This window comes from Pinus tabuliformis, chromosome 9, assembly GCF_031772625.1.
Source record: "Pinus tabuliformis cultivar Carrire ecotype Pingquan chromosome 9, CPIR1, whole genome shotgun sequence".
NCBI classification, from domain to species: Eukaryota; Viridiplantae; Streptophyta; class Pinopsida; order Pinales; family Pinaceae; genus Pinus; species Pinus tabuliformis.
The window spans coordinates 351,846,611-351,918,699 of record NC_142307.1 but is presented as its reverse complement, the minus strand read 5'-3'; the positions used below and the strand labels follow the sequence as shown (position 1 = coordinate 351,918,699).

Below are 72,089 nucleotides of genomic sequence, written 5' to 3'. Positions count from 1 at the left end.
AATCCGCCCAAAAATTGGGGAATTTGTCGCTCCGTTAGCGGAAAATGGGGCGAAATTGTAGGATGATGCCGGATTTTGTGCAATTTGTTGAGCGAATAGTGGAGAAACTAGGAGAGGTCATAAATTCTCCAGTTTTCGACCAAATTTGGTGCAAAAAGAGGCTAGATAACTATTTTTGGACATTCTAGACTCATTGGAGTAGGTCTCAGAATCAAAGGAGCACTTCTAGATAGGATTTTTGCAGGTTGAAGTCTATGGGTGCCATGGTCAACCAGAGTGTTGATTCAGTTTATGGAGGAGTTTGAAGATGGAGATGACCTTGCAAGGGTTTTCCAGCCTCCATGTGCTTTTTGCAACAACTATTACATCAGTGTTGTAGCTTTTATTCCTCTTTTCTCTATGTGTTTTGGAGAAGAGACTTGTTTATGTACTTCAAGTGGATTGTGGTACTGTTGATGCTCTATGAAGTTGGAGTATGGGGTCTTGGTGTAAGATGCCTTTGTTTGCTGAAAGTTTACATGTTTGATTGTAGGTTTACATGTATATGGAGTGATAACTCTTGCAGAAGTTGTTTCTTTGAAGGAGAAACTAACCATTCCATTTCTCAGCACTTTATGTACTCTTCTTTTTCTAAACATTGAGCATAATGAGAAGGGGTCATGCCATTAGAGCTGATCCAAGGAGATGTAGCTCAGGAGGGGTGAACTCCTTTAACAATAGCTGGTGTATTACTGATTGATGCATACTTCAATTTCATGTTTAAAGTTTTTCATGAAAATAACTTAAGAAAACACACATAAAAACTCATGTTTTTAATTGTTATTTTGGAGTAGAAGCCTCAAGCACATTATTGTATTCTAATGAAGATCTTAGCATAGAAAAATAATATTCCACATTTAGATCATCTGCAGCTTTCTAGGCCTTACAAATTTCTATTATAGGTTCGTGTCGGGGTTCTCTCATATTGCTTGGCCTTTAAGTCAAGTCACTAAGGGTGGAGCGAAAGAAAATTTATTTCCGTCTAAAACCCAACATAAGGCATTTACCGAGTTGAAGCAACGCCTCTACTCTGTACCAGTGCTCACATTACCATACCTGTAACAACCATTTCAGATTGAGATAGATGCCTCCGACTATTTTATTGGTTTCAGTTCTTACTCAGTAGGGGAATCTAGTGGCTTACCATAGTGAGACACTTTCACACACAATCTGAAAGTATCCCACCTATGACAAAGAAATGTATTACATTGTGCAGGCTTGCCGTCAATGGAAGAAATACATTATGGGGAAGGAAATAGTCATCCACACAGAACATTGACCCCTGTAGTTCATATAGATACAAGGGAAGTTGCAGAACGATCACCATCAGAAATAAGTACAAGAAGGGCAACACTAATAGTGTTGCAGACTGCCTGAGCTGACCACTAGTCATGGCGTTGATCACTGTGCTCGACTCCTGTGGGCACAAGACTTTGGGTTGGCCGCATCTTTACAAGAGTGATCCAGAATTTGGCAACACACACCAGACACTCCTGGAAGATAAGCAAGTTCCAAATTTCCACCTCCAAAATGCACTGTTATGCCACTTGGGACACATCTGTGTTCCTTCAAGTGAGTGTGCCAAGATGATTTGGGAGATGCACTACAATCGAGTCATTCGACATTTCAGAGTAGAGAAAACAATGGCAGTACTGCAGAAGTATTTTTATTAGCAGAGCCTTCATTGGGATGTCGGGAGATACATTAAATATTGCACTGCCCTTGCCATTGCCAAACTAGCCGTCAAGAAGCAAGGCCTATATACTCCTCTTCCTCCTCCTAGTCAAACATGGGAATCCATCTCCACGGATTACATGTCAGGCCTTCCTTCTACTAAGCATGGCAACGATTGCGTTTTTGTGGTCGTCGACAGATTCTCTAAGATGTCAATTATGGCGGCCTGCAAGAAGAGTATCACAACAGAGGTCACTGCTAAGCTCTCCTTTGAGAGAGTGTGGATACACTTTGGGATCCCACGATCCATTGCCTCAGACCGGGACAACAGATTTCTAAGTGCATTTTGGTCAAGTTTATGATCGATGCTCGATACCAAACTTACTAAGTCCACGAGTTTCCACTCCCAAATTGATGGCCAAATGGAGGTCGTCAATATGATGATCGTACACATTTTGTGCATGTACAACTCATAGTATCCATGCACATGGGATGAAAGCCTCCCTTATGTCCAACACAACTACAAAAAGGATCTCCATAGCTCAACGAGCCACAACCCCTTTCAGGTAGGGCTCAGATTTCATCCATTATGTCCCATTGATGTGGCCATACCATTTGCAGCTACTAGGGCAGATTCCACTCACTTCCAATGCGAAGCCGACAGGGCTAACAACTTCATTGAGCGTATTCAACACATCCGCCAACAGGTCCATGATATATTGGACAGAGTTAATGCTAAGTACAAGCAACACCATGATCAACATCAGGTGTCGCACAAGTTCTAGGTGGGCGACAAAGTTTGGCTACATTTGTAGAAGGAGCACCTCGCTGGACCCCACTGCAAGCTTCGCCCACTCCAATATGGGCCATACACCATCACCAAGGTTGTAGGGGACAATGACTTCGAGCTCAGCATTCCACCATTCCTTGGTCTGCACCCAGTGTTCAATGTAGACTGCCTTTGGCCATACCTTCCACCATTGATGGATACATCATACATCTGAGAACAACTCACACTAATAGAGTTAAAACCAGACTGCATGGAATAATCCACAACTGATTGGATCATGAACACACAAATCAAGAACACTCTCCAGTAGAAGATTCAACTATATAGGGTTGTCAAAGCTAGCCAACTCCTACACCAAGGCAAGTGGCTTACTAGGGACCAAGTTCAGCAGAAGTTTCCCCATCTCATGGGGGCACTCAACGCAATGGGGACCATTGCTTCCTAAGGGGGGAGGACTGATCCAGGTGGATATTGGTGGCCACCCACCTATTCCACTTGGACCCCCACCACTGTCTCTTTCAATTTTTCAATTTCCTTAATTGTAGCACAATTTACTATTTTTGGCAGTTTTTCGGGACTTGAATTTTCGAAGTCATTTTGAGGCCCAAAACGACGTTTTTTTGGGGGAAATCGACCAAACATTCATTTTTGAGTTATGTTTTTATTCTAAATTTATAGTCCTCAGATAGATCTTTCTAACGAGGTATTATGCACGTCAAACATAGATCGTATGCCAAAGTTACGACCCCGGGAATTTGATCTATCAATTTACCCAAACGGGGCCCATAATTTTGGTGATTCATCTCCTAGGGTTAGGTTTTTGGATGTTTAGGGTTTTCCATTGTTTCTCAATAATAAATAGGCATTAGAGCCTCATTGTAACACAGTTCAGAGGCATGTAGCCACCACATCTCTTCTTAGAGATAAGCTACCATCGTCCAAGCTAGTTTATTTCCATTATGTTTGTAAGCATATTTCAGTATTTGATATTAATGAAATGAAGTGTTATTTATGTTGCATCTCTGTATTTATGATTAAATATGTGATTTGTTGTGTTCCTATTTAAGTTTGGATCATTGATGTACTTGGTGAACACAAGGCCCGATATTTGTTTTGCAGTTAATCAACTTAGTCATTTTATGGTGGACCCTACCAAGCTTCACTAGAAAGCAGCAAAACATGTTCTCAGATACCTCAGAGGCACAATAGATTTTGGTTTATGGAATAGGAGGAATGATGACTGAATCTCCAAGGTTTCACAGATGCAGATTGGGCAAGGAGTCCATTAGACAGGAAGAGCACATCGAGAGCTATCTTCAGTGTTGGGTCAGCAATAGTTTCTTGGTACAGTAGGAAACAAAGATCTGTATCACTCAGCTTAGTAGAGGCCGAGTATATGGCTGCTAGTCAAGCAACATGTGAGGTTATTTGGATGAGAAAGATCTTGGTTGGTCTCTTCAGTCAAGGGATGGATCCTACATTGATCCATTGTGGTAATCAGAGTTATATCAAACTCTCTAAAAATCCAGTGTTTCATGATAGGTCCAAGAATATAGACATCAGGTAACATCACCAGAGAGATTGTGTGCAAAGGAGGATCATTATGTTGTAGTACATTCCCACAGAGGAGCAGGATCCAGACATTTTGGCAAAGGCATTGTTAAGAGGAATGTTCGAGTTCCATAGGAGCAGGATAGGGGTGGTTCACAACCATTTTCTTGCTAAGAGGGAATGTTAAATTGTAGCAAGAAAAGGCTTCATTTGACTTGTGCCTTGGTCAAATATTCCACATCAGCAGGATGACTTGAGTTTCAGTTAACAAGAGTGACATGACCAAGTCACTTAGTTAAATCAGTTAATTCGAGTTTGTAGGCAAGAAGTAGAGTCGTGCATGAGTTGATTGCTAAGATCTAGCAATCTAGTGGAGTTATAATAAGTGAAACTTGGGTATTTGAGCTTTAGTCATGAATAGTAAGAGTTCAATTGAGTAGTTATAATTGTTGTTAACTCACTGATCTCTCAATTAACTAGTCAATTTACTAAAAATATTCGTGGAATTCGAATTACCTAGTTGAGGTGGAGGAAAAGGCACATTGTAATTATCAATTGTATATTAGTTGATTGTATCAGTTTTGCATTGGATAAGGTGATCAATTCCTCTAGGATTTGTGCAACGAAACAGGGAATTCTCCTAACTTTTAGGAGATAATTTCCTCAAAGATTACGCAAGGAAATATGAGGAAGGTTGAGACCTATTTTGTCCAAGTGTTGGTCAAAGTAGGTTAGAGAGTAGGAGATCAGTATTGCAGTGCAAGTGGAGCTTCAAGGATTGAAGTTGATTGTAATAGATCCATATTATCATTTGATTTAATACAAAGTAGAGGAGGGGTTTTTTCCAGCTGGGTTCCCCAGTAAAAATATTGTGTTCATTACGATTGAATGGTTGCATGTAATTGCATGTGTTTCTATTTATGTTTTCCTTTCCACATATTGAGTAGAAGAAATTTGTGTCGATTGTTTTTAGTCTGAATTCATTAGTAGTTGTAATTTCGAGCTAGTTCTACAATCCTACGTTCATAGGATTATCAGAATCGAACTTTGTGAGAAACTTGTCTGGATGGAGAGGAAAAGGATTTAGAATACCTGGAATATTAAGTACCCCTTGGGCCATCCATGCCAATTGTTGATTATCAAACATATTTTTATTATTTTCTTTGTCACTCTCCAAGTTTGAGCTTTCATTCTCGTTCTCAAGATTCTCTTGATTCTCTCGTATCTCAAGTTCTCACCATTCCCTAGCGCTTCTAGATTCTCACCCTCTAGATTTTCAAAATTAGCTAGTCCTTCATTACCTTCTTTTGAATTTTTGTCTCCTGAATCTACTAAATCATCCAAATAGGTGTTAAGTTAGCAAGGCCCATTGGCCTGATCATCACATAGGTGTTATGGCCTTAAACTCATATGTGCATTGACACACCAACCTAATACATTATACATGCATACATAGACACATAGGCCTCCATGGAACTCGACTCACTAGCCTAATGATATCAGATCTCTAACCCATTACATAGGCACGCTGACCTTAAACATATTTGTAACTTGACCCATTGGCCTAATATATCTATACATATAAAGGCATGCAAGCCTTGATGGGATTCTAGTTCACCAACCAAAGCATCACATGTACATGCATATAACCATTTGAGGGATCTTGGTTGGGGTGTTACATATAAGAATTATAACTCATGACAATATAGTCTTGGACTTTGTGATTGTTTAGGGACTCACATTATAACACCAATAATTAGAAAAGGTGAAATTTTTGAAAATTTGGACCTGGTTTTATGGATGGTCAAGTAGCAAAAGTGTGGCTGGAGAATATAGCATGTGCTTCACTTTGAGAGACTACACCTCTAACCTAGAAGTGATAATATGTGTTTAGATGATGGGGAGTGCACTACTATGGTGGAAGACACTTTGTGACAATTGGGTATGGACATTTCAGAAGTGTCATGGTAACTATTTGAAGATAAGTTCAAAGAGCATTAGTTGCTAGAGGAGATTATTGAAAGGCAATTGAATGAGTTCAATGTGTTGAGATGGGAAGGTCGGTCCATACCATTGTACAAGGCTCAATTTATGAAGTTACTCAAATACAACTGTCATTTAAACACAAAAAAGTAATAGGTAAACAATTCCATCTTAATCAGGCTTGTGAAGTGATTCCTTCCATAAGGAGTATTTGCTGGTGTTACCATACCTTAGGTGTTCTTCTCTATATCCTTTTTCTTCGTGGTGTAAATGCATTTGGAATTACTAAAGTTTCAAGGTTTATTTCTAAAGTTAGGGGATATATTCTCTCTTATATATATCAAGGTTCACTACACCTCCACTTGTAGACAAATAGAAATATAGTTTGATGGTCCTCCTCCTCCTATCCAAGATCTAATGCTTTCCAAATTAGCAACTCGTTGTTCAAAAAAAATGAATCTATCAAGTCTCCTAGAGATAACTCCTACCCCCACGCTATTATTCCTTTAGGTCAATTTTATAGTCAAAGGATCTATTTCACAAAGACCCACATCATCAATGATGCTAGAGTATCGATAGTAGGGTTACCGGTGAGCTAGAAACCCAAGAGAATGAGGATTATGACAATAAGGATGGTGATGCAGGGGGATAATAGGTACAAATATGAAAACTTGAGGTGGAAGAATGGTTGATGAACCATGTATGAGGAGTTTCCTATCGAACCGACAGATACAATGGTTGGTTACCCATGTACTATGATGGATGGTTACTCTTTTATATGGACTTCATCTTATGTTTGTGTTTGCAGGTACACAAGCGAAAGTGGAGAAGATCGAGAATGAAGAAGACCAAATATAAATCAAAGATGAAGACAAAGGACAACAAGGGAAAGAGAAAAAAAGGGACCAATTTAATACTCATTAAAAGGGGGCATTAAATACTGATTGATATTTGTAATGGTTTATGAATGATATTATGAAAATGTAAGAATATAACATGTAGTCTAAACATGCCATGTTTTTTCCCGGAAAACAATAGAAATTTTGACATAATTGTTTGAAAATTGGGGTTACAATTGTCAAGCTTCATGATTTTGGGTGGCCCAAGGGTTCTGTTGGGTCCCTATAATACTAGTGATTACCCCATTACTATTGTAGTTATACCCCTTATTTATATTGTTGTGCCCCTATTTCCCCCATATTGTTATTTATGTGCCCCATAGAATCCCTCTATTGTTATTTTTGTGGCTTTATATTATTATTGTTAGGTCGGCTGGATTATATTGTGACTCCTTAGACTCCTATATATAGAAAGGAGGTTTTGTCATTTGAATCATCCAAGAATTGTTCATTTATGTAATGTGAAGGAGGTTGCCCCCTCGAAGAGGCTGAATTCTAAGGCGTTGATCTATCTTTTCTATCTTTTCTTGAGCTGGTTTCATAACATTTGGTATCAGAGCTTTGGATTCTAGGGTTTCGCTGCTCCAAACAGGTCATCGTGGCATTTTCGCTATAAATTTTTTTCTGTGATGTTTCAGAAGTCGCAAAAAAACCCATTTGAGAAGAAATCCAGTTGAACCTTGGGTCCGAATTTCAGAGCTTTTTGCACGATATTTTCGGAGATATGATCTGAGGAAGTTGGTCTTTTTGCAGACTCCTGAATTACATTCAAAACAGGTGACCTGGGGAAAATTGTCATAACTTTCTCTCTGAGGATCGGATTGAAATTTTGTAAGAAGGTACAGAAAGAGGATGCACTGTAGTTTTTTGTATGCATTTTTCAGATCCATAGGTTGAAAAAATGACTCGTGGCACGTCGTACAAGTTTGCTCTACTGAACTAGTCTATAAGCAAGTCACTATGGGAGATTTCGCATAACTCTTCCTTGGAGAAACCAATTTGGGTCAGACTTGTGGCATTAGAAAGAGGACTCAGAAGGCTACTACAGGTCAAAATTTCAGAACTGAATGATCCGAAATTACAGAGATACATCAGATTCAATATCAGGCTTCTACAAAGTGAAAAAAGGTGTGTAGTTTTTTTTTTTTTAATTTTTGCATAAGCTTGGTTTGAAGGAATTCAAAGGGCATAGTAAAGCATTATTATCGGTAACTGATGCCCCGAGGAAAGAAAATGCAAACACCTAGTAAGGAACCTGAAATCTCTAGCATGACTCATGAAGAAGAGGAAGAAATGCTACATGATATATCAAAATTACAAGAACAAGTGCAACAAATGTCACGCTCACAAAAGCTAACAGAAGCTAAGATAAATGGCGTGGAATCTAAGATAAAGGGCATGGAAGCTAAGATGGATGATTCGAACATAGATTTGAAGAGAGACATGGCAGATTTGAAGACAGATTTGAAGACAGACATGGACGAATTGAAGATAAATATGAATAAGTTGCTACAAGAAATGGGCACTAAGGATGAAAGGGTACTAAAGGAAACTCATGATGAGAATAAAAGAAATGTTAATCATGATTCCATAGATGCTAATGTTGGATCGAAGACTCACCATATTCCAAAAATCGATATGAGGAAGTTTGATGGCAAGGATCCTGCCACATGGATATTACAGATGGAGCAATTCTTCGATCTCAATAATGTGCAAAACACACAAAAGGTACGTATGGAAACTGTATATTTGGAACCAAATCAGTTTGTATGGTATCAATGGCTTTGCTCTCGTAAACAATTTATCACTTGGGCAATTTTTACGGAAGAATTGATAGCACATTATGAGGATACAAAAAGCAACACTTTTTTTAGCCAATTGATAAGTCTCAAACAAAAGGGTTCAGTAATGGAGCACATTGAGGAGTTCCAAAAATTGAACATAAGGGTAAAAGATATTCCAGAGGAGCATAGGATTGATGTGTTCATAGGGTCTTTAAAGGATAATATCCAACATGATGTTCGCCTTTGGGAACCTGATTCATTAGAGAAGGCATTCAGGTTAGCAAGAAAAATGGAAAGCAAAATTATGGCAACCAGGAAGCATACCACTCACAACTATAAAGATGGAAGTGTTGTTGCCCCTAGTCTTCCACAACCTATAAGGTTGACACCACAACAATTGGAAGAAAAAAGAGCAAAAGGGCTTTGTTACAGTTGTGATAGCAAATACACTAAAGGTCATAAGTGTGCTGAGAAGAAATTATTCTACATAGATTGTGAAGAGGAAGAAGAAAAGGAGCAAGAAAGGTCAAAAGAAGAGGATATACTCCAGGAACAAAGCCTAGATGAAGAACAAATAAATCCGACCATATCTTGTAATGCATTGGCGGGAATTACCACTCCTCAAACCATCAAGATAGAAGGACAAATCAAGAAGAAAAAGGTAATAGTGTTGATTGATTCAGGAAGCACCCACAATTTTATTCATTGTAGGGTAGCAAAAGAATTGAATTGCTTCCTATATCCAGCACCAGAGTGTCAAGTGATGATTGCAAATGGAGGAACAATAAATTGCTCTGGAAGTGCCATAATATCAAGCTATCCATGGGAGAATATGTATTGACTAGCCCAATGCTTTCCATTCCAATGGGAGGTGCTGATGTTGTACTAGGAGTCCAATGGCTACAATCCTTGGGTACAATAGCTTTTAATTTTCAAGAACTTTTCATCAAATTTTCTACGGAAGGAAAGGAAGTTGAATTAAGGGGTATTGCAGGGAAACCAGGAAAGATAATCAGCTCTAATGGTATGACAAAGCTTCTAAAAAAGGAGCAAAGAGGTGTAATTGCACAATTATGTTCGCTAGATGTTTCCACATGGAATCATCTATTTCTCCAGATCTCCAAAAAGTCCTGGACAATCATTCCAAGGTATTTGAGACTCCCAAAGGTCTCCCACCTATGCGTGATCATGATCATGCTATTCATCTGATTCCAGGAAGTGTTCCTCCAAACATCAGGCCGTACAGATATCCCTATGTCCAAAAAAGTGAAATTGAACGTATGGTTGCAGAAATGCTAGAGGCTGGTATAATTCAACCGAGTCAAAGTTCTTTCTCTGCTCCAGTAGTATTGGTGCACAAGAAGGATGGATCATGGCGCATGTGTCCGGATTATAGGGAGCTCAACAAGCTCACTATTAAAGATAAGTTCCCCATTCCTGTCATTGATGAATTACTGGATGAATTGCATGGATCAATTTACTTCACCAAGTTGGATCTTCGTTCGGGATATCATCAAATCAGAATGAAGATTGAAGACATTCCGAAAACAGCATTTAGAACTCATGAGGGTCATTATGAATTTTTGGTCATGCCTTTTGGCCTTACCAATGCACCTTCAACATTTCAAGGTTTGATGAATTCAATTTTCAAACCATTCCTTAGAAAATTTGTGTTAGTATTTTTTGATGATATACTAATCTACAGCAAGTCTTGGAAGGATCATGTTGAACATGTTGACAGGGTGCTACAACTATTGGAGGAGAAACAATTATATGCAAAAAGATCCAAATGTTTCTTTGGAGTCCAGGAGGTGGAATATTTGGGTCATATTGTATCTCATGAAGGAGTTAAGGTAGACCCTAGCAAAATTAAAGCCATTAAGGAATGGAAAATCCCCACATCCATAAAGCATCTGCGAGGATTTCTTGGGTTGACAGGGTATTATCGCAAGTTTGTTAAGAATTATGGGAGAATAGCAGCACCTCTAACAACATTATTGAAGAAAGATGCATTTTCATGGACTCCGGAAGCAACAAAGGCCTTTGAACATCTTAAAGAGGCAATGTGCCAAGCACCGGTCTTAGCTACACCGGACTTCACAAAAACCTTTATTGTGGAATGTGATGCTTCAGGAAATGGAATTGGTGCTGTTCTAATGCAAGATGAAAGACCCATTGCTTTTGAAAGTCGTCCAATCAAGGGAAAGTTTTTAAGCAAAGCTATTTATGAGAAGGAAATGTTGGCAATACTCCATGCACTTAAGAAATGGCGACCCTACCTAATGGGAAGACACTTCAAGGTAAAAACGAATCATGATAGCCTTAAATACTTTTTAGAACAAAGATTATCCTCTGAAGAGCAACAAAAGTGGGTCACAAAGATGTTGGGTTATGACTTTGAAATCATCTACAAAAAAGGGAAGCAAAATGTGGTGGCAGATGCACTCTCAAGAAAGGATGAGGATGTGGAAGCATTGTTGTGCGCCATTTCTATTATCCAACCAGATTGGATAAATGAAGCAAGGGAGGAATGGAAGAATGACGAAGAAGTGTGGGCACTTATTCGAAAGCTACAACAAGATTCCAGTACGTCTGATACATTTAGCTGGCAAAATGATTCGTTATGGTACAAAGATCGCTTATACCTCTGTAAGAATTCCCAGCTAAAACAAAAGATTCTTATGGAATTGCACACTTCTCCCTTAGGAGGGCACTCAGGATTTTTAAAAACTTACCACAGGGTTAAGAAGGAATTTTTTTGGGATGGCCTTAAATCAGATATTCAAAAGTTTGTGGCGGAATGTTTGGTTTGCCAACAAAATAAAGTTGAAACAATTAAGACACCGGGTCTATTACAACCTTTATCCATTCCAAGCCAACGTTGGGAGGAGGTTTCAATGGATTTTATCACAGGTTTACCCAAGTCTGAGGGAAAGAGTGTCATCATGGTGGTAGTTGACAGACTTACCAAGTATGCACACTTTTGTGCATTATCACATCCATTTAAAGCCAGTACAGTTTCTACTGCATTTATGGAAACAATTCAAAAGCTACATGGAAACCCAAAGATTATTGTAAGTGACAGAGATCCCATTTTCACTGGAAATTTTTGGACAAATTATTTTCTTGTCTTGGTACTCAGTTAGCTCATAGCTCATCTTATCATCCTCAATCTGATGGGTAAACTGAGATAGTAAACAAATGTTTGGAAGGATATCTTCGTTGCTTTGTATCTGATAAACAGACACAATGGGTCAAATGGTTGCCTCTGGCTGAATGGTGGTATAACACTTCCTTCCATACAGCAACAAAAATGACCCCATTTATGGCACTTTATGGGTATCAACCACCATCCATCACATCATATTTAAGAGAAAATTCTAAGGTTCAAGCAGTGGAACATCACATCGAACATCAACAACAAGTCCTCCAACTCTTAAAGGATAACCTCGTGTTGGCACAAAATAGAATGAAACAACAGGCAGATCAACATCGCAGTGAAAGAAGTTTTGATGTAGGTGATTGGGTATTCCTACGGCTACAACCATATAAGCAAATGTCCCTAAAGCAAGCTAAGAAGGATAATAAATTATCACCAAAGTATTATGGTCCGTACAAGGTGTTGCAAAAGATTGGTACTATGGCATACAAATTGGAGCTTCCTGCAGCTTCTCGATTGCACCTAGTTTTCCATGTTTCATGTTTAAAGAAGGTTATAGGCGACAAGCTCCTAGTTTAAACAATATTGCCAGAACTTGACGAGGAAGGAAAAATTATATTGGAACCGGAAGCAGTCACAGAAACAAGAACTCGACAGCTACGAAATCGATCAATTTCAGAGTATCTTATCAAGTGGAAGAACTTATCCGCTGAAGATTCCACATGGGAGGATGAGAATTTTATGCAGAAGTATCCAGAACTACTCAAGCGTTGAGGACAACACTTTTTTGAAGGAGAGGGGCATGTTGGGTCCCTATAATACTAGTGATTACCCCATTACTATTGTAGTTATACCCCTTATTTATATTGTTGTGCCCCTATTACCCCCATATTGTTATTTCTGTGCCCCATAGAATCCCTCTATTGTTATTTTTGTGGCTTTATATTATTATTGTTAGGTCGGCTGGATTATATTGTGACTCCTTAGACTCCTATATATAGAAAGGAGGTTTTGTCATTTGAATCATCCAAGAATTGTTCATTTATGTAATGTGAAGGAGGTTGCCCCCTCGAAGAGGCTGAATTCTAAGGCGTTGATCTATCTTTTCTATCTTTTCTTGAGCTGGTTTCATAACAGGTTCTTGATGTTGTTGAATCCATTTTTGTCATCAAAAAAGTGATTTAAACACTCCCAATGTAAGATTTCTTGAAGAATTTCTCACCATATTCCAATGTGAAATTCGTCAGTTGGGTGAAATTGTGGTCTCGTTACACATCACCATAATATAGTGGACTTATTCTAGAAAATCTATGTAGGAATTGGCAATGGGGAGATTTGAGTGAATATATGGATGACATTTGTTGAGAAAATCATGGAGAAATTGTGGAAAGAGCATAGGAGATAGTTATGGAGATTGTTGATAGAATAATGGAATTCATTTTCTATTTAGGATGTCTTTTTTATAGTCACCTCATCTTATATAAATGGACCATTTGTACATTAATTGTAAGATTTTTTTTTTTTTTATACTATGTGGTTCTTCCTTGAAATTGGTGACCACTACATCCACAGAGTATTTGTACTAGAGTGATCCTTTCAAAGGGAACACTTTCTCCGAGCTCTACCATAGAGCATGACCCCAAGAGTGTTGAGAAAATTGAACCCACAACCCTTCAATAACAAAAATACTTTAAGACCCAAACTGAACAAATTAAACTAACTCTCAACGCTACACTAAATATACTCCTATAAGAGAATAATTTAATTAATATAATTTCCCCTCAGCATTGGGATATGATATGGATGTCCCTTGCTTCATAAATATTTGTGTTTTTTTCAGAGCAAAATATTTGTGTTTTATTTCAGTTGGGAGATGATTTCATCATGCGGTATAAAAGCTTAAGGTGGAATGTCGTTGTGGATGGTAGCTCATAGCCATGAGAGATCTATCGGTTGTGACTGATATACTTGTGAGAAAATGTGTTCATTTCCATTAATGCGCCGATAGATGCTTCCTACGAGAATTGTTGATAATGAATTCGATGTGTCTGAAACCAAAATTTCAGGCAACCTGAGTGGGTGAGTGTGCAGTTGTTGAGCTGAAGTGAAAGACTGTAAGGATCTGTAAGAGCGTCTGAGAGTTGTGTCGTCCAGTTGTATTGGTCACAGTGCACAGCTTTGCAGAGGAAAGTGTTGAAACATTGAAAGAATTCTTGCGCAGCCGTTGTGGAGCTAGTTTTCGGTTCGTGTGAAGATCGGTAGATGCTCGAAGAGGACCAAAAGTCTGAAACATTGTATTGCCTGAATTCAAAATTGTGGTCAAGGAAATTTACAATAATGTGAGCAGGAAAATGCTAAATTCAGATTCTTGTAAGTCTGAATTGTCGCTCGACAGAGTTAAGATTATGGATGGAGAGGATCCACCCAAGACAAAGTATTCTCGCTACTAAGAATTCTGAGATAAGGCAAGATTCAAAGTTTAAAAAATAAATAAAAGAAATCATGGTGTTAGGGAATACCCTACATATTATTTGTCGTATCTATCTCAAATGGTGGGTGTAGAAGCCACGACAGGCAAACTTTTTAAGCTAAGTGACTTTTATTTTTCTTCAGAATGAAGAATAGAAACATGTTTTTATTAGAAATGAGGATTGTTTCACATTACCATACATGTATGGTAGGTCTTGCCAAAGCAAAATTATTAACTCCAGAATATAAACAAAATCAGAACACTGATATGTCATCAGTATATCATTATAATACTGTCAAAAAAATTACTCACACTAAGAGCGAAAACATAACAAAATAGAGGTAGATAGACATAGTACAAAAATTTTGGAAAAAACCCCAAGTGACCTGCAACTTTGAAATAAGACGAAGAAAAGTGTATCATTTATGAAGGAATACAACATTATATGCCATAGGTATACATTTTCTAAATTGAGCATTTGGTTTATTCAGAGTGGTTTTAGGAAGAATGAGTGGGGCTTTTTCACTGAAGTTCAATTCTATAATTGACATGATAAATTTTGATGTAATAAGATGAGAATAAATGTGTTTATTTTTATTGAAACATAACATTATATGCAACTAGTATAAATTTTCTAAATTAAGCTTTAGCTTTATTTAGAGTAGTTTTTAGAGGATAATTGGGCTTGGGACTCTCTCCACTTAAATTCAATTCATAAAAATAACCTAATGAACTTTAATATAATAAATGTGATGATATAAATTATTGTAAAATGTGTTAAAATACCAAATATATATAAGCATTGAATGTTGATGTTGAAAGAGCTGGAAGCTTCAATTAGACCTTCTGTAAAAAGAATTTCGCGGTGCTACAATTACTAAATCATGAGGTTGATCAAGGAAGAACAAAATGCCTCACATGGTCATGGATCAACATGCATTTGCTTGAGCGAAGGAAATAGTCACAACATGCTCACACAACGCCCCACTAGTGTAATTATTATGTTTTTGGACTGTGAAAATAAATTGATGAAAACAATGCGAGAGAATTTTTTTAAACGAATCAAAGTCTAGTTGGAAAGACAAGTGAAGGGAAATTTTGTAAAATTATCAAGTCAAATCCATTGAATTCAAATTTGAAATAAAGGTTACCCCGATCGGGGTGGAGAAAGATGGACAACATAAGGCTGTGATGGGATGTAGTACAGGGCAGTACACGCCACACATCAAAGCTATCATTATTAGGCTAGCAGCGACGGCATGCAGAGGAGAACGCATACCAAGACAAGAAACAGGTAGAATTATGAAAATGGCAGGGGAGAAGATCGGCGGCGATCATCTGGTGCAACAAGGGTTAGGTGGCGGTATTCATTCAAGAGCAGGAGCAAGCAGAAAGACAGATAATCTGAAGACCGGAAAGGTGGCGAAGAGCGAAGCAGGTTGGCAGAGAGACTTGGGGCATCGACTTAAACGAAAGCAAGACGATATGGCGGAGGGAGGAAGGAAGGAAAGGCAGGTGAAGGAGGGGGAAGGGAGGAATACACGGAGGGAGCAGGAACGAACAACGGAAGAAGAAGGAGATTGCAGAGAAAGGGAAATGGAGATAGGGAAGGAGGAATGCAGGGCGAGGGTGACTTTCGAAGTAGGGCAAAGCAGCAGGAGTAACAATAGGGGCAGACCTACGAGAAGAGGAAAAGGCAGGAGGCGCAGGGGTCGCGGAAGAACATGGCAGGCGGACCATTGCGAGACTGAGATTCTGGCCTCGAACCAGCAGAAACGAGGTCGACGATCCACAGAGCAGGTTGCTCAGGAAGCGGAGAAAGCATATGTCAAAGGGACCAACGAAGATATCAGAAGGATAATAGATGCTCTGGAAAACAAAGTTCTGGAAGAACCCTCTGATCCAGAAATGGAGGAATGGAACACCCTCATTCCGGATCCTGGGAATACAAGAGGGCGCCTAACGTTATATAAACAGGCATTACACATGTATTGGGTTATGAAACATCTGTTAGCCAGAGCAATGGAGCAGGTCGCTGTAGAGATAACAGAGATAGCTCAAGGTCTGCCGGATATGAAAAAGGAGATGACCAATCTACAGCTCATGATACGGAAGCAGGACAACAAAATGGAGGAAATCCGCGGCATGCTGAAGGAATTAACCAAGGCGAAGCGTGAGGAGGAAATCAAGCAAGAAATCATGGTAGACTGAATGTTTTGCTCTGTTATTTTTTGAATTTTTTGATAAGCATTAGAGAACCAGCCAGTATGGCAGTTTATGATATGTATTCGAGACTAGGCATTAAGAGACAGAATGTAGATAGGATGCTGCTATAGTTTTAAACATGTTGTTTTTCAAGCTAAGATGGCAAGTAGACATTCTCAAACTATGGGTGACCAACAGACCCGGTTTCCCTACGGGGCGGGTTGAGGTCACCTGCGAATGTATATTTTATTTTTGCTGTATATAATAGAAAAGGTCATACCGTAGCTTACAAAAAAAAATTGAAGTAAAGGTTATTATGAGTAAGAAGTTAAGCCGAAAGTCAAAATATGTTGTTACAATTGTGGAAGGTTGAAGAATAGTTTAATTTCAAAGGAAAAGGTCAAATACACCCATAGAAAATTATAAAGTGGATGAGTCAAGTAAGAAGTTGAAAATTATAAAGTGGATAAGTCAAGCAAGAAGTTGAAATGAGGTTGCAATTCAAGTATGTAAATTTATTAAGTTTGTAAGTTGATAGTTGAGTCTAAATAGAAGTTGAAAGAAAGATTTGATTATGTAATGAAGGCTTGTTTATGTGATGAAGTGAGTTAAATCATGATTAAAGAAAACTGGCTTCATAATTCTAATTATTGATGTGTTGAAAAGGTGCATGATCAATGGTGCTCGAATGGAGTTAAAATCTAAGAGTTTATTAAGTCAAGTCTAGGTGTAAGTCAAAGATCTTGGCTATGTAATAAGTTTAGTCAAAGTCAAATTTGAGTTATGCCAAATCATGACAATGGTGCGTCAATTAAGTTTGCTAAGCCAAGGTCATAGATTGCTTTGTTGGATTTTGATATCAATCCATCAAAGAAACATATTTATAAATGAATGAAGAAGTTCCAACTGTCTTGTTGGATGAAGATGCCCATCCTACAAAAAACAATTTTATGCAAGGATTAATCAAGACGATGATCAATAAATAAAGGAGAAGAAAAATTCGACAAAGGTAAAAGACTTCATGATTAAAGAAAGTGACAACAAGAAGAAGACTAATGCAGAAAGAGGAAGACTAATAAAGACTTCAAAGAGATTATATGGTTGGAAATCGTTATAGCAGAGAAGCAAATATGAAAGGAGAACAACTTCTAATTGTGGTTGGGTAGACGTTGTTGACAACTCCACAATTGCAAATGTGGTAGAGTTGTCTAAAGAAAAAGAGCAGGCGAAGCTCTTAAGAGGAAGTGAGAAGGTGCAAAAGCCTACAACTAGGGCAGCTAAAGAGCAAAGGAATCTTGGAAGGTTCTAACACAATGAACCAAGAATACCAAAAGGCCAAGTTCAAGGGCAGCGCTTGGTGAGGTATTATGCAATAGGATGAAACATACTTGTTACTACAGAGGCTATTTACAACACAATGAGCATGCAGAATCTCATGGAGGGGGAGAGAGAGATGACTATGAATAGTTAGGTAAAGGGTTCAAAAGGAAGCCACAACAAAGTTAAAGAAGACATCAACTCCAAGACAAGAAAAGATGTGGAGGTAGTTGAAGCAGATGGAATTAAGAGGCAAGAAAAGTGGAGAAAAATGCAAGGAAGCAAAAGGATGAAGCAGCAAAAAATAAACACAACAAAATAGTAGAAGTGAAGTAGCAGGAGCACAGTTAACAAAGAAGAAGCAAATGGGGCAAGGTATACATAAAAATATTTTGTGTGTGGTTTGAGAATAAATCCATGAAGCACACCATCCCTAAGAAATGGTCCTTGGATGATATCCTTTATTAATGATCTTGGTCAAAGATTGAAAACTTTTGAAATTGTATGTACCTAAGTCAGTACTAATGAGGGAAAGTGTAGCCCATAAAGTTCATGGTAAAAACAACTAATGTATGAGATTTGACATCATGTATTGTTGTGGTAAACATAAACCACTAGAGGATATAAGACCATTCAAAGAGAAATTTGACATGGGAAAAACCACCTATTTGAGGCAGTCCACTCTTGGTAGAATTGTCGATCTTAGTGAGGAGGAAATTAGGTAGATTTCAAGTCATGAAAAATGGGCTTGTGTAGGAGCATAGTAATGTTGATGAGAGAAAACTATGTAGCAAGAGTTTACTAGAGACAAGGGACTTATGGATAGGAATCCATGAACGATTTTGTTCCTTGGGAGTTTGGTGCAAGAGCATGAACAAAAGGGTTATGAGTGAGCCAAAAAATTGAAAGAATGATGATGCTGACAATGAGGATGGTGATGCAAGGGGGTAATAGGTACAAGTATGAAGACTTGCAGTGGAAGAATGGTTGTTGAACTATGTACAAGGAGGAGTTTCCTAGAGAATTAGTGGATACAATGGTCGGTTATGCATGTACTTTGGTGGATGGTTACTCTTTTAAATGGACTTCAGCTTATGTTTATGTTTGCAAGTATAAAAACAAAAGTGAAAAAGGTCGAGATTGAAGAAGACCAAAGATCAATCAAAGATGAAGACAAAGGACAACAAGGGAAAGACAAAAAGGGACCAATTTAATACTTATTAAAAAGGGGTTATTAAGGAATGATTCATGTTTGTAATGTTTTATGAATGATCTTTATGAAAATGTAATAATATAGTAGATTTATTCTAGAAATTATATGTAGGACTTGGAAATGGGGAGATTTGAGTGAATATAGGGATGAAGATTTCTGAGAAAATCATGGAGAGATCCTAGGAGACAATTAAGGAGATTGTTGAGAGAAATAATGGAAAATTTTTTCCATTATCATGTAATTGTTATGGTCACTTAATCTTATATAAAGGGACCATTTGTACTTTAAATTTAAGATAGGGAGAATGATTTAATTAATATAACTTCCTCTAAGGGGAGAATTGGAGTATGCTCTCTATGTCCCTCGCTTCATGATTATTTGTGTTTTTATTTCCATTGTAGCTTTGATTTCATTAATCAATCTTTCGAATAAAATAATCTTATAGAAGGTCCACCATTCCAACTACCCCTCACACCTCCCATTGTCTCAAAAGTGAAATTCATATCTCCTCTCATAATCCCAAAATCTTTCCCTACACATAAAAGGTCCATAAACATTGATAAAATTGAAAAAATAATATAAACATGGAGATAAAAAACTCCAAACAAATGGCATTCTAAAAAAAGGTAACACTTGAAATGAGTGTCTTGCACCAACCTAGCACTGATCAGGTGCTCATGTCCTAAGTGTCGTAAAATGCTCAAAATTTAAAGTGATTAGAACTGGTTCAAAGTTGAATGACTAGAAAGTGCTCGTCTTCCCAATTCCGACGCCGCAAACGGTTCGAAAAACGGTCGCCGTATGAGGAAGTTATGGCAAAAAGAAGAATTTGTCCATAACATTAGAAATTTTAATTTTTCAAAAAAAATTAAAAAGGGAATATTCCGCGAGGCACGAAATTCGAGGCAACCACCAAATATCAAATGTAACTGCAGTTAAGTTGGCGGAATTTTGGCAGGAGCGCCAAATTTGGCGGACCCGCCATAATTGGCGGAGCTATCTGGAGTTAACTAAAGTTAGCTGGAGTTTTTCTAGGGGCAAACTGGAGAAACTTTAAATGGCCATAACTTTGGCTAGGAAAGTCGGTTTTGGACGATTTTTTTTTTTGATTTTGGGTATTTTCGACCTTCTGAAGCCATTGGTGTAGGTCTTACAGCCATCTTAGGTCATTTGCAGAGGTTTTGGAGCCGTGAAAGTTCTAGGAGTTTTGTGAAGACTGTGTAGGGTTGCAGGTATCCATTGGAGGTGATCCAATAGTCAATCCTGAAGGATTCAAGTGTTCTGAATCCATTTTTGCCATCTATTTCACCTGTAGATGCTTCTATTCAGCTGTATTTTCAATTTTATCATTTAATAAAAACAAGGACAAGCCCGGTTGGGGGCTTTGGACCCAGCAGACGTAGCCCTGGAGGGGGTGAACTGCTTTATCAACTTCTTTTGCATTTGTGGTTGATTTATTTTGCAGATCAAATTCGTTTTAATGTGTTAAACAGTAAAAGGAAATAACTCTGCTATGCTTAAATGGGTCATGAACAGCTGAAAATTTCATGTGTTTTCTTTCTGCAAGACATGGAAATCTTTTAAACATGTTTAATTCTGAATTGAATACCTTGCAAACAAATTTCAAGTAGTTTCAAATTTAGATCAAGTTGGTATCAGAGCCAGGGTTTTGTGCGAAGATCTTCTAACTGTCTTGCAAAGTATTGATGCTTACCAGGTTGAAACTCAAAAGAGGGGAAGGACAGTTGACTAGAGAACGAGAGAATCCTCAGTCAAGGAAGGCCAGAGAGCCATCACCTCCACCTTCAATTTCACCCTCAAGAGTCTCAGCAGAAGCTTCAAGGATGTCTGAACATGAAGGAGAGGATATTGTACCAAGAAAGAAATGAGAAATTGGCTGGAGAAGGGTCCAAACATCCACATGAAGGAGAGGGCTCTTTAGGAGGTGAGAAGGATGATGATCATTCCAAGAAAGGACATGGAGGAAATGGTGATCCACCACCCCCATCTTCACCTTCTTCCTCTTCATCCTCGTCTTCTTCTGTTCATAAGCATAGATCCTATGGAAAAAGTCCTTTTTTGAAGCTTGATGTAAAATTCGAATTACCTATGTTTAATGGTGAAGTGAATGCAGAAAAGCTTGACAACTGGATTAGGCAATTGGAAGTTTACTTGAGGATCCAGAATATGCATGATGATGCCACAAAGATTCAGTTGGCTTCTTTGAGAATGGATGGAGCAGCATTGGTCTGGTGGGAGGCCAAGACTAAAGAGGAGATCAAGAAATTTGGTAAGGTCACCTTAACATGGCCTGAATTTCTGTTAGTCATTAAAAAACAGTTTTATCCTCTTGCTCACATGCAGAAAGCCATTATGAATTGGCAAAATTTCAGACAACTTAAGGGTCAGAGTGTCCAATACTACACCCAAGAATTCAGGAGAAGAGCTCTCTTGTTAGGGGTAGATTTACAGACCCAAGAAACCTTGCTGAAATACATCGGTGGCTTGCATAGCTACCTTAGACACACCATCTTGATGTTTAACCCTACTAGCCTGGATGAGGTTTGTGTCCAAGCTACCCATTTAGAGGCAAGGGGAAAAAACACATTTGAAGAGGGTAGAAACAAGCCCCCCAAGGGGAAAAACAAAGAGAAAACCTCCAAGGGAAAGAGCAAAAACAATGCATCTGTCAAACAGGAGAGTGAGAAAGTGATCTGTAAACACTGTTCTAAACCAGGCCATGAGGAGAAAAACTATTGGAAATTATATCCTGAAAAAAAGGCCTCAATTTAACAAATCCAAAGGGAAACAGAAAACTGCTGCTACTACATCTACACCACAAGATTTAGGGGAAGATTCAAGTGATGAAACCAAAATTGCAGCCATGGGTTTGAAAAACTTGAAGGGAAAAGAAATTGAAACTCAAGTCAGCACTAGTACCTCAAACTGCCATGTACAAGCTCCTAATGAGGAAGAAAGAATTGAACTGTTTCATGTGAGGGTGATTTCAAAACATATTAAAATTGACACACTTTTTGATAGTGGGTCACAAGCAAACCTTATATCAGAGGACTTGGTCAAGCAGCTTAAACTTGAGACCGTTCCACATCTGAAGCCATATCCACTTGGATGGATTTGCAAGGATGCAAATTTACAAGTTTCAAGAAAGTGCACATTGCGCTTTACTGCACATTTTATTGACACAGTTGAACTTGATGTGGTACCTTTTGATATAGCAGGAATTGTTTTGGGAAGTCCTTGTTTGACAGGAAAGCTATCTTTCATCGCCATGAAAACAAATATCACCTGTTCAAAGATGGCAAGGAGTTCATTGTTAGAGCTCATCGCAAGAAGACAAATATAGCGATGGTGAATGCAGGACAGGTAAAAAGGCTGGTCAATTCAAGTAAGAATTTTGTTCTTCTTATGATTAAGCCCAAGGTTGATGTGAATCATGAGTCATTTGACAATTGTGATCCAAAACTTAAATCAGATCTGTATGATGTAGTTGATGCATATCATGAGATGTTTCAGGAGCCAACAGGTTTGCCTCCTAAGAGGGAGATTCAACATGAAATCCATTTGCATCCAAATTGTTCTCTTCCAAACATAGGCATGTACCGCATGTCTATTATGGAGAATGCTGAAATAAAGAAGCAAATCAAGGACTTGTTGGGCAAGGGTTTCATAAGGCCAAGTACTTTGCCATGTGGGTCACCGATTGTATTGATTCCAAAGAAAGATAGCACTTGGCGTATGTGTGTTGATTTCAGGGCCTTGAACAAGATAACGGTAAAGAATCGTTACCCACTCCCAGGGATAGATGATTTGCTAGACCAGTTGAAAGATGCTCGATATTTCACTAAGCTAGACTTGCGTCGTGGATATCATCAAGTAAGAATTGAAGAAAGTGACATTTGGAAGACAACCTTTAAAACCAAACAAGGACTCTTTGAGTGGCTTGTGATGCCGTTTGGTTTGTGCAATGCACCTGCAACTTTCATGCGGGTAGTGGATGATGTCTTGCGTCCTTTTCTTGATGATTTCGTTATTGTCTACTTAGATGACATCTTAATTTTCAGCAAGTCTAGAGAAGATCATGTCATGCATGTTAGAAAAGTACTTGATGTTTTGAAGAAGAATCAGTTATTTCTTAAAATTTCAAAGTGTGAATTTGGAAAGACTTCTTTGGTTTATTTGGGACACATAGTAGGAGGAGGTGCTTTGAGAATTGATCCTGTTAAGATTGAGGCTATTATGAAGTGGTCTACTCCCAAATCCATAACAGAGGTAAGAAGTTTTTTGGGTGCAGCTCAATATTGAAGGAAGTTTATCTCTAACTTCTCTTCTATAGCAACTCCTATGCATGCAGTGACAAGTGTGAAGCATGCTTTCCAATGGGGAGGCAAGCAGCAAAAAGCTTTCGAATCTTTGAAAGAGAAGATTAGTTCAGCTCCAGTCCTTGCATTACCGGATTTGAGACAGCCATTTGAGATACAAACCGATGCTAGTGATTATGCTATGGGTGCAGTTCTTCTACAGCATGGTAAGCCTATTGCTTTTCATTCTGAAACTTTTAATGGTGCTGTTGTAAATTATCCTACATATGATAAGGAGTTGTATGCGTTGGTACAAAGCGTCAAAAAGTGGAAACGCTACTTGATGGGCAAAGAAACTGCTATACATACCGACCATCAGCCCTTATAGTACTTGCAATCACAAAGCAAGTTACAACAGTCACGACACTTCAGATGGATGGGCTTCTTGCAACAGTTCCATTTGGTAATAAGGTATAAGAAAGGTACTTTGAATAAGGTTGCTGATATGCTTTCAAGGCCTATTATTGGTGCTGTTACTTTACTTAAGAATGATTCCATTGTACATGATAGTTACATAGAACAATATGCATCTGATGATGACTTTAAAGATGTGTATGCTAACTTGAGTAAAGGAAATCATGTAGAGGAAAATGACTATCACATGCATAACAATTCGCTGTTTCATTTAGGCAAGTTGTGTATACCACAGGGGGAGAGGATAAATGTCATAAGAGAAGCTCATTCTTCTCTTATTGCTGGCCATTTTGGTGTGAGCAAAACAGTTGCACATCTACAAAGGTATTGCTATTGGCCTCGCATGGTAGATTCTGTTTCAAGGTTCATAAGAGGTTGTTCATTATGTGCTACAAGCAAGCCTAGCTACAGAAAGCTTGGTTTGTATACTCCTTTGCCGGTACCTTCTAGACCATGGGAGAGCATCTCTATGGATTTTGTAGGAGGTTTGCCAAAATCTCGAAAGCAGCATGATTATTTATATGTAGTAGTTGATCGTTTCAACAAAATGTGTATACTTATGCCTTGTAAGAAAACTATAACTGCTGAACAAACTGCTGAATTATTTTTTCAATTTGCTGAATTATTTTTTCATCATGTATGGATTCACTTTGGTTTGCCTACTTCCATTATTAGTGACAGGGATTCCAGATTTGTGGGGAATTTTTGGTCCAACCTATGGGAGATGATGGACACAAAGTTGAAGAAAAGTACTGCTTTCCAACTGCAAACAGATGGACAAACCGAAGTTGTGAACAGAACCATTGTGCACCTCTTGAGAGGTTATTGCAGCAAGCATCCCAAGCTTTGGGATGAACATTTACACTACATACAACATGCTTACAATCGTGCCAAGCACTCTTCCACAAACACCTCACCGTTTGAAGCTTGTTTTGGTTACTTGCCAAAATCACCTCTTGATTTCATTCTTGAGAAAGATGTCACCATTGAGGGACATAGTGACATTGACAAAGCTCGTTCATTCATTGAAAGAATTCAGCAAATACATCAGCAAATTCAAGAACATCTTGAGAAGAGTCAAGGCAAGTACAAGGAAAGACACGACAAGCATAGAGTCGATCACAAGTTTCAAGAAGGAGATGAGGTATGGCTGTACATTAGTAAGGAAAGGATGCAAGGAGAAGGTAAAAAGCTGAAGCCTATTCGTTATGGTCCATTCAAAATCCTTAAGAAGGTTGGAAATAATGCTTTTCAATTAGATTTGCCTTCCTACATGCAAATGTATTCTGTTGTCAATGTGGAGAACTTACGTTTGTATGAACCTCCTTTGATTGCTGATCATGAAAATGCTGTTCAGCTGCCATCTATAGAAGATTTCTCGCCAGAATTCTTAGATGAGCTGAAAGAAGATACAATCCTTGACAGAAGGACACGCACTTCAAGGAGGGGCAGTGTAGATTATGTTCGGGTTGGTTTCAAAGGCAACAAACCGAACAAGGCAAAGTGGATGGAGGTGGACAGAGTGAGGGAGCGGTACCCTCACCTCTTTAACAGGTAGTTGGAGGCTTTTGGGGTCCAAAAGCTTCCCAATGGGGAGGCGTGATCAGGTGCTCATGTCCTAAGTGTCGTAAAATGCTCAAAATTTAGAGTGCTTAGAACTGGTTCAAAGTTAAATGAATGGAAAGTTCTCGTCTTCCCGATTCCGGCGCCATAAACGATTCGAAAAACGGTCGCCGTATGAGGAAGTTATGGCAAAAAGAAGAATTTGTCCATAACATTATAAATTTTAATTTTTCAAAAAAAATTAAAAAAGGAATATTCCGCCGGGCATGAAATCCGAGGCAACCACCAAACATTAAATGTAATTGCAGTTAAGTTGGTGAAATTTTGGCAGGAGCGCCAAATTTGGTGGACCCGCCATAATTGGCGGAGCTATCTGGAGTTAACTAAAGTTAGCTGGAGTTTTTCTAGGGGCAAACTGGAGAAACTTTAAATGGCCATAACTTTGGCTAGGAAAGTCGGTTTTGGACGTTTTTTTTTTTTGATTTTGGGTATTTTCGACCTTTTGAAGCCATTGGTGCAGGTCTTACAGCCATCTGAGGTCATTTGCAGAGGTTTTGGAGCTGTGAAAGTTCTAGGAGTTTTGTGAAGACTGTATAGGGTTGCAGGTATCCATTGGAGGTGATCCAATAGTCAATCCTGAAGGATTCAAGTGTTCTGAATCCATTTTTGCCATCTATTTCACCTTTAGATGCTTCTATTCAGCTGTATTTTCAATTTGAGCATTTAATAAAAACAAGGACAAGCCCGGTTGGGAGCTTTGGACCCAGCAGACGTAGCCCTGGAGGGGGTGAACTACTTTATCAACTTCTTTTGCATTTGTTGTTGATTTGTTTTGCAGATCAAATTCATTTTAATGTGTTAAACAGTAAAAGGAAATAACTCTGCTATGCTTAAATGGGTCATGAACAGCTGAAAATTTCATGTGTTTTCTTTCTGCAAGACATGGAAATCTTTTAAACATGTTTAATTCTGAATTGAATACCTTGCAAACAAATTTCAAGTAGTTTCAAATTCAGATCAAGCACCAAAGCCCAAAATTCACCCTCTACACAACATGCTTCAAAACTCCATCCAGGAAAGGCAAGCACAAATACTTGTTTTACCTTATGGGCCTCATGCTTTATTCCTAGATTAAAATCACCTTACTATTATTTGTTCCTATTATTGTCTTTAGGGAGTTTCTTTGTAGGCACCCCCCACATCTCTTATGCTCTAGGAAAGCATACTCATTTCAAACCCTTGGATTGGGTTTTGCATTCTCCAAAGGTCTTTTGAATAGCCATTTATTTTCCCAATAAAAATTCTTAGTCAACTTGTTTCTTTGCTCAATAGAGGTCAAGTTTCTTAGTAGGATTAGCATGGTCATCACATATATCTAATCCTATTCCTCAAATTACTCCCTCACCCTCCACCATTACACACTATTTCTTAGCAAATATTAACTAGTATTTTTTCTTTTCTCTTTCTGTAGGGACACAATCTTCATTTGATCAATACATGGTATTCATACTATTTGTAGAATCTACCTTCTTTTTTAGAATGCTATTTCCCCCCCTCTTAGGTGTGTCTCTACACCCTAGGCTGTAAAAGCTTCATGAGAATTTACCATCACCCTCTTTCAAGAAGATTGAATTTTTTGTGGAAAATTTTGCCTTAGACAAAAATTCCCTACCTCTTTTAATTTTGCCTGGTTTTCTATGGTGTCAGAGTGATTTTTTATTGTTGGAATCCTTCGTGTTTATCACATGTTGAAAGGTCAAGGATTCTTTTGAGTAGGGAGCTGAAACATTAGGGTCTTGAACTACTCTACTTTTCTCTTTTGACTCAACCACCCTAACTATTTTTTTTTTGTAACTAGAAAATTAATGTTTGTATATATATATTTTTAAATTACTAAAATGGGCGCTTCTCACAAATTGACTTTGTTATTTTACCATAGTGAATTGGTAACTTGTTAAAGTAGTTTAAGTAAGGCTCAACATCAAACTTATAACACCAACCTTTGTACCCATTAGTTTAGTTTTTCTAAAATTACCATCCCATGGTGCCCACCACTAAATTCTATCCAAAAATAAATAAATTATTATTACTATTTTTTTCTTTAAACATAATGAATTAGTAATTCTTTGAAATAATTTATACAACCAAAAAATCAAACCCAACCATTACTACTTTATCCCTGCAAATATATCCAATAACCTATATATTATTTATTATTATGTTCCACTAAATTTATATGCCAATTACATTACGGCAAGGGACCACTTCTCGTATCTCCTCTACCCTCAGCATTACGTCAAGGGACCACTTCTCCTATCTCCTCTACCCTCTACAATCAAATAAATTTGGTCATGGTATTCGGACAAGGGATAACTTTGAGGATTTTCTCCAACCTCAGAATATGTTGTAGTATAATTTATCAATCTGCTAAATCTGATCATGGCATTCGGACCAGGGTTAACTTTTCGGATTTTCTCTAAGCTCTAAGCTCAATATTGTAGTTTAAAGCGAATGTGCTTGCTTCCAAATTAAACAGAGCTCAGAGATCTTTATTATTTGTCAAGGGCGAGTGCAAGGCTGTGGAATTGGAGATGGGCAGCCTCTACGCCCTTGATTTCGATGGCGTCCTCTGCGACAGCTGTGGAGAGAGCTCCATCTCTGCCCTGAAGGTACTCTGCACTTTCTCCGACACCAATACCCACTTACAAATCTAGCAACGGATACCTCAAGATTATTACACGTTGCTTCTTCGGATTGGCTTTCATCAATAGCGATGAATGGTTTTATGTTTTTGTGTTGCAGGCAGCAAAAGTCAAATGGCCTGAGCTTTTCACCGGAGTCGAACCCGAGACCGAAGATTGGATTCTTGATAGTATGCGCACAGTAAGTTTAAGCTGAAGTCCTGATAAGTTATTAGTGTTCTGGTTAATTTACATTGTAGACATCTACGCGTACTAATGCAGGGAAAGATGAAAGCTATGTACACAATGGACATAAAATAAGAGGAAGTATTCATGTGTGGACGGAATCTGATCAGAGGGACATGGTACTGGAGTAATAGCTTGCAGTTACGGACATCCAATAGAAAACGTCCATAACCCTTATCTTCATACTCGTCTTCGTTAAATGAACGGGCAACATTGATTCAGTCTCTTTGAAAGCGCCAATTTAACCCATTAAATAGGAAACTTATATGAATTCTGTCAAGTTCACTCCACTAGGTTGGGATGGTTGAGCGATCCATGGACCATCAAACTTTCCAGGATTTTCATCCAGTCTTAGATGTAGTTGTTAATTCAACTCTGCTACAGGCCTATTGAACTTCACAAATAAATTGTTGTTTCATTAAGTGAAATCATCAAGTATTTATACCAGCAAAGAACAGTTACCAAATCTCAACCGTCTGGTGGTTTTGCTACCTGTAAAACAAAAACGGTCTAAACTATCAATTCTAATCTAATAATGTTACAATATTCCAAAGTATTCGTTAATATTCCCCTCTTTAATTTGAAGGGACATCTGACATGCCGAGTAACATTATGAATTATTCAAACTTTTCTCATTTAGTGCTTTGGTGAATATGTCTTCTATCTGTTCTAAAGTAGGAAGTGTCAGTGTCATATGAATAACTTTGGCCTCTGCATAATGTCGAATTAAGTGATACTTCGTGTTAATATGCTTGCTTAGATCATGAAACTTTGGATTCTTGGCCAACTGAATTGCAGAAGAATTATTGACAAATAAAAGAGTTGAATTTTTATGCTTCTCTTGCAAGTCTTCAAGTATATTGCAAAGCCAAATGGTTTCTTTTGTGGCTTGAGCTGCTGCAACATATTCGGCTTTGGTGGTAGAATCAACAGGTACAGATTGCTTGCGTGACCTCCAACTAATGCCTGCTGATCCAAGATTCATCAAATAACCCAAAGTAGAGACCCCATTCTCTTAATCACCATCAAAGTTAGATGGAAATCTGCAACTTTGGAGTATTTGATGCAAAATGTTTGAGTGACCTTCACGTATTTCAGCACTCTCTTTGCTGCATTCCAATGACCTTCACAGGGCTGATGCATGAACCTGGAAAGTATCCCTACAACAAAAGTAATGTCAGGTCTAGTAGTGGTTAAAAAAATTAAACTTCCAACAAGTTGTCTGTACTTTGTTGGATCATCAAATGTACTTCCTTCAGTGGAAGTAAGTTTCAAATTCTGCTCCATAGGAGTAGAAACAGGGTTACAATCCTGCATTCCAAATCTGTTTAATAACTGTCCAACATACTTCTTCTGAGAAATAAAAATATGTTTGGGTTGTTGATCAACTTCAATTCCTAAATAATAATGCAACAAACCCAAATCTGTCATGTCAAAAATTTTCTGCAGCTCCCTTTTAATAGACACTATATAATTATCATTGTTCCCGTAATCATCAAATCATCAACATAGACAACTAGATATACAACATATTTTCCAATCCTTTTGACAAATAAAGTTGCATCATCTAGGTCAAATTTTTGTAATTTAACTTAAGGAGGTGTTCAATGAATTTTTCATACCAAGCACGGGATGCTTGTTTCAGTCCATATAACGCCTTGACCAATTTGTATACCTTATTCTCTTTGCCTTTGAGAGTAAAACCCTCAGGCTGAAACATGTAGACAAACTCTTTCAAATCTCCATTCAAAAATGCTGTTTTCACATCTATATGATGTATCTTCCATCCTTTTTGTGTTGCAAGAGAAAACAGAGTTTTGATTGTGCCCCATTTTGCTGTAGGAGCAAAAGTCTCTGTATAATCAACACCTTCCTTCTGAGCATAGCCTTTAGCTACAAGTCTGGCCTTGTATTTGTCAAGTGAACCATCTCCTTTATACTTGACTTTATAAACCCATTTACAACCAATAGGTTTGATGCCAATAGGAGGATCCACCAACCTCCATGTGCCATTTTTAATAAGGGCATCATATTCTTTCTTCATTGCATCCTTCCATTCATCACAATTAGTAGCTTCTTCAAAACAACTAGGTTCACTAATTGTGGAATAATTATATTCACAATCATGAGAAACATTACCTGTAGAAGAACTACCTGTCTCATAATCATCATATTTGCTTGGAAATTTGTGAATATGAGTGGATCTTCTCAAAGGTTGTTGAAGTGGTTGTGGAGGCTGCTCATCCTCTTCAGGAACACTTTCTGTCTTTGCTGGAACAACATTATCTTCCAAATTTTCCTCTGCAGAAATATTTTCATGAATTAAAGATGGAAAACCCACAAACTGATTAAGAATGGGAATCCCCTCTTCAGTATGTGGAACTGTATTTTCAGATCATGCAAATTTCTCTAGATGGACAAGTTGTCGATCAAGAGTGGAGAAATCTTTTGCAGATTCTACAGGACCATTGAACTCCACAAATAAATTGTTGTTTTATTAAGTGAAATCATCAAATATTTATACAAATAGAGAACAATTACCAGATCTCAACTGTCTAGTGGCTTTGCTATCTGTAAATCAAAAACTGTCTAAACTATCAATTCTAATCTAATAATGTTACAATGCCCTGAAGGATTAGTTAACAAACTCATGGCATTAATATGGCAACATGTTTTCAAGGACTCTTGAATCTGATGCACTCTACGGTTTGCTTGGGTGGATGAACTGCGAGGAATGTTAATAAACTGCTAGAAAAGCAGAAGGAAAAAAAAATAGGATCTCATATTTTAAAAATAAATAATAGAGGCTATCATCAATTAATATGAAAAAAATTATTATGAATCTATCTTAACAGTGCAATTTTAATTAATAACAAGTTTACATTTTACATCTCTTAAAAGTTAATACTTAATAAGACAGGATTTAGACACATAATTCTTAATATTTAATAAAACAGGAGTCATATAGATCTATGTTTTGTTTTCATAAGTGGTTTTTTATTCAACCACTTAACCTCCTTAACTACTCATAGACAAATTAAACTTATGAGCAGAACTTGTCTGTAACTGTTTATGCTTATTGTTTTCCATCTATTTAAAATTCAAATGTGTTTATCTGCTTAACCAAAAACTGAATGTTAACAGTACAGAATATTGACGACACACAAGTAATGTACAAGGCTTTGCTTCGTTTTCCAATCTATGTTAGAAGACCCAACATATCAGACTAGCTTTACTATTTTATTTGCAACGCTAGTTTATGCAAACAATTTACTCTAGACATTTGCTCATGCATCAATTTTTCCTTGTTCGATTTTGAGCTCCGGACGTTAGACACAAAGCATATTCTTTTGACATAATTGTTCAAACTTCAGGTAACTCTGGTGCAGGTCCAACTTCAGTTCAATGTTGAAAAACATGGCTCAATGTACAGGTTGGCAACGATGGAGTGTAAGATTTTGGCTTGGACTGTCAAAAATTTGGTTCAAGAATTAGCTCAAAATGATTATTCTTTCTCTTATGATTTTGACATTTATTGCAGTGAGATTTTGTATTCACCTGTCAGTTAGACTTGCTAGGCAGCAATTAAACCACAAATTACTTGGCTAAGTGTTTGATCCATGAGTACTCATAGGTAGTGATCTACATGCAGATCTGAAAATTATTAATCAGGCATGACAGAATGAAACATCAGAGAGATAAACAAGAAAATGCTGAAAAGAATACGCCATTCTATTATGAGCAGTGAAGCATGACTCTTATAAGACTCTTGAAGACTCGGGAGTCTTCACGAGTCAAATGCCGAAACAAGTCTAGGGGCCAAGACTTGCCCATAAGACTCCGACTCGCCAAGACTTGTCCAAACTTGCCAAGACTCGTGGACTCACATAAGGCTCTCATAAGACTCGTATCGGACTCGTGGCAGACCCAACAAAATCCTCCATGACCAAAATTTGTTTTTTATTAAAATTTTCTTTGTTTTCTTTGAATTATGGTGGAGGGAAAGGGAAAATGGAGGGAAGGAAATGCTTTATAAGCACCTCCCTCCCTCTCATTTCTCATTCATTTGTCATTTGAATCATTTCTTATTTCTTAAGTGTTGACTGAAGGAGTTGAGTAACTTCATTGCACAATGAAGGAGCTCTTGTAGGAGGCTGAAGGAGGTTGAAGGAGGTTGAAGGAGGCTTCATCAGACACAACTTCATCACAACTAGGTAGGCTTCATGAAGTGATTATTTGTTTCATTTCAATTTTTTTCCTCTCTCATTTGTTTTAGGCTTTGTGACTAAGTTTCTCCACTGCATAGGACCGGTGCGTGGTTGTGGAACTCAGTCACAGGGCCAAATTTTTTTTCATCAATTAAAAATTTTAAATTTTAAAGTTTAAATCTAGAGCTAAATTTAATATTATAATTTAATATTTCTCTCTTCCAGATTCCATGCCATTGAAGGGCAGTAGAAAGCCTCATGATTTGGCATGGGCACATTGTGTCTGAGTCATTCCTAATGATGACCACCAAGTCAAGTACAATTATTGCAATGCCACAATGTGTGCGAGTATAAACAAGCTAAAATACCACTTAGCTAGAATTCCTAGGAATGGTGTTGAACCTTACGATGATTGCCCTCCGGAAGTCATTGTTGAAATGGCAACTTCTTTGGATGCCATTAGAGAACAAAATTCTAAGAGGGCAAGAATGAAGGTTGAGGTTTCTAGGATAGTTAGATCGCAGATAGCACCACCGGATCAAAGTGCAGTTAACTCCTCTTCAACTGATGTGATAAACAAGAGTATAACGTCTTCTTTCTTCCTTGCTCATACAATTCTATGATCTCAATCAACCTTCAAGAGTTTTAATGAAAAGAAGAGGAAGGAGGTAGATATGGCAGTGAGGAGGTATTGATACCATAATAGTCTTTCATTCAACTATGCGAGTCTTATTTTTATTAGCCCATGGTGGATGCCATTGTAGGTGCTAGCCTTGCATACAAAGCCCCATCTTACAATGCACTTAGGGAAAATGACTTAGAAAGAAGCTTGAGTGTGTCAAGGCGAGAGCATTAAAAGCTCATGGAAGTTTATAGGTTGCACAATTATATGTGATGGGTGGACAGATCAGAGGGGCAAAACAATAATAAATTTTGTTGTAGCTTGCCCTAAAGGAACCATGTTCCTAAGATCTATTGATGCATTTGCCATTTGATTTTTACATTGTTGGCTGAGGTTGGGAGGAAGTTGGGATTGCAAATGTTGTCCAAGTAATCATGGACAACACAACAAATTATGAGGCAGTTGGAAGGTTGCTTTGTGCCAATTATCCCACCAATTTTTTGGACTCCATGCGCTGCCCATTACATACACTTGATATTGGAGGACATTGGGAAGTTGGAGTGGGTGCAAGATGTTATGCAACAGTGCAAACAAATTACCAAGTATATTTATAACCATGCTTGGGTGTTGAACCTTACGAGGGAATTCATAGAGGGTGAGCTTAATTTCCCAACTATCACACGGTTTGCTACAAACTTTCTTTCCCTCCAAAGCCTTTTGTATGAGTACCAAGCTTTGAGAAGAATGTTTTGCTGCCAACAATGGTTATTTTGGAAAGATAGCACAAAATCAAATGCATTGGCTATGAAAGCATCTCTCCTAGGTGATAGTTTTGTTGAAATATGTAATTAGGTTTGGTCTTCATAATGACATATGTAATCATGATTTTTTTTTGTATTCAATGTAAAAAGAAAAATTAATTTATTATTGTTGTTCTTGAGGCATGGGTTTCATGCTCAAGGGAAATTCATTTCTACGTCAAGCACCCATTTAGTGTTTCTAGGGCTTGTCATTTAGTCTACAAGTCAATTGAGTCATTGTCATGTATTGAAGACCCATTTAGGCATGTTACATATTGCAAAGAAAAAATTATTTGAGTCAAAGTAGAGTCAAAAGACCCTCCAAGACCTTGTCATGATGCAAAGATCAAGTCGACCTTCAAGAAGTACAAGTCGACATAGCTAGAAGGACAAGTCGGCCTATTGGACAGTTGAAAAGCCTATATAAAGGAAGCACTTGGCCTTATTTAGGTACACACTCACTCAATCATCAAGAAGTTCAATTAAACTAGAATAAGAAGCCTAATACCTAGCGAAGAAAAAGAGAGACAAAGGAAGGAAGAACAAAGCATTTTAGGGACTGTTTTTGGGCTATATTACTCCACATGTGAGAAGCTTAAAGCATCATCTTGCAGCAGCAGATACCAAATTGCAGCCACTCCAAGAAAGCCAAAGTTTTGGGTCAAAGGAAGTCTCCCTTGCAAGCTGAGTTGATAAGGAGAAGGTCTCATTTCAAGCGAAGTAGAAAGAAGGATAAAATCTCCATCATTCTCTCACACATGTTACCTAGGGTTTTTGCAGAAGAAACTTTTGGAGGTCGAAATTGCAGAAGAATCTGTTGGGGGTTCGAAGTTGCAGAAGAATCTACTGGGAGATTGAAATTGTAGAAGTTGCTAGAAGGAAATCTCATCAAGGGGAAAAGGTTCGACTTGGTCTTGGAGAAGTCCTGGTCAAGGGTCATAGGCCTTGGAATTCGTCAATTGAAGTTCTATAAGAAGAGAGGAATTCTTGTGGGTTTTCCTCTCAAGATGAGAGGTTTTGGCCCTGGCTGATAGCCTATATCCTGTGTCCTCTTATCTTATTGTTCTTTATGCTTTGGTAGTTGTTTGATGAAAGAAACAATAAATATAACAAAGGAAAGAAGAATCTAATTAAGTTAAGAAAAATATATCACAATTAGTCATCAAAGTAAGAGAAATCATCCTGCTCGCTGCCCCTAGATTTCTCAACATGGTATTAAAGCTAAGGTGACTACAGAAAGGAAAGACAACTTAAAGATGGATACTCAAAGGCCGAAGCACAAGAAGATCATCTGGGAAACATCAAGAGCATCAATCATCAAAAACAACTAACCCTCTCATCATCTTGAAGAAAGTAATTAAGGAGCATCAAAGAAGACCTCAAAACCCTAACTCGTTCAAAGAAGGGTTCTTCAATTGAAGCATCCTTGGGAAGTTTACACATTGATCAATCTTTATCACAAAGAAAAGAAGACCTCAAGGACCTGTGTTATGAAACCAGCTCAAGAAAAGATAGAAAAGAAAGATCAACGCCTTAGAATTCAGCCTCTTCGAGGGGGCAACCTCCTTTACATTACATAAATGAACAATTCTTCGATGATACAAATGACAAAACCTCCTTTCTATATATAGGAGTCTAAGGAGTCACAATATAATCCAGCCGACCTAACAATAATAATATAAAGCCACAAAAATAACAATAGAGGGATTCTATGGGGCACAGAAATAACAATATGGGGGTAATAGGGGCACAACAATATAAATAAGGGGTATAACTACAATAGTAATGGGGTAATCACTAGTATTATAGGGACCCAACATGCCCCTCTCCTTCAAAAAAGTGTTGTCCTCAACGCTTGAGTAGTTCTGGATACTTCTGCATAAAATTCTCATCCTCCCATGTGGAATCTTCAGCGGATAAGTTCTTCCACTTGATAAGATACTCTGAAATTGATCGATTTCGTAGCTGTCGAGTTCTTGTTTCTGTGACTGCTTCCGGTTCCAATATAATTTTTCCTTCCTCGTCAAGTTCTGGCAATATTGTTTGAACTGGGAGCTTGTCGCCTATAACCTTCTTTAAACATGAAACATGGAAAACTGGGTGCAATCGAGAAGCTGCAGGAAGCTCCAATTTGTATGCCATAGTACCAATCTTTTGCAACACCTTGTACGGACCATAATACTTTGGTGATAATTTATTATCCTTCTTAGCTTGCTTTAGGGACATTTGCTTATATGGTTGTAGCCGTAGGAATACCCAATCACCTACATCAAAACTTCTTTCACTGCGATGTTGATCTGCCTGTTGTTTCATTCTATTTTGTGCCAACACGAGGTTATCCTTTAAGAGTTGGAGGACTTGTTGTTGATGTTCGATGTGATGTTCCACTGCCTGAACCTTAGAATTTTCTCTTAAATATGATGTGATGGATGGTGGTTGATACCCATAAAGTGCCATAAATGGGGTCATTTTTGTTGCTGTATGGAAGGAAGTGTTATACCACCATTCAGCCAGAGGCAACCATTTGACCCATTGTGTCTGTTTATCAGATACAAAGCAACGAAGATATCCTTCCAAACATTTGTTTACTATCTCAGTTTGCCCATCAGATTGAGGATGATAAGATGAGCTATGAGCTAACTGAGTACCAAGACAAGAAAATAATTCTGTCCAAAAATTTCCAGTGAAAATGGGATCTCTGTCACTTACAATAATCTTTGGGTTTCCATGTAGCTTTTGAACTGTTTCCATAAATGCAGTAGAAACTGTACTGGCTTTAAATGGATGTGATAATGCACAAAAGTGTGCATACTTGGTAAGTCTGTCAACTACCACCATGATGACACTCTTTCCCTCAGACTTGGGTAAACCTGTGATAAAATCCATTGAAACCTCCTCCCAACGTTGGCTTGGAATGGATAAAGGTTGTAATAGACCCGGTGTCTTAATTGTTTCAACTTTATTTTGTTGGCAAACCAAACATTCCGCCACAAACTTTTGAATATCTGATTTAAGGCCATCCCAAAAAAATTCCTTCTTAACCCTGTGGTAAGTTTTTAAAAATCCTGAGTGCCCTCCTAAGGGAGAAGTGTGCAATTCCATAAGAATCTTTTGTTTTAGCTGGGAATTCTTACAGAGGTATAAGCGATCTTTGTACCATAACGAATCATTTTGCCAGCTAAATGTATCAGAAGTACTGGAATCTTGTTGTAGCTTTCGAATAAGTGCCCACACTTCTTCGTCATTCTTCCATTCCTCCCTTGCTTCGTTTATCCAATCTGGTTGGATAATAGAAATGGCACACAACAATGCTTCCACATCCTCATCCTTTCTTGAGAGTGCATCTGCCACCACATTTTGCTTCCCTTTTTTGTAGATGATTTCAAAGTCATAACCCAACATCTTTGTGACCCACTTTTGTTGCTCTTCAGAGGATAATCTTTGTTCTAAAAAGTATTTAAGGCTATCATGATCCGTTTTTACCTTGAAGTGTCTTCCCATTAGGTAGGGTCGCCATTTCTTAAGTGCATGGAGTATTGCCAACATTTCCTTCTCATAAATAGCTTTGCTTAAAAACTTTCCCTTGATTGGACGACTTTCAAAAGCAATGGGTCTTTCATCTTGCATTAGAACAACACCAATTCCATTTCCTGAAGCATCACATTCCACAATAAAGGTTTTTGTGAAGTCCGGTGTAGCTAAGACCGGTGCTTGGCACATTGCCTCTTTAAGATGTTCAAAGGCCTTTGTTGCTTCCGGAGTCCATGAAAATGAATCTTTCTTCAATAATGTTGTTAGAGGTGCTGCTATTCTCCCATAATTCTTAACAAACTTGCGATAATACCCTGTCAACCCAAGAAATCCTCGCAGATGCTTTATGGATGTGGGGATTTTCCATTCCTTAATGGCTTTAATTTTGCTAGGGTCTACCTTAACTCCTTCATGAGATACAATATGACCCAAATATTCCACCTCCTGGACTCCAAAGAAACATTTGGATCTTTTTGCATATAATTGTTTCTCCTCCAATAGTTGTAGCACCTTGTCAACATGTTCAACATGATCCTTCCAAGACTTGCTGTAGATTAGTATATCATCAAAAAATACTAACACAAATTTTCTAAGGAATGGTTTGAAAATTGAATTCATCAAACCTTGAAATGTTGAAGGTGCATTGGTAAGGCCAAAAGGCATGACCAAAAATTCATAATGACCCTCATGAGTTCTAAATGCCGTTTTCGGAATGTCTTCAATCTTCATTCTGATTTGATGATATCCCGAACGAAGATCCAACTTGGTGAAGTAAATTGATCCATGCAATTCATCCAGTAATTCATCAATGACAGGAATGGGGAACTTATCTTTAATAGTGAGCTTGTTGAGCTCCCTATAATCTGGACACATGCGCCATGATCCATCCTTCTTGTGCACCAATACTACTGGAGCTGAGAAAGAACTTTGACTCGGTTGAATTATACCAGCCTCTAGCATTTCTGCAACCATACGTTCAATTTCACTTTTTTGGACATAGGGATATCTGTACGGCCTGATGTTTGGAGGAACACTTCCTGGAATCAGATGAATAGCATGATCATGATCACGCATAGGTGGGAGACCTTTGGGAGTCTCAAATACCTTGGAATGATTGTCCAGGACTTTTTGGAGATCTGGAGAAATAGATGATTCCAATGTGGAAACATCTAGCGAACATAATTGTGCAATTACACCTCTTTGCTCCTTTTTTAGAAGCTTTGTCATGCCATTAGAGCTGATTATCTTTCCTGGTTTCCCTGCAATACCCCTTAATTCAACTTCCTTTCCTTCCACAGAAAATTTCATGAAAAGTTCTTGAAAATTAAAAGCTATTGTACCCAAGGATTGTAGCCATTGGACTCCTAGTACAACATCAGCACCTCCCATTGGAATGGAAAGCATTGGGCTAGTCAATACATATTCTCCCATGGATAGCTTGATATTATGGCACTTTCCAGAACAATTTATTGTTCCTCCATTTGCAATCATCACTTGACACTCTGGTGCTGGATATAGGAAGCAATTCAATTCTTTTGCTACCCTACAATGAATAAAATTGTGGGTGCTTCCTGAATCAATCAACACTATTACCTTTTTCTTCTTGATTTGTCCTTCTATCTTGATGGTTTGAGGAGTGGTAATTCCCGCCAATGCATTACAAGATATGGTCGGATTTATTTGTTCTTCATCTAGGCTTTGTTCCTGGAATATATCCTCTTCTTTTGACCTTTCTTGCTCCTTTTCTTCTTCCTCTTCACAATCTATGTAGAATAATTTCTTCTCAGCACACTTATGACCTTTTGTGTATTTGCTATCACAATTGTAACAAAGCCCTTTTGCTCTTTTTTCTTCCAATTGTTGTGGTGTCAACCTTGTAGGTTGTGGAAGACTATGGGCAACAACACTTCCGTCTTTATAGTTGTGAATGGTATGCTTCCTAGTTGCCATAATTTTGCTTTCCATTTTTCTTGCTAACCTGAATGCCTTCTCTAATGAATCAGGTTCCCAAAGGCGAACATCATGTTGGATATTATCCTTTAAAGACCCTATGAACACATCAATCCTATGCTCCTCTGGAATATCTTTTACCCTTATGTTCAATTTTTGGAACTCCTCAATGTGCTCCATTATTGAACCCTTTTGTTTGAGACTTATCAATTGGCTAAAAAAAGTGTTGCTTTTTGTATCCTCATAATGTGCTATCAATTCTTCCGTAAAAATTGCCCAAGTGATAAATTGTTTACGAGAACAAAGCCATTGATACCATACAAACTGATTTGGTTCCAAATATAAAGTTGCCATACGTACCTTTTGTGTGTTTTGCACATTATTGAGATCGAAGAATTGCTCCATCTGTAATATCCATGTGGCGGGATCCTTGCCATCAAACTTCCTCATATCGATTTTTGGAACATGGTGAGTCTTCGATCCAACATTAGAGTCTATGGAATCATGATTAACATTTCTTTTGTTCTCATCATGAGTTTCCTTTAGTACCTTTTCACCCTTAGTGACTATTTCTTGTAGCAACTTATTCATATTTATCTTCAATTCTTCCATCTTATCATCCATGCCATCAATTTTAGCGTCCATGCCCTTCACCTTAGCTTCCATGCCATCCATCTTAGCTTCTACGCCTTTCTTTAAACATTCCATCTTAGCTTCTACACCTTTCTTTAAACCATCCATCTTAGATTCTGTTCCTTTTTGTGCAAGGGACAGTTGTTGCACTTGGTCTTGTAATTTTGATATATCATGTTGCATTTCTTCCTCTTCTTCATGAGTCATGCTAGAGCTTTCAGGTTCCTTACTAGGTGTTTGCATTTTCTTTCCTCGGGGCATCAGTTACCGATAATAATGCTCTACTATGCCCTTTGAATTCCTTCAAAATAAATTTTCAAACCAAGCTTAAGCAAAAATTTAAAAAAATCTACACACCTTTTTTCACTTTGTAGGAGCTTGATATTGCCTCTGATGTATCTCTGTACTTTCCAATCATCTAGTTCTGAAATTGTGACCTGTAGTAGCTCTCTGTGTCCTCTTTCCAATGCCACAAGTCTGATCCAAATTGGATTCTCCAAGAAAGAGTTATGCAAATCTCCCACAGTGACTTGATTATAGACTTTCAGTAGAGCGAACTTGTATGAAGTGCCACGTGTACACTTTTCGACCTTTGGTTCTGAAAAAGATATACAAGAAACTACAGTCCGTCCTCTTTCTGTACCTTCTTACGAAATTTCAATCCGATCCCCAGAGAGAAAGTTATGACGATTTTCCCCAGGTCACCTGTTTTGAATGTAATTCAGGAGTCTGCAAAAAGACCAACTTCCTCAGATCATATCTCCGCAAATATCGCGCGAAAAGCTCTGAAATTCGGACCCAAGGTTCAGCGCAATTTCTTCTCAAATGGGTTTTTTTTGCGACTTCTGAAACGTCACAGAAAAAAAGTTATAGCGAAAATGCCACGATGACCTGTTTGGAGCAGCGAAACCCTAGAATCCAAAGCTCTGATACCAAATGTTATGAAACCAGCTCAAGAAAAGATAGAAAAGAAAGATCAACGCCTTAGAATTCAGCCTCTTCGAGGGGGCAACCTCCTTTACATTACATAAATGAACAATTCTTGGATGATACAAATGACAAAACCTCCTTTCTATATATAGGAGTCTAAGGAGTCACAATATAATCCAGCCGACCTAACAATAATAATATAAAGCCACAAAAATAACAATAGAGGGATTCTATGGGGCACAGAAATAACAATATGGGGGTAATAGGGGCACAACAATATAAATAATGGGTATAACTACAATAGTAATGGGGTAATCACTAGTATTATAGGGACCCAACAACCTGACATCCACTCAATCAAATAAAGACCCTACATTTGAAGCACCTTGGGAAAGCCACCACATTCTACACTATCATCCAAGGAAGCAAGAAGAGGCATTGTCATTATCATCAAGGAATCAAGGTGATCTCCCTCTCCTTGAGTCAAGGATCACTTTTAAAGGAAGACATCTTCCATCATCAACATCATCAAGGCGTCAAGTTGAAGATATCACCATCAGGAAACATCTTCACTTAACAAGTAAGTACCTTTATATTTATGTCCGAATCTGCTATCAAAATGACTTATTTTTGCAAGGAAAGCAACAAATTGGTTGGGTCATCAAATTTTCTTGCATGGAAGAAGAGGACAGATTTGATCCTCATAGAAAATGAATTCGTTGAACATGATAAGGGTTCAATCACTAAGCCTCCAAGGGAAGAAGCTCAAGCTCTAGCTAAGTATATGAAAGGGGAAATTAGGGCTCAAAGGATTCTCATAGAATCCATCAAGGATCCCCTCATACCTTATGTTGCAAAATTGGAAACATCAAAAGAAATCTATGAGAAGTTAGTAGAATTGTTCTCTGTAAGCACTGCTAGAGAAGTCATATCTCTAAGAACTCGAGCTATATAAGATGAAGGTATCAAAAGAAGAAGGAATAGCCTCATATCTCATGAGGGTGTCAGAAATACGAGACCAACTGCAAGAGTTGGGGGAAATAATATCTGATAAAGAAATGACCACCATGGTGCTCAATGCACTACCAGAGGAATGGGGCAACTTTGTATCAAGCATCTATGGAAAGAAGGAAGCTACCCCATTCAATGAACTTTGGTCATTGTGTAAGATTGAAGATACCAGGTTGAAGGCAAAAAGTGATGTAAGATCAAACGAGCTCAAGCATTCGCTGCCATGGCTAGGAGGAAAGGAAAATTTGGGAAGTTTGGTCCTCAGAAAAAGAAGGATCAATATGTTGAAGATCCAATGCTCTGGCTGTCAGGAATATGGGCACTATAAGAGAAATTGTCCTAATCTCAAGAAGGACAACAAAAGGAAGGAAAAGAAAGAAGCCTATATCATCGAAGAAGTGGATGAACCTGAAAAGAAGAAATAAAAGGAGGAAGTGAAAGACCTCTACTATGACTGAGATAATCTCCTTCACTTAGTTCTTTTTAGTTTTGTAAGTAATAGCTATCACGGTAGGAAACATTATGATAGGATGCGTCATATCAGAAGATTGCATCATATAATTGAAGAAAGAGCTCATGACATCATTAGGATAGCTGAAGTGGAAGTCTACATGGTTGTAGTAGTCATCATAGAAAGAAAGTAGCTCTTGGTTACCTCATTGAAAGCGTAAGTACTACTTATGGGTAGAAGAAAGTCATCTAGCATGATAAAGGATAGAAAGGGTTAACCATGCATCATCATCATTAAGGAGCATTTGCAAGATGAGGGTAATCAAGATTCTCTGTTGGAATGTTCATTAGAAAGTTCACCTCTCTTGGAAGAAGCAAGTGTCTCGTTGATCATTTCACCTTGTGTGGAATCCATTATTTAGAAGGATGACAGTGTGGTGATAAAGGAGTGCAACATGTCAAGATGGTTGAAGTACTTTCAATCAAGGAAAGGAAGCTGCTGAAGGAAGTCTAGATGATCAAAAGGAGAAAAGAGGTATGCATATATTTGATAGATTAAGTCATGTCATCATATAGTTGCATATAGCATGGGTAAATGCTCTACCGCATAAGCATGATCAAAGAAAAGGGATCTCTTCCCTTGGAAAGATGCATGAAAGCATGATTCACATATTGACAAGACGAAATCAACATAATATGTCCTCATATGGAATATGAGGTAGTTGACAAAGATGAAGGAACTATGGATGGAAATTCCCGAGGAGCAACATGTGAAGAAAGAAACAAGAGATTGTGAAAGATGCAACTATAGTCATGTGAGAAAAGATAATAAATCAACATCCGATGACTAGAAGAAGTGACATATCCATAGAAAGGGTATGAAGACCCTAATAAGGTTTGTAAAGGAAGGAGACCCTTGACATTAAAAGTCTTGGAGATGTGTTTATGTAGGATGTTGATGTTGCAAGAAGCAAATGTCATGATGAAAGGCCATCACAAAAGGTAACTTTGATTTGATGTTCATTTTTGATTTTTGAACAACATTTGGATGGGTTGATATAGGGCTACTGAAAGAGAGTTGTAGATGTCACCTACAACTAGCACTCATGTGGTTGGATGGAAGATCCTGAAAGAAAACGTGACTTGGAAGAGGTAGTAGTATGAAGAAAAGCCAGATGTGGATTCGAGGATCACTTTCTGATAAAGAGAAGGGTGACATGACCAATGTAGTTCGTGAAGGAAAGTGATGGTGGCCGATGCCCTGCGAAAGATGCTCCATAATGAAGAAGATGTAGTTCATGACATTGAAAGGAGGATCCCTACAAGTAGTTGATAGTACCATGGTCTCCACCAAAGAGTTGAGAGCTGTTGTTGATAACAAGTCCTTGGTTAGAGGGAGCTTTGACAAGTCCCTGGATAAGAGGGTGCTTGGGTACATTCCTTTTATAGGAATGGGTATATCTTCCCTAGTTGAGAGGGAGAGATAGATACATCATTCTTGTCTTCATATTGTGAAGAAAGAATGGAGGATTTTGCAAGCATTTGAGATCGATTCTGATGCTCTTTGAGGATGAGGTAGGGCATCCAAGATAATAGTAGTCAAAGAGGAAATTCCTTGAAGATGTGTTATTCCAAGATAGGATTTGTCCTAGAAGGACATACCCTATGAACATCCGGGTGGGGTATGTGCCTTGAGAGACAATGATGATGGTGTCTGTCAATCATTCGTCTCGCTAGCATTGTGCTATGATCTTGTGGAGAGATAGAGTTGTTAATCAAGGCCTTGCTATGTGACAATGATGGTTGGTATGATGAGATGCTCTAAGATGGCTTATCGATCCGACTCTTCTTATGAGAATTCTTTAGATTGAGAATGTCCAAGTACCTTGTATGGATTATGAATACCTCCCTAGTTAAGAGGGAGTGTTGAAATATGTAACTAGGTTCGGTCTTCATAATGACATTTCTATTCATGATTTTTTTGCATTCAATGTAAAAAGAAAAATAAATTTATTATTGTTGTTTTTGAGGCATGGATTTCATGCTCAAGGCCAATTTATTTTTAGGTCAAGCACCTATTGAGTGCTTCTAGGGCTTATCATTTAGTCTATAGGTCAATTGAGTCATTGTCATGTATTGAAGACCCATTTGGGCATGTTACATATTGTAAAGAAAAAATTATTTATGGGTTTTGACCCAGTGGGGATATGACCCCAGGCCTTTGCAACACATTCCCAACTCGTTGGAAATGCAAATTTGTTGTAGATCTAAAGCTTGGGAAGGATAAATTTAACATATATTTGCTGTCCTAGCTTCCCCCACCCCTAGATTAGCAATCAAGAGTGCACAAACACTTGTGGGTGTCTTTGAAAATGGATTTTCTTCTCTGTTCCCTTCATATTTTCTGCAATTTGCAGACCTGCAATCATAGGGAAACAAGTAGAAATACACAAGGCAACCCCTTACCAAAGGCATACATCAAGGAAAAATTATATCTTTGTTAAGTATATTAGATTTTTACTCTGAGTCTTTTGAGCTATTTACATGTTTATTATCTGAATTTTGAGCAAAATACTTTGTTGCTTTGCACTATTTCTCTGCATAAATTACATTTCCAAATCAATTAACTCCTCTCTTCACCCAAGACCCCATACAAGGCACTAATTTACCAATTGTTGGGTGAAGCATCTATTACAGGGAATCCTCCCATAACAATTCAAGTAGGAGTTGGGCTTAAAGAGTGGGGACTCATGTTGAGGTCACCATGGGACTCATGCTGAGGTCACCATGGGCACTTGTCCCGTGTGTGCCATCTTAGCAACTTATAGGGACCTTAACAAGCTTGCTAGTTTGGGTGGTAACGCTGCCCTTAATGTCCGTAGCAATTCTCCATAGTAAAATTCTTAGCATTTAATATGTGGAATAATCTCTAGCAAATCAAATTTTTATATGGAAAATAAGGTAGATAGAAAGTGTATTTAAATGGAAGATTTCACCTAAAAATATTCCTTAAAAACCGTTTACCAAATTGCCAACGATACCATTGAAACATCAAAGAAACCTAGAGAGATAGAGTGGATCAAAGCTATGCTTTATTCCACAAAAACCACTGAAAAAAATTCACTCCTTAGTAACTGCCAGATATAATCTCCATGAAAGAAGGATTAAGTGAATTAACTGTTGAAGAATCTAGGGCAGCCATAGTTACATTGATTCTTCGTTACATGATAACAATTTGTGAAGTGTTTAGACAATTTATCTTAGCTTGATGTTTACTTCATTATTAACAAGTATATGTTAGCTTCATCAAACTGCTATCAAAACCAAAAAGAGACAAGAACACAAATGTTTTGGCTTTTTGCCAAGGCCAAAACCTCTCCCTCTTGGAGAGGAAAACCCATGCAAAATTCTTCTTATAGAGAGTCCATTGACGAATACCAAGGCCATGACCCTTGACACAGTTTGCCTCTCCAAGACCAAACCATCAATCCTCTTCCTCGAGCACTGCTGAGATCATCATCTTGCTGCTCCTCCGACTAGGTCACTGCTGCACCATGATTGCTTCATTAAGATCTTCTTTATTGCTGTAGCCTTCATTGAGTTTATGATATCAAGTTGAGACACCAAGACCTTGACATTGCTCCTTTCTCATCATGATGAGGCTGCTTCTTTTCATTACACCAAAATTGAGATCACTAATCTACTAGATAAATATCTATCGCTGCTGTGATTACTACCCTTTGTAGCACGTCAAGACTACATCATATTCAATCCGAATGTTGTGGTAACCAATGAGACTGTATGTCTCTTCTCATAGGTCTGTCGAGGGTTTCTGCCATCATAGAAACTCATCGAGATAGTATAGATCATCTCTATGTAACCCCCACTATTGCAATACATTGTGTCGAGGCTGCTACATGTGTATCATAGTATGTGTGAAGGCCGAGGGTATTCTATTCATAGTGACTACGTCCTCATGTCGAGAATCATCACTTCACTTGAGTGCCTGGATCACACGCTGCCTGATCTACTCTTATCCATCCGAGGACATCACAGATATGCCGAGAGGAAGATGATCTAAGTTCTGCTGCTCCTTATACTCATCCGAGGAGGCAGCTGAACCCTAGATCTGTCCACAGAGAAATGCGGATCTGTTGCTCCTTAGACACCCGAAAACACAGAGATAAAATGCAAGTTATGTTCCTCCTAGTTTGCGGCCTCTTCACCCAATCACCTGCTCCTTAATTGCGGCTCTTTCATGCGAGATTTCAGAGGCATACGAATTCTATCTCTTGGTGTAATTGTGCTGACCCTTCATGGGTATTTATAGTGGTGAGGCTTTGAGCTGACGTGATCTATGAACTGACGTGACTATTACTTCAAGCTGACATGACATGTATTTATTTAATTCATTTATTTGGAGCTGACATGACCATCTCCTTATTGTTTTGCTTGCAAACTTTGTTAGGCTTGCTTTGAGGCATTGATCTTGGTCTTGGAGGGCTGTTACACAACTTTGAAGACTTGTACATATTTACATGAACTCTTGAAGAGTTTCTATACACATGAGATGACTTTTTGATATTTAAATAAATCCTAAAGACATCAAGAAGAAGTCTTTTACCTAGAGACATTTCTTGTTCATGAAACCCATGTAGCAAGATTACAAAAATAATTTATTTCCTTTTATTACATCAAATACAAAGATCATGTCACTATGAAGACCGAACCTAGTTACACTTTCTTCAACACTCCCTCTTAACTAGGGAGGTTTTCATAATGGTACTTGGTCATTCTCAATCTGAAGAATTTCTCATAAGAAGAATCGGATTTGCAATCCATTTGTTATAGCATCATTTCAACCAACATTGTTTTCATTTAGCAAGGCCTTGACTAAGAGCTCTATCTCTCACTTGGATCAGAGCACACAATGTTGGCGAGACCAATCACTGATAGACACACATCATCATTGTCTCTCTTAGGGTCATACCCACCTGGGTGTTCTCCGAGTATGCCCTACTAGGACTAATCTCATCTTGGGTTCCCAACCCTCAAGAATATCGGTCCTCTTGCCCACTCTTGTCTTGGATGCCCTACCATATCCTCAAAGAGTGTCGGATGCCAGATGATTACACAATCCTCCATTCTTTCTTCCGAACTGAAGACAAGAATGTTGTGTCTAACTCTCCTTCTTAACTAGGGAAGAGTTCCAAGTTTCTCTTTACTTAGAAACTTGCTCGAGTTCCTTTGCTCAGCGGAACTTCCCAGAGCTCCCTCGTACCCAGGGACTCTATCATCAGTGCTTTATAGGGTCTTCTAGTTGACTGACGATTTAAGACTTTGATGTCATCACTTTCTTCACATGTAGAGTTCAACCATCCATCACTTTCCTCTGTCATGTCATTCCTTCTTTTCTGGAAAGTATCCTCCTTGGCTTTACATCTGGGGCTTCCTTTATAAGCTCATCCGTCTGTACTTTCCTTCAACATTGATTGCTCTCGATCACAAGGTACATAGTTGTGACATTCTTCACAACTCTCCTTTCCTTGATCGTGCACACATACCTAGACTTTTCCAAGAGGTCAGCCACCAAAAACAAATCACATATGACCTTTTGGTGGTGGCCCTTTTTTTCTTTCTTTTCTAGTGACATCTTCTTGTAGGTATCAATCATCCTGCATATATGTTGACACATCTCCCAATGTTATCCGTTGTCAAGGGTCTTCATTTTTTCAGACTTCCATTAGAGTCTTCACATTATTCTAGGAGATTTCTTCGTCAAGACTTCTTGATCCTCTGGATGTTGATTGCCTCCATCTGATCCAAATGGATCCTAGAAAACCTCTAAGTCTTCAAAATCTTCTAAACATTCAAAACTGTCGCCTAAGAAAAACCTTTCAAGAAGGTGGATAACACTATCAACAGGCAAAAACATAGAGAAATCATTGAAAAACAGAGTATCGACGGTTTAAAGCAACTTTGAATCGGAGCCGTTGGATTTGGCCAATCAACGGTCCAGATCCGATCGGCGAATCGCAATTGGCGGTGGCAAAGGGAGGCTATCGGTGGAGACCACAAGGAATACGCGACAAAGATCAGTGGGGTCAACAAGGACCGTCGATCAAGCGCGCAGATCGACGACCCCAATTGCGTCGCAGTACTGCTATCGGCAAATGCAAAGGAGCGCTTACAATGGCTCGGGGTATGTGCTATGTGTGATTGCGATCAATCGCATTGGAACATTTCAATGGAGCGGGGTTGATAATAACCATGATTGCGATAGCCGGACCCGATAAAACTATGGACTATATTTAATAATATTTCAAGTCCGGAAACAACGTTTTTTTAGTGTAAATTGCATTTTCGTTAAACAAACGAAATACAAGGGATAAAGCATTACGGACCCGAAAGGGTTTATTAATGCTGCTGAATACTATTTTCAAGTCCGATATGAGTGGGATTTCAGCGTTTTAATGTACTTTTTAATACAAAGGAAACAGGCAGGATTTCGGGTAGGTCGTGGGCGGTAAATGGTTTGGGCCAGGCTCTGCCCGATCCCATACAATGGCTGCCATGTGTCCAAGCTAAGGAGAGAGAAAACCACCCTTATTGGGTGGTTAACCCCCGTACGAAAGGGCCGCCCGAAATGAACCATAGTCGTTGGATCTGGATCTCCCAGATCAACGGTGCAGATGTGATGTTGACATACAGACGGACCCGATAGGAGTATAAGGCGGATTTATGGATATTTGAAGTCCGATAAACAACATTTGGCAGACTTTTTCTGTGTTTGAAAGTATTTCTCTGTGTAAATAGAGAACGACGATTTCGAAGGATTTCAAAGGCTCGATGACCAATCCGTTACAGTACAAGTGGCCACCATCCCTGGAAGCATTTAACAATGATTTCTAATGCCTCGAAAGGGATCTGAGCGGACAAAGGTCGGGGAGCCAGAGAGTCGAGAAGGAGAAACAAACAGACAATGCATATTGGCTTTAAAGCCACAGACAGGGAGCAAACAGAGACAAGCAGTGCTGAGATAGAGCAACAGAGACAGAGAGTCAGTGAGGAGAGTTTGTGTACTCAGAAGAGACTTGGGGGATCCAAGTAAAGCCTTATTGTTTTGTATTTATTGTGTGAGACTCAAATTGAGCTCACTGTTGTAAAAATCTGTTTTGAAGACATAATAGAGAGGTCACCGCTGAAGGTTGGACTAAGAGATGTAGCCCAGGAGTGTTGGGTGAACTCCTTATTAAACTTGCTATGTTTACGTGTGTTGTCTATTATGTTTCTTTTACTGCTTCATTGTCTATGTATTTTGCAATCTTATCGATCCATTGCACAAAGTAACATAGGCACATCCATGAACATGAGTCTGTAATACCTTAATAATTGTTTAAGATCTCAATATCAGATCAAGTGGTATCAGAGCTTTAGGTTTGCTAGGGTTAGACAAGCTTGTGTTGGATTGTTGAATGCTAACTAGGTCAAAGCTCAAATTAGGAGAAGGAGCACTGGTTGAGACTAACCAGAAATAGGAAGAGTCTATCCTAGGAGGAAAATGACAGAAGAAATTCCCTTGGAATCAGACTCTTAGTTCATGGACAGTTTCATGACCATGAGAGCCATGGTAGAAGAGATGTATCGAGAATTTAAGAAAGGTCGAAGTGAAGATACTTCAACCTCCAAACAAGACAAAGGAACAGAGGAACCTCTTCTAGATGGCCATTCAGAAGGCAAAGGGAAAGGGAAAGAGCCTCCTCTATCAACACCTCCTTCTAGCCCTTTGATTAAATTAGATGTAAAATTTGATTTGCCAATATATGATGGAGAATTAAATGCAGAAAAGCTAGATAACTAGATTAGACAGATTGATGTATATTGCAGGGTGTAGAACATTGATTCAGAAAGGAGAAAGATTCAGTTGGCCAGCCTTCGCCTTGGAGGAACTGCCCTAGTGTGGTGGGAAGGCAGGACACAAGCTGATTTGAAGAAGCATGGTAAAATTCTTTCTACCTGGAGTGAATTTGTTTCTGCCATTAAAAAACAATTCTATCCACTAGCTTATATGCAGCAAGCAATGATGAGTTGGCAAACTCTTCGCCAGCTAAAGGGGCAAAGTGTACAAAGCTATACCCAGGAATTTAGAAAAAGAGCTTTAATTCTAGGCATTTCTCTTGACTCACCTGAAACTTTGCTGAAGTATATAGGTGGTCTACGCAGCTATTTGAAGCACACCATTCCCATGTTTAACCCTACTAGCATAGATGAGGTATCAGTTCAGGCTACACATCTAGAGGCTAGAGGCAAGAATGTGAACCCAAAGATTGGGGGATCATCAAAACCCACTACAAGTAAGAACAAAGAAAAGAGGAAGCAAAAATGGAAAGAGAGGAAGGCAAACACTGTATAGAAAGACAAATCTTCATGTACTAATCACAAGAAGGATGGACATGATGATGAACAGTACTGGTCTTTGCATCTGGAGCTGAAACCCAAGAAGTTCGATGGCAAGAAGAAAAAAACTGCTGCTGCTATTCAGAAATATTTGGGGTCAGACTCAGGTGATGAAACAACAATCACAACCACAGGTATAAAAGGTAAAAATTCTGAAGCATCTACTAGTAATTCTGCACAAACTATTGATAATGAAGAAAATGAGAGGAAAAGAATGAGCTTTTTCATATTAGAGTTATTTCCAAGCATCAAAATATTGATACTTTATTTGATAGTGGTTCACAAGTAAACTTGATTTCTGAAGCAATTGTAAAGAAGTTGGGACTACCAACCACACCTCACAAGAAGACATATCCATTAGGATGGGTATGTGATAAAGCAAAACTACAAGTGACTAGAAAATGTAAACTTAGGTTTGCTTTTGGGTCAACTTTTGTAAATGAGGTTGAGTTAAATATAGTTCCCCTGGATATATGTGGTATTGTTTTAGGAAGTCTTTACTTGTATGATAAAAAAGCCATTTTCTATAGAACTAAAAATAAGTATCAACTCACAAAAGATGGAATAGAATATATTGTAGGAGCTCATCAGCTCAAAAATAACTACACTCATTAACTCAGTGCAGATGAAAAGAATTGTAAATTCATGCAAGCAATTTTTACTAATGGTTATAAAGGAAAAGACCCCTGATAAAACCAATGCATTTGAAGGCTGTGATGCTAAACAGAAAACTAATTTAGAAAAAGTTGTTTCAGAATATGATATCCTATTTCAAGAACCTAAAGGTCTGCCACCCAAAAGAGTAATTGTACATGATATTCATTTGCAGCAAGATGCTCCATTTCCTAACATCGGAATGTACAGGTTATCCTCTTTAGAGAATGTAGAGATCAAGAAGCAGGTACAGGAGCTGCTTGACAAAGGGTTCATAAGGCCAAGCACATCACCATGCAGATCTCCAATCGTATTAGTGAGAAAGAAAGATGGTTCGTGGAGGATGTGCATTGATTACAGAGCACTGAATAAAATAACGATTAAGAATCGTTATCCTCTTCCTCGCATAGATGATCTATTAGATCAGCTGAAAGAAGCTGTTTACTTTTCCAAGTTGGACTTGCGTAGTGGCTACCATTAGGTCAGAGTTGCAGAACAAGATGCATGGAAGACTGCTTTCGAAACAAAGCAAGGGCTGTATGAATGGCTAGTTATGCCTTTTGGATTAACTAATGCTCCTGCCACTTTCATGAGAGTAATGAATGATGTACTCGGGCCTTTTATTGATGATTTTGTAATTGTATATGTAGATGACATTCTTGTTTTCAGTAAAACATGGGAAGAACATTTGAAGCATGTAAAGCAGACTTTAGATGTTTTGAAAAGAGAAAATTTCTATGTTAAATTATCAAAATGTGAATTTGGTAAAACATATTTGAATTATTTGGGTCATACTGTAGGGGGTGGTGAATTGAAGATAGATCCCTCTAAGGTTGAAGTCATTGTGAATTGACTTAAACCCAAATTTGCTACAGAAGTTAGGAGCTTCCAAGGAGTAGCACAATATTGGAGAAAGTTTATTGCTAACTTTTCCTTGATTGCAGCGCCCTTATATGCTTTAACATGATTGAACAAGGTGTTTCAGTGGAGAGGCAAACAACAAAAAGGCTTCAACACCTTGAAAGAAAATATTAGTACATCACTAGTACTAGCATTGCCAGATTTTCAAAGACCATTTGAGATTGAAACAGATGCTAGTGACTATGCCATGGGAGCAGTGTTGATGCAACATGGTAAACCCATATGTTATCATTCTGAGACATTTAATTCTGCAGTAGTTAATTATCCCACCTATGATAAAGAATTGTATGCATTAGTACAGAGTGTGAAAAAGTGGAAACATTACCTATTGGGCAAAGAAACAATTATACATACTGATCATCAACCACTTCAATATTTACACTCGCAAACTAAATTGCAGCAATCAAGACACTATAGGTGGATGGGTTTTCTATAACAGTTTCATCTTGTCATCAGATATAAGAAAAGCATACACAATAAGGTTGCGGATATGTTATCCAGACCAATTATTAATGCATCTACTATACTTAAGCATAACTCAGTATTGCATGAAAGCTACATTGAACAATATGCTCAAGATGTAGATTTTAAGGATGTATATGCAACTTTAAGTCATAGCAAACAAGTAGAATAATTGGATTATCATGTTAGGGACCAACTCTTGTATCATTTGGGAAAGTTATGCATTCTTCAAAGTGAAAGAGTTAATATAATCCGAGAAACACACACTTCTCTAATATCAGGTCATTTTGGGGTAAGTAAAACAATTGCATAGCTGCAAAGATTCTGTTATTGGCCAAGAATGCATGAAACAGTTTCTAGATATATTAAAGGGTGTACCATGTGTGCTAGAAGCAAGCCCAGCAATAGAAAACTAGGCTTGTACACTCCACTTCCAATTCCTTCTCATCCTTGGGAAAGTGTTTCTATGGACTTTGTTGGGGGATTTCCAAAGTCTAGAAAAGGTCATGACTATTTATACGTTATTGTGGACAGGTTTTGCAAAATGTGTATTTTAATACCTTGTAACAAGCAGATTACCGCTGAACAAACAACAAAGTTGTTCTTTCAGCATGTATGGGTTCATTTTGGGTTACCCACTTCTGTTGTCTCTGATTGAGATTCCCCATTTGTTGGGAAGTTTTGGTCAAGTCTATGGGAGTTAATGGACACCAGATTGAAGAAGAGCACAACATTTCATCCACAAACAGATGGCCAAACAGAGGTGGTCAATAGGATAGTGATCCAGTTGCTCAAGAGCTATTGTAGCAAGCATCCCAAGCTTTGGGATGAACATTTGTGTTAAGTGCAACATGCCTACAACCGTGCTAAACATTCTTCTACACAGAGATCTCCTTTTGAGACTTGTTTTGGTTTTACACCAAGGTCTCCCTTGGATTTTGTGTTTAGTAAAGACATAGCAGTTGATGGACACAATGATGTGGACAAAGCAACCAAGTTCATTGAACAGATCCAAGAAATTCAACAGGCAATGCAGGAACAGTTGGAAAAGAGCCAAGCCAAGTATAAGGCAAGGCATGATAAGCATCGAATTGAGCATAGCTTCCAAGTTGGTGATCAAGTTTGGCTATACATTAGCAAAGACAGAATGCAAGGTGAAGGTAAGAAGTTGAAGCCAATAAGGTATGGGCCTTTCAAGATAATTGAGAAAATTGGTGAGAATGCTTTTCACCTTGATTTTCCAGCTTATATGCACATCTATTCAGTAGTTAATGCAAAGAACTTGAGACTATTTGAACCTTCATTGATTGAAGATCTCGAAGAGCAAAGTCAGTTGCCTTCTATTGATGATCTGTTGCCTGAATATCTCAATGAGTTGCAGGAAGATATAGTTTTGGACAGGAAAGTGAGAATTACGCCCAGAGGGGAAGTTGAGTACCTAAGAATCGGACTCAAAGGTTCAAAACCAAGCATTGCAAGATGGATAGAGATTGGACAAGTGAGGAAGCTGTATCCTCACTTGATTGATGCTTAAAAACCAACTTTTTGTGGTCCAAAAGCCTTTTTAGTGGGAAGGTGTGATCCAAATGGATCCTAGAAAACCTCTAAGTCTTCAAAATCTTCTAAACATTCAAAACTGTTGCATAAGAAAAACCTTTAAAGAAGGCGGATAACACTATCGGGAGGCAAAAACATAGAGAAATCATTGAAAAACAGAGTATCGACGGTTTAAAGCAACTTTGAATCGGAGCCGTCGGATCTGGCCGATCAACGGTCCAGATCTGATCGGCGAATCGCAATCGGCGGTGGCAAAGGGAGGCTATCGGCAGAGACCACAAGAAATACGCGACAACGATCAACGGGGTCAACGAGGACCGTCAATCAAGCGCGCAGATCGACGACCCCAGTTGCATTGCAGTACTGCAATCGGCAAATGCAAAGGAGCACTTACAACAGCCCAGGGTATGTGCGATGTGCGATTGCAATCAATCGCATCGCAACATCGCATTGGAACATTTCAATGGAGCAGGGCCGATAATAACCATGACTGTGATAGCCGGACCTGATAAAACTATGGACTATATTTGATAATATTTCAAGTTCGGAAACAACGTTTTTCAGTGTAAATCGCATTTTCGTTAAACAAACGAAATACAAGGGATAAAGTGCCGATGCGATATTACGGACCCAAAAGGGTTTATTAATGCTGTTGAATACTATTTTCAAGTCCGATATGAGCGGGATTTCAGCGTTTAATGTATTTTTTAATACAAAGGAAACATGCAGGATTTCGGGTAGGCCGTGGGCGGTAAATGGTTTGGGTCGGGCTCCGCCCGATCCCATACAATGGCTACCACGTGTCCAGGCTGAGGAGAGAGAAAACCACCCTCATTGGGCGGTTAACCCCTATACGAAAGGGCCGCCTGAAATGAACCATAACTGTTTGATCTGGATATCCCAGATCAACGATGGAGATGTGATGTCGACATACAAACGGACCCGATAGGAATATAAGGCGGATTTATGGATATTTGAAGTCCGATAAATAGCGTTTGGCAGAGTTTTCCTGTGTTTGAACGTATTTCTCTGTGCAAACATAGAACGACGATTTCGAAGGATTTCAAAGGCCCAATGACCATTCTGTTATAGTACTGGTGGCCACCATCCTTGGAAGTGTTTAGCAATGATTGCTAATGCTTCGAAAGGGATTTGAATGGATAGAGGTCGGGGGGCCAGAAAGCCGAGAAGGAGAAACGAACAGACAACGCAGATTGACTTTAAGGCCACAGACAAGGAGCAAACAGAGACAAGCAGTGCTAAGACAGAGCAATAGAGACAGAGAGTCAGTGAGGAGAGTCTGTGTATTCAGAGAGACTTGGGGGATCCAAGTAAAGCCTTATTGTTTTGTATCTCTTGTGTGAGACTCAAATTGAGCTCACTGTTGTAAAACTCTGTTTTGAAGACATAATAGAGAGGTCATCCACTGAAGGCTGGACCAGGAGATGTAGCCTAGGAGTGTTGGGTGAACTCCTTATTAAACTTGCTGTGTTTACATGTGTTTTCTATTATGTTTCTTTTACTACTTCATTGTCTATGTATTTCTCAATCTTATCGATCCATTGCACAAAGTAACATAGGCACATCCATGCATGAGTCTGTAATACCTTAATAATTGTCTAAGATCTCAATGTTAGATAACCATCATGGTTGCATAATTCACGATCTCTTCTATCCTCACATCCTTCATTCCTAGGAGCTCTCAAAGTTCTTCAATGGTCTTCAACTACCTCATACTACATTATGAGGACATATTATGTTGATTTCATCTAGTTTGACTTCTGTCTTTCTGCATCCTTTCAGAGGAAGAGATCCTTTCCCTTTTGATCATGCCCGATCCATTTTACCTACAACCATATATCGTGACATTATGATATCAAATACAAATATAAGCATACATACCTCATTTTCCCTTCAGCGACTTTCAACAACTTTCTTGATTGAACAGAGCTTCAATCCCTTGATCTGCTTCATCATGTCATCAGTCCTTTGTCTCATGATTTTCATAAGTTGGAAATCCTGTTGAAACATTTGCTGCCTTCCTGGACTAGGAGATCCTCCGCTAAGTTTTCTATCAGAGATCCTTCAGGATTTAGTATGTCTCCATCTGGCAAATGTTTCCTCTAACCTGGATGACTTCTTCCTTTTTCCTTTTAATGTCCAAGGAGACTCCCAAGATCTATGTTTTTCATGATTTCATATGAGCTCTTGTTTCCATGATGCCACTGATGCATCTTCTTACTATGATCATATCTGCAGGGACTTCCGATAGGGTCCTTTTTGAGAGGGACACCATCTCATTCATAACGAAGATCTATTATTACCTCTTTCTTTGATCTTTCTTCAGCTTTCTCCATCCTTCCAGCGATATGAGTTCCTCTTCCATAGTACTATTATGTCTTGTCAACCTTCCTTTACTTATCTACACTTAATTGTGTCCTATCAACTTGCCTTTCTGTATCTGACATAGAGACCATAAACTGTTGATCGAGGTAACCTTCTTGTTCATGGACTTCTGTTACCTTGCTTATCGATATCAATACCAATGATGATTATTTTCTCATCATTTTTCCCAGATCTCGTAATTGAGATCTCATGGAGATATTTCTTCATTCTTATTTAGATAGTATAACATTTCATGTATCTCCTTTCTTAATTTATAGAACCTTACGAGGTCTCATGACTTTAAAGGAGACCTTGATGTACTGACTTCACTTCTTCATAAGGATTTTGTCAATCCTACTGAAAGAACTTTTGATGACCTTATCTAACCCATAGATCTTCTTGCAATGATGAAGTCAATAAACCAAACTGGATTATAGAATAAAAGGATACTTACTTGATATGTGAAGATGAGATCTTCACGTTGATCATGTTGTGTTAATTTTAGGTATGTTCTATGCTTAGAGCAATTTATTTCAATTTTCACAGTTAGCTCTATATCTTTTCCAGATTAGCAATCACATCAGCATTAAAGTAAACTGTAGATAGAACATAAACATAAATCGCAGAAGACAAGCCAAGACAAGAGGACACAAGATGTGGCGCTAGCCGGGGACAAACCCAAATGTGGGGAAACCCTTGATCAATTCTTCTTATATGTTCTTCAATAGTTCAGCAGAGAGAGAGAGATAGTATGTTTACAACAGAAGTCAACACTTTGACTTATCTAGATAAGAGCGTAGATCATCTCTAAGAAGATGATACATGAGATCAGTTGAAGACATGCTGCTTCAACTAATTCTCCAAGGTGACTCTTTCACCTATCGTTGTGCTGCATTTTGTCACCATGTTACACCTCACCATGCTGCACCCATCATCACTATGCTGCATCTCATCACGCTTCATTAATCATGACTGTACCCATCAATGTACTGCATTATGTTCCATTACTGCACAATGTTGCCATCCTGACCTATGTGTTGGCTGCATCTTACTTGCTTGTTGTCCCTAGCATGCTTGTTGTCCTTAGCATGCTTGCTGTTGCATGCTAGCTGTCCCTGGCATACTAGCTGTAACATTCCATGCTTGGTGTATTTGTTGCTAAGTACCATACAACTGTCCCAATGTTAGTTAGTTGTCCCTTGCATGCTGCTCTCCTTCGGAGATAGATGCTTCGGCTATTTTGGTAGTTCCCGACAGTTTTGGTATTTTTGGTTGTTCTTGGCAGTTCTGGCTTTTTTGGATTTTTCGGTTTTTTTGGCTTTTCTGGCAGTTTCGACTTTTCCAACATTTTCGGCTTTTCTGGTAGTAGTTCCGACTTTTTCGGCTTTTCCGACAGTTCCGTCTTTTCTTGCAGTTTCGACTTTTCTGGTAATTCTGACTTTTCCGACAGTTCCGAGAGTCCTGACTTTCCGGCTTTTCCGGCAATGCCCACTTTTTCGAATTTTTCGGCTTTTTTTGGCTTTTTTGGCAGTTCTGGCTTTTCTGGCCTTTTCGGCATTTTCGGCTTTTTTGGCATTTTCGGCTTTTCTGACTTTTCCAGCAATTTCGGCTTTTCTGGCAGTTTCCGGCTTTCTGCCATCTGGATCAAGGCAACGTTATTCCTTAGGATCTCTCCTCCTACTAAAACCCAAAGACAAGTAGAGAGAGGAAGAGATCCCAAGTGTGTTGAAATGACTTGAAGGCCACCTCTATTTATACGAAAACATTGAGCACATGTGGGGTTTATTTGGTTGCTGGTCGACCTTGATGAATTGTCTTATAATGCAAATAAATTCATAACTCCATGAATACTTATCGGAATCGGATGATCTTTAGATCAATTCTACACCTCTCGATGAGAGGGATCCAAAAAAAATATCAGCTGCCATAAATAAGATGACCCACATGGAATTTGGCCCTAGTTACCAATTTTAGCACTCCCTCTCAACTAGGGAGAACTCCATTTTTGATCCATATGTCCGACTGTACTATCTCTGCCATCAGTGCCCAACACTGCTATGCTCTGCTATGATCTATTGAGCCCTGCTTTGATCTGCTGAGCTCGGCTCTGCTGAACCATGAAGAAGAAGAATTGATTGAGAATGTCTCATACCATTCTCCACTAACTCGAAGTTAGTTTCATCTGAAGAGAGTGTGTCACATCACTCTTACTGACCCGAAGTCAGTTTTATTGATCCCCGATCAATATCACAAGAGAGTGTCTCAAACCACTCATACTAATCCCATATTAGTTTCATTGATCCCAGATCAATGTCACAAGTGAGTGTCTCAAACCACTCATACTGATCCCAGATCAATGGAGGTCATCCTAGCATAGGGAGTACGGTAGATACAACGATGCATCCATGATAGTACTACTATGGTCCCTATCCTCATTTCCCTGCTCATTGATCAGATGAAAGGTACTTCCCATGAGTCCCAGACTGCATGGGTAGGATGCCTCGACAGGAGAACTAATCATCCTGTCCACAGGAGAATGAATCATCCTGTCAGTGGATGCCATGGAGAACTAATCATCTGGTCCACTGGAGAACTAATCCTCCTGTTCCACAGTCACCACGGAGAACAAATCATCCTGGCCCACAGGAGAACTAGTCATCTTGTTCCACAGTCGCCACAGAGAACAAATCATCCTGGCCCACAGGAGAACTAATCATCTTGTTCCACAGTTGCCACAGGAGAACTAATCATCCCGGCCCACAGGAGAACTAATCATCCTATTCCACAGTTTCCACGGGAGAACTAATCATTTCGGCCCACAGAAGAACTAATCATCCTGTTCATAGCGCACCACCAAGGGAGGGTGATTTGCCTTGTTGTCATATGTTGCTCCAATAAGTACCCCAAGCCCCCCAGAGCTCCTAGAGCTCAATGCATATGCAACATGCAGGACCCTTATAAGAAGGTCTCTCAACGACTCCAAGTCGTTCGGGAAAGTCACAGATTTGAGCTTTCCCCGGGGCTTTGACAAAATGTCTGCGACCTGTACATCAGTCTCAATGCGATGGAGCCTCCTCGCTCATCGACTTATCATATCCCAGATAAAGCAGTATCTGATGTCTATCTGCTGGAGAAATCATCGAATACGTGATTCCTCAATAATTGAATCCCCCCTCTGGTTGTCATAGAGAATCACAGTGGTATTCATCATGTGTACAAACAGCTCACTTAAGAGCTTTTGCAACCATGCAACTTCACACGAGATCATACTCGTAGCTATGTATTCGGTCTCGGCAGTGCTTATAGCAACCGACTTCTGCTTCATGCTCATCCATGATATCGAAGCAGAATCAAAAGAGAACCAACAATGAGAAGTGCTCTAGTGATACTCCACACTGCCTGCCTAGTTAGCATTCGAATAATCATGCAGTTTCATATTTCCGGCAGTGTATCTCAATCCATGAGAGATTGTGCCTCGAAGATATCTTAGAAGATTCTTGGCACCAATCCAGTGAGGCTCAATCAAATATGAGCTCACCATGCTAACTGCGAATCATATGTCCGGACAGAAGTTCACCAAGAACATCAACGCGAATGAGTTTACGAAACTCAGAGGCATTTCCCAAATCTGGTCTGACATCACATCCGGAATCCAACTCCCTCTTACTTTTGCAAATGAGAGGATCTGCACCTGTCAGAAATAGGTCCTCATAAGGTGCCGGTATGAGAGGTCTATCATCCACAACCTTTGGGTCATGGTTTGGATCGGTTTCACTCCTAGTGAATCTCAGCTTCATAAGACATCTATCAATCCTCTCATACTCCGCCTGAGGTGTTTTGCTTCAAGCCATAGAGGGCTTTCTTCCACCTATATACATGAGATTCCCGATCATGAATTTCAAACTCCTCGGGTTGTTCCAAACCTGTGGATCTGCTGCATGAGGGGATTGGTCCCTTATAAGATTTTCCTTCGGTACATCTCAGACATGTACCTTCATGCTCTTCTTGAATTCAGGCATCCCTATCACCATCTGACTCACATCGGGTAGGGCCCCATAGGTAGACATTTGGTGTTATAGATGCGATATGTCAATTGACATGATCCCCAATGGACCATCCTGCAACTTGATACAAATTGCTAACCTTGAACCCATGAAGAAAAGTATCTTTGAAAATTCTATTTTTTTTTAACATGTACCTTTCCATCAATGAATGCCACCCTGAAACCTTTGATTTCCATTTCCGAGATGGACACCAGGTTCTTCTTGCGATTAGGTACACAAAAGAGATTCTTGTAAATGAATAGAGTTACCCTCATTCAATTGAGGGGTAACATTCCCTACACCCTTCCCGGGATAGGTGGCATCGACTCCAAGTATAATCTCACGGTTGTTTCCATCTCTACCAAATTCGAGAGAGCACCCTTCTATCTGATGAGGTGCCTTGAAGCACAACGATCAATAAGCCAGATTCCCAAAGAATCTGAAGGAGAGGGCCAATACAAGATAACGCTTCTTTATCAAAAACAACATTTGATTCTTCATACCTGGGTTCCTTGCTTTCTTTGAAGAGTCAGCCATTTCCTTGATGACCTGCATTACCTGTCATTCCTTTGATCATTGAAGATGTCGCTGGAATGATTGTTATCTTCATCAAGAGATGTGTCTCTGCCATTCAGACACTCTTTTGCATAATGGTTGAACTTATTGCAACCAAGGCATCTGCGTTTCCTTCCACCCTTAGATCCGGACTTCCCAGTGAAGTGATCTTTAGGTAGGCCATTAGAGACTTCCGCTGCGCTATTCTGATAATATTCTCTGCTTCGACTTCACCCTCGGTGAATTTGAAGAGGGATGAGGAATCCATTGATCCTTTTGTCCTTTCGCAACTGTCTTCGATGATTGCTCTTTCACTCTTGCTTGGGCGTTGTCTTCACCTCAGCTCTGATACCATGTTAATTTTAGGTATGTTCTATGCTTAGAGCAATTTATTTCAATTTTCATAGTTAGCTCCATATTTTTCTAGATTAGCAATCACATCAGCATTAAAGTAAATTGCAGATAGAACATAAACATAAATCGCAGAAGACAAGCCAAGACAAGAGGACACAAGATGTGGCGCTAGCCAGGGACAAACCCCAATGTGGGGAAACCCTTGATCAATTCTTCTTATATGTTCTTCAATAGTTCAGCAGAGAGAGAGAGAGATAGTACGTTTACAATAGAAGTCAACATTTTGACTTATCTAGATAAGAGCATAGATTATCTCTAAGAAGATGATACATGAGATCAGTTGAAGACATGTTGCTTCAACTAATTCTCCAAGGTGACTCCTTCACCTATCGTTGTGCTGCATTTTGCCATCATGCTGCACCTCACCACGCTGCACCATCATCACTATGCTGCATCTCATTACGCTTCATTAATCATGACTGTACCCATCACTGTATTGCATTATGTGCCATTTCTGCACAATGTTGTCATCCTGACCTATGTGTTGGCTGCATCTTACTTGCTTGTTGCCCCTCGCTTGCTTGTTGTCCCTAGCATGCTTGTTGTCCTTAGCATGCTTGTTATTGCATGCTAGCTGTCCCTTGCATACTAGCTGTAACATTCCATGCTTGGTGTATTTGTTGCTAAGTACCATACAACTGTCCCAATGTTAGTTAGTTGTCACTTGCATGCTGCTCTCCTTCGGAGACAGATGCTCTGGCTGTTTTTCGGCAGTTCCCGGTTGTTCTGGTAGTCCGGTTGTTCCTGGCAGTTCTGACAGTTCTGGTTGTTCTCGGCAGTTATGACAGTCCTGACAATTCCGACTTTTCCGACAGTTCTGGCTTATCCGACAGTGTCGGCATTTCCGGCTTTTCTAGCAGTTCTGTCTTTTCTAGCTTTTTTGGCTTTTGGCTTTTCTAGCAGTTCGGCTTTTTCGGCATTTCCAGTTTTTTCGGCTTTCCTGGTAGTTCTTTTCGGCAGTTCCACTTTTTTGGCAGTTCCGACTTTTCTGAATTTTCTGGCAGTTCCGAATTTTCCGGCATTTCCGGTAGTTCTGGCTTTTCGGTAGTTCTGGCTTTTCCAGCAGTTCCGGCTTTTCAGGCTTTTTCGATTTTTCTGGGCAGTTTTGGCTTTCTGGGCTTTTTTAGCTTTTCTGGCTTTTTTGGCAGTTCTGGCTTTTCCGGCATTTCCGGCAGTTTCGGCTTTTCCGGCAGTTTCGACTTTTCCGGCAATTCCGGCTTTTTTCTATCTGGATCAATGCAACGTTATTCCTTAGGATTTCTCCTCCTACTAAAACCCAAAGACAAGTAGAGAGAGGAAGAGATCCCAAGTGTGTTGAAATGACTTGAAGGCCACCTTTATTTATACTAAAACATTGAGCACATGTGGGGTTTCTTTGGTTGCTGGCCGACCTTGACGAATTGTCTTATAACGCAAATAAACTCATAACTCCATGAATACTTATCGGAATCGGATGATCTTTAGATCAATCCTACACCTCTCGATGAGAGGGATCCAAAAAAAATATCAGCTGCCATAAATAAGATGACCCACATGGAGTTTGCCCCTAGTTGCCAATTTTAACATGTTGGCAGTAGTTGAGGTAGGTGCATTGACGCTTCCACCGTATAGGATCCTAGCTGAAGCTTCTCTTCAAGTCCTTCGAGAATAATTGACTTGAATATCTGGTCCTTGCAGCATCAACTTGAGGTTGCTTGCCATGATAGTGCAGCATCTGATTTGAGTACTGTCCATATTCACTCCTATATATGCCCTTGAATCAAGTTCAGAAACTTTGAAAGGTATTTAATCTGAAATAGTGACTATCACTGAGATGTTGTAGGTGTAGCTGTGGGAGGCATCTGCTGTCATGTACCCTGAGATCTGAAAACTGTTGTCATTCAAAAACCCTTACTGCTGCAGACTTGTTGTTGTAAAATGTTTCTTTGATTTAAGGTTTGATCAAGATAATTCTTTAATGTAGGTCCTGCCATCCTTGAACTTGCTTTGATGCTTGAATCTTGGCTCTTGCATGTCTCTTTTCTGCCCTTCCTTTGACTGCTGAACCTCTCCCTCTGATACCATGTTGAAGAATCTAGGGCAGGCATAGTTACATTGATTCTTCGTTACATGATAACAATTTGTGAAGTGTTTAGACAATTTATCTTAGCTTGATGTTTACTTCATTATTAACATGTATATGTTAGCTTCATCAAACTGCTATCAAAACCAAAAAGAGACAAGAACACAAATGTTTTGGCTTTCTGCCAGGGCCAAAACCTCTCCCTCTTGGAGAGGAAAACCCATGCAAAATTCTTCTTATAGAGATTCCATTGACGAATACCAAGACCATGACCCTTGACACAATTTGCCTCTCCAAGACCAAGCCATCAATCCTCTTCCTCGAGCACTGCTGAGATCATCATCTTGCTGCTCCTCCAGCTAGGTCACTGCTGCACCATGATTGCTTCATTAAGATCTTCTTTACTGCTGTAGCCTTCATCGAGTTTATGATATCATGTTGAGACACCAGGACCTTGACACTGCTCCTTTCTCATCATGACGAGGCTGCTCCTTTTCATTACACCAAAACTGAGATCACTGATCTATTAGATCAATATCTATAGCTGCTGTGATTACTGCTCTTTGTAGCACGTCAAGACTACATCATATTCAATCTGAATGCTGTGGTAACCAATGAGACTGTATGTCTCTTCTCATAGGTCTGCCGAGGGTTTCTGCCATCATAGAAACTCATCGAGATAGTATAGATCATCTTTATGTAACCCTAACTACTGCAATACATTGTGTCGAGGCTGCTACAGGTATATCATAGTATGTGTGAAGGCCGAGGGTATTCTATTCATAGTGACTGTGTCCTCATGCCGAGAATCATCACTTCACTTGAGTGCCCAGATCACACGCTGCCTGATCTACTCTTATCCATCTGAGGACATCACAGGTATGCTGAGAGGAAGATGATCTAGGTTCTGCTGCTCCTTATACCCATCCAAGGAGGCAGCTGAACCCTAGATCTATCCACAGAGAAATGCGGATCTGCTGCTCCTTAGACACCTGAAAACACAGATAAAATGCAAGTTATGTTCCTCCTAGTCTGCGGCCTCTTCACCCAATCACCTGCTCCTTAACTGCGGCTCTTTCATGCGAGATTTCAGAGGCATACGAATTCTATCTCTTGGTGTAATTGCGCTGACCCTTCATGGGTATTTATAGTGGTGAGACTTTCATATATGAGCCGATGTGATCCAGGAACCGACGTGACTATTGCTTCAAGCCGACATGACATGTATTTATTTAATTCATTTATTTGGAGCCGACATGATCATCTCCTTATCGTTTTGCTTGCAGACTTTGATAGGCTTGCTTTGAGGCATTGATCTTGGTCTTGGAGGGCTGTTACACAACTTTGAAGACTTGTACATATTTACATGAACTCTTGAAGAGTTTCTATACACATGAGATGACTTTTTGATATTTAAATAAATCCTAAAGACATCAAGAAGAAGTCTTTTACCTAGAGACATTTTTTGCTCATGAAACCCATGTAGCAAGATTACAAAAATAATTTATTTCCTTTTATTACATCAAATACAAAGATCATGTCACTATGAAGACCGAACCTAGTTACACTTTCTTCAACATTAACAACCTTAACGTTGAACATTGCGTACAAGAGAACAAAAGCAACCACACGAACATGTATAGAATATTCACAAAAGTGCCATTGTGCCAAACATTAGTTTTTACAGCCACTGAAAAAGAATTTTTTTTTTTTTTTTTTAACTGTGAAGCCATTAGAATCTCTGAAAGAAAATTGATTAACAGCCCTGACAATGCAACTGCTTTCTTTTTATTCTATAAGGTGTTCATATGTGTAACTAATAAACTAGCTTCCCCTAATTAAGGGATAAGCCAAAAAATCAGATACTCTATTGGTATTCACACTAAAATTTAGACACACACACACACACACATATATATATATATATATCGGGTCGCTCAGAAAAAATAGCCCTAGCATATGCTATCCTGGCTAAGCCTTGTTTTTAGCTGTTATAAACATTTCAGACTTTGCTGCCTGGGTGCTTGTCTCAGATACTCTATTGGTATTCACACTAAAATTTAGACAAATATATAATATATATATATATATCTCCTGGATCGCTCAGAAAATAGCCCTAGCATATGCTATCCTGTCTAAACCTTGTTTTTAGCTGTTATAACATTTCAGACTTTGCTGCCTGGGTGCCTGTCTCTGCTGCTGGTACTTTGTGTAGAGGGCGCTTTTTGTCTAGTCAGGCATTTGAGGCCATTGGCTGGGGCTCTGCCTTTTTGTTGCTTATTTTTTGTTTTTGTTTTTTCTATGTGATATATGGTGACTGGAGATCAATGGCTCGCTATGTCCACGGAATATTGTTCCAGGCAGATCCACCCAAAGGGATCACTTCCTGTCGGCTCAAACATGGAGCCTGACCCCGAAGGTGTCGAGAGAATTGAACCTGTGACCTCCCAATAGCAGAGGTGGTTAATAACGGTGATTCGACCAATTGAGCTAACCCTCGGGGCTTGCTGCTAATTTTTTGTTATTACAAAAAGGTCTAAAATTCTGGTTACTTGCTTAAAGGTATTAAAAAAACTCCTAAGGGAATTTTGAAGGCTATGGCCACTTTTCAAATTCCAAAACAAAATAACAACGCATTTTTTTATTTTTTATTTTTTCCTGTAGAAATATCTTTATATTTTACTGGGAGAATATACATTTTCCTGTCTACCTGGGACTAATCAGACAGGGTTCAAAAGCCATGACAGCAATATACTTGATTAGAGCTTAACATGTTACTCATGGGAATTGATCCTAGGTGGGCAGGATACCAATCATTCTGCCCAACCACTTTAGATAAACCCAATTGACGTATTTTATTTACATTTTTGTGAATGATTATTAAAAGGACTTTAATGAGTTATGTTGCCTCAATATTTCTGATCCATAGCACTAAGTAAATTAAGCAATATCTCGTAAAAACATTTCTTATTCTGGAAGTTAATTTATCATGCCTAGAGAAGATAAGCAGATATATAGCTTTGTAAGTGTTCAGGGATGAGTTATTTTGCCAGTGTTTTGTTACCACAGGTTCGACCAGTAGTTGAGACAGGATATGAGAATTTATTGCTTTAATTTATCATGCCTAGAGAAGATAAGCAGATATATAGCTTTGTAAGTGTTCAGGGATGAGTTATTTTGCCAGTGTTTTGTTACCACAGGTTCGACCAGTAGTTGAGACAGGATATGAGAATTTATTGCTTGTACGTCTGTTATTGGAATTGAAGAAACCCATGATCCAAAAGTCTTCGGTAAGGATTATGTCTACATGATTGCGTTACTTGATGTACTTTGGTTTTCTTGTTTGCATGTCCATGCCCTTTTTATCATCCTTGTGTGCTTAGCGTTACCACATGTTGCTTTCAGATTATAGTGGATTAATTGAAATACATGTTTGCCAATTTGATTTAGAGTGGTTCACAGATAATACCAATACAATATCTAACAACAATATAGTGAAAAGGTTGTACCTGGATTAACTGTAGAAAGAATACTGGAGGACTGGTCAAAGCTGAAACCTGTTATATTGATGGAGTGGGGTGAAAGCAGTGAAGAACTAGTAGAGATTTTTGGAAAAGTCAGGGATGAATGGTTGGAACACGATCTCTCAGGCTGGATTGGAGCTAACAGGTCTGACAGCTGAAATGTTTCCCTTGTGAAATTTGTCTCTCTAGTCCAAATTCTCTGCTTTTGGTTGTTTGTTTCTTTTCATTTTAGTTGTATTCATTGCATGCCTTGTACTAAACAGGTCGTAAACACTTTAAAAGAGCAATGTTAAATTATGGTATGTTCTATGCTTATAACAATTTACTTCTTTTTCTTATTATATTCCACCGATTAGCAATCACATGTACATAAAGTAAAGTGCAGATAGAACATTAAACAATCGACAGAAAACAAGCCAAGACAAGAGACACAAGATGTGGCGGCTAGCCAGGGACAAACCCCACAATGTGTGGGGAAACCCTTTGATCAAATCTTCTTTTATCTTCAATAATTCAGCAGAGAGAAATAGTACAATAAATCTGATTCATATCAGCAGTAGCAAACCTTAGATCAGTAGCATCAGCATTAGCGGCTTCATTATCAAACTAGGGTAGACCATATCTCACAAACCGACAGTCGGATTGACTTCATTCCACCACCAAAAGTTTTGGCTTCCAGAGGAGGTTCAGATGAACCTACATCGCAGTTCAATTGAGGAGATCTTCTAGGCCACGCAAGTCAATCTTTACTTCTGCAGTTGTAGCTTCAGTTTCAGCAGTTTCCGGCTTCAAACTAGGGCAGTCGATATCTTGCAAACCGTTCGTCGGATTGACTTCATTCCACCACCAAAAGTTGCTGCTTTCAAAGGAGGTTCAGATGAACCTACAACGCAGTTCCAAAGAGGAGATCTTCTAGGCCACGCAAGTCAATCTTTACTTCTGCAGTTGCAGCTTCAAATTCAACAGCTTCGGCTTCACATGTGTGAGAGAGAGAGAGACTCATTTCAGCGCAGTAGAGAAGAGACTCATATCTGCGCAGTAGAGAGAGAGAGATGTGATTAGATGAGTGAGTCCAAATGAAGAAAAGTCTTCTTATATTTATACACAACGTTGGTGGGTGAATAGATGCGACTGTTGGGCTTTTGAGCCTACATGAGTTGTAGGTCGGCTTGATAATAATTCCATAATCAAAATAAATTCATATCTCCATGAATACTTATCGGAATCGGATGATCTTTATATCAATCCTACACCTCTCGTCGAGAGGAATCTAATAAAAATATTATTGGCCATGAATAAGATGACCCACATGAAGTTTTGCCCTGGTTGCCAATTTTAACACTCTCTCAACCATGGAGACTTCATCTGCAATCTGTCTATCGGTCGTTACTATTCATCCATCAAATGCACTGCCTTGTACAGCCTGACCCTTGCCCTGCTCTGCTCTAATTGCCTGTTCTGCTTTGTCTTGTTCTACCTGCACTGATCTGTACTGTTTTGTTCTGTTCTGCTCTGCTCTTGCATTGTTCTGTTCTACTCTGCTTTTGTCCGAATTATGAAGAAGAAGAAATGATCGAGGATGTATCATACTGACTCAAAGTCAGTCTCAGAGTATGTACCACTGGTCCCAGACCAGTCTCAACCAACCCAAAGTCAGCGTCATAGTGAGTACAACTCCAATGGTCCCAGACCAATATCATCCTCCACTGACTCAAAGTCAGTCTCAGATTATGTACCACTAATCCCAGACCAGTCTCAACCGACCCGAAGTCAGCGTCATAGTATGGTACAACTCCTACCACTGGTCCCAGACCAATATCATTGATCCCAGATCAATGGAGGTCATCCTAGCGTAGGGAGTACGATAGTTACAACGATGCGTCCATCGGTACTACTATGGTCCCTAACTTCATTTCCCTGCTCATTGATCAGATGAGAGGTGCTTCCCATGAGTCCCAGATTACATGGGTAGGATGCTCGACAGGAGAACTAATCAATCCTGTCCTCACAGGAGAACACATCAATCCTGCTACAATTGCCATGGAGAATACATCAATCCAGGCCTCACAGGAGAACACATCAATCCTGCTACAATTGCCATGGAGAACACATCAATCCAGGCCTCATAGGAGAACACATCAATCCTGCTACAATTGCCATGGAGAACACATCAATCCAGGCCTCACAGGAGAACACATCAATCCTGCTACAATTTCCATGGAGAACACATCAATCTAGGCTGCCATGGAGAACACATCAATCCAGGCTCACAGGAGAACACATCAATCCTGCTACAATGTCGCCACGGGGTTGTACATGTATACCACCAGGGGATAGTGAATAATCCTGTGGTCATATGTTGCTCCAAGAAGCACCCCCACCCCCCTGGAGCTCTCAGAGCTCAATGCATCATACATGACCCTCATTGGAGGGTCTTTGAACAACTCCAAGTTGTTCACGGAAAGTCAGAAATTTTACTTTCCCAAGGGTTTTGTCAGAATGTCGGCGACCTGTTCATCTGTACCGATATGATGGAGCCTTATAGCTCCCCGTTGCACCATATCTCGAATATAATGGTATCTGATATCAATATGCTTGGAGCGATCATGGAATACAGGATTCTCTGACAAACGAATCCTACTTTGGTTGTCACAAAGGATCACAGTGGTATCCAATGTGAATCCAAACAACTCATTGAAGAGCTTTCGCAACCAAACTGCCTCACAAGAAGCCATGCTAGCAGCAATATACTCTGCTTCGGCGGTGCTCAAAGCCACCAACTTTTGTTTCCTGCTCATCCAGGATATCGAAGCAGATCCCAAGGAGAGACAACACCCGGAAGTGCTCTTACGGTCCTCCACATTGCCTGCCCAGTCAGCATCTGTGTATCCAAATAGTCTCACATCTCTGGCAATGTATCTTAACCCATAAGTGATAGTGCCACGAAGATATCTCAGCTGATTCTTGGCACCAATCCAGTGTATGTGGTGGGGTTCAACCATATGCTGGCTCAACATGTTGACTGCAAAGCATATATCTGGACGGGAGTTCACTAAGAACATTAATGCTCTGACGAGTTGCCGATACTCGGTAGCATTTCGTAAAACAGGTCCAGCAGCACTACCGCTTAAATTCTTGAAGTCAAGCTCCATCGGAGTAGTTACAGGCTTGCAGTCCACCATTCCGAATCTTTCCAATATCTTCACCACATATTTTCCTTGAGATAGGAAAATTTCTCCTGGCTTTTGCCACACTTCAAGTCCTAGGAAGTAGTGCATCAGTCCTAGGTCTTTCATTTCAAATTCAGAGGCCAGCTCCCTCTTACATTTGTGAATGAGAGGGTCTGCACCTGTTAGAAAGAGGTCATCCACATACAACACCAGTATGAGAGGCTTGTCATCTTCAACCTTAAAGTAAAGGTTAGGATCGGCTTCACTCCTAGTGAATCCCAGCTTCATCAAGTAGCTATCGATCCTCTCATTGCTGCTGGGGTGCTTGCTTCAGCCCATAGAGAGCTTTCTTCAACTTGCATACATGAGATTTTTGATCATAAATCTCAAATCCTTCGGGTTGCTCCATGTAGACCTCTTCTTTGATCGAGCCATGCAAGAACGCAGTCTTGACATCCATCTGATGTAGGTTCCACCTTGTGAAGTGGCAAGGGCTATGATCGAGCGGATGGTCGTATATATGGCAACATGTGCAAATATCTCATCATAGTCTATACCTTCCTTTTGGGAGAAACCTCGAGCAACAAAACGAGCCTTATACTTTTCCGTGCTTCCATCTGCTGCATGCTTTATCTTGTAAAGCCATTTGGAAGTAACAATAGTCTTGTCCTGGGGTCTGGGAACTACTTCCCAAACATCATTCTTTATGATAGACTCATATTCTTCGGTCATAACATCCTTCCATACTTGATGCTTGACGGCATCTGAGAATGACGAAGGCTCATTTTGTATGATCATGCTTATGATGGTCAGGTATCCTTGATACCTATTAGGTTTCACGAAAGGTTCCTCGGGGTGCAGCATGTCCTTCAACATCATCAAGTAACCCCTTAAGCCATGAAGGCCTCTTCCAAGAAAAGGAAGGCTCATATGGAGGAGGATCAATCGGATCCATGGGTTCTTCTACATCAGGCATTGATTCATCATCCTTTTCTTTCGGTTCCCTGGTGTCGGCTTCTTGAGAGCTCCTCAAAGTCGGAAGATTGATCACCTTGCTGAGAGCCATATCTTCGTCAAAGGTGACATCATGATTGATTATGACTTCCCTTTGACTGGCTACATAGATTCTATAGCCTTTAGTATTTTCACCATAGCCCACGAAAGTTCCCTTCTTTCCAGATGCTCCCAATTTATTTCTTTTCTCTTTTGACACATGAAAGTATACAGGGCTTCCAAAAATTTTAAAATGAGAAACATCAGGTTTCTTACCGGTGAATTTTTCTTCAGGAGTCTTGGATCCCAATGCTTGATGAGGGCATCGATTTTGTACATATACGGCAGTGTTTGCAGCTTCAGCCCGTAGAAACTTAGGAAGACTTTGA

The 72,089-nt window shown here is 39.1% G+C and overlaps 1 protein-coding gene across 1 annotated transcript; it reads left to right on the top strand.

The window, feature by feature from the left end:
• Positions 1-27,804: 27,804 nt before the first annotated feature.
• LOC149148659 (ribosomal RNA small subunit methyltransferase G) lies at positions 27,805-67,695 on the top strand. The gene is made up of 4 exons (XM_089442247.1): positions 27,805-28,110; positions 28,244-28,324; positions 67,214-67,303; positions 67,516-67,695. The coding sequence occupies exons 1-4, from the start codon at positions 28,033-28,035 to the stop codon at positions 67,693-67,695; spliced, it is 429 nt and encodes a 142-aa protein (XP_089298373.1). The 5' UTR covers positions 27,805-28,032.
• Positions 67,696-72,089: the final 4,394 nt, after the last annotated feature.

What these genes read in the sequence shown, in the direction of transcription:
- LOC149148659 (XM_089442247.1), top strand. Translation starts at nt 28,033, where the DNA reads ATGGGCAGCCTCTACGCCCTTGATTTCGATGGCGTCCTCTGCGACAGC. An exon ending in TTCTTGATAGTATGCGCACA is followed by an intron (nt 28,325 to 67,213) that starts GTAAGTTTAAGC and finishes TTGTTACCACAG; the next exon opens with GTTCGACCAGTAGTTGAGAC. An exon ending in CCATGATCCAAAAGTCTTCG is followed by an intron (nt 67,304 to 67,515) that starts GTAAGGATTATG and finishes TATAGTGAAAAG; the next exon opens with GTTGTACCTGGATTAACTGT.